This window comes from Gracilinanus agilis, chromosome 5 (genome assembly GCF_016433145.1).
Source record: "Gracilinanus agilis isolate LMUSP501 chromosome 5, AgileGrace, whole genome shotgun sequence".
Lineage (NCBI taxonomy): Eukaryota > Metazoa > Chordata > Mammalia > Didelphimorphia > Didelphidae > Gracilinanus > Gracilinanus agilis.
The window spans coordinates 147,681,852-147,753,940 of NC_058134.1; positions in this window are offsets into that span (position 1 = coordinate 147,681,852).

A 72,089-nucleotide genomic window follows, 5' to 3' on the forward strand; every position below is an offset into this window, starting at 1 on the left:
AACCTCCCCAAAAAAATGAAAGCTGGTCACAAGGTATTGAAGAGTTCAAAAATGAAATGCTGAGGAAGATGGAAGAAATCTGGCAATAAAATAACAGTTTAAAAGGCAGAATTTCACAATTGGAAAGTGAGACAAGTCAACTGAAGACCAGAAATGACCAGATTGAAAAGGAAAACCAAAACATTAAAGCCGAAAACTAGTCCTTAAAGGCTAGAATCAAACATTTAGAAACCAATGATCTCTCAAGACAACAAGAACAAATAAAACAAAGTCAAAAGACTGATAAAATAGAAGGAAATATGAAATATCTCAATGAGAAAGTGACAGACCAAGAAAACCGGTCTAGAAGAGACAATTTGAGAATCATTGGTCTCCCAGAAAAGGCAGAAATTAATAGAAACTTGGACTCCATACTCAGAAATTATTCAACAAAATTGCCCTGAAGTTCTACAACCAGAGGGCAATATAGACATTGAAAGGATTCATAGATCACCCTCTACACTGGACCCAGAAAAGTCAACACCCAGGAATATAATAGCGAAATTGAAGAGCTTTCAAGTAAAAGAAAAAAAAATCTTACAAGAAGCCAGAAAGAGACAATTCAAATATCAAGGAGCACGAATAAGGATCACACAAGATCTGGCAGCCTCAAAGCTAAAAGACCACAAGGCTTGGAATACAATATTCAGAAAGGCAAGAGAGCTAGGCCTTCAGCCATGAATCAACTACCCATCGAAACTAACCATATACTTCCAGGGGGAAAGTATGGACATTCAACAAAATTGAAGAATTCCAAGTTTTTGCACAAAAGAGATAAGGACTAAATAGAAAGTTTGACACTCAACCACAAAAATCAAGAGAAAGATGAAAAGATAAATAAGAAACAGAGGGAAAAGAAAGAAATCTCATAAACTTTTAAGCTTGACTCTTTAAGGGTGTAAATAAGATCTAATTATCTGTATTACTAGGTGGAGAAATGCTATGTATAATTCTGTGTAGTGAACTCTATACACTATTAAAATATACACTATTATAGCAATCAGAAGAACAATTCGTAGGGAGAGGACAGGATATAAATGGTCTAAGATGACATGGGGGATGGGAAAAAGGGGGGGAATAGTAGGGGAAACCAAGAAAAATCTAAGTAACTAAGAAAAATAAGATATTCTATTACACACAAAGAGGGCATGGGAAGGGGAGGGGATAAATACTACCATAAGAAGGAGAGGAAGAGAGCATAATCAAACATTACTCTCAGTGTAATCAACCCAGAGAGGGAAGAGTAGCTTTATTATACATTCAGATAAAAAACTCTATCTAACCCTACTGAGAAAGTCAGAAGGGATAAACCAAAGGGAGCAGGGGAGTGGGGAGGCCAAAAAACGGAGGGGAGAAGAAGGGGGAGGGATTTCATTTGGTCTTTAAAAAAACAAAAAGAGGGGAACAACAAGGGAGGGGGCAGAAAGGGAAGTCAATCAAGGGAGGGGATAAGGGATACTGGCTCAAAGCAAACCACTGGTTTAAAAGAAAATAATGTAAGAAGAAGGGGTGGGTCTAGGGGAGAATACAAAAATGTCAGTGAATACACAACTAACAATTGTAACTCTGAATGTGAACAGGATGAACTCACTCATAAAATGGAAGCAAATAGCAGAGTGGATCAGAAACCAAAATCCTACCATAGGTTGTCTACAAGAAACACATATGAGGCGGGTAGACACACAAGTTCAAGGTTAAGGGTATGAGCAAAATCTTTTGGGGATCAAATGAGAAAAAGAAGGCAGGAGTGGCTATTATGATCTCTGACAAAGCCAAAGTAAAAATAGATATGATTAAAAAAGACAGGGAAGGTCATTACATCCTGATTAAGGGCAGTATAAACAAAGAGGAAATAACACTGCTCAATATATATGCACCAAGTGGTATGGCATCCAAATTCATAAAGGAGAAACTGGTAGAGCTCAAAAAGGAAATAGATAGTAAAACCGTAATAGTGGGAGATCTAAATATTCCTCTTTCAGATCTAGATAAATCAAACCGAAAAATAAAAAAGAAAGAGGTAAAAGAGGTGAATGAAGTCCTAGAAAAATTAGATTTAATGGATATGTGGAGAAAAATAAAAAGGGACAAAAAGGAATACACCTTCTTTTCAGCTGCACATGGTACATTTACAAAGATTGACCATGTAATAGAGCATAGAATCATCGCAAACAAATGCAAAAGAGCAGATATAATAAATACAACCTTCTCAGATCATAATGCAATAAAAATAATAATTAGTAAGGGCACCTGGACAGGCAAATCAAAAACCAATTGGAAATTAAACAATATGATTCTCCAAAACCAAATTGTCAAAGAAGAAATCATAAAAACAATCAACAATTTCATGGAAGAGAATGACAATGATGAGACATCCTACCAAACTCTGTGGGATGCAGCGAAGGCAGTACTCAGGGGGAAATTTATATCCTTGAGTGCATATATTAACAAATTAAGGAGGGCAGAGATTAATGACTTGGGTATGCAACTCAAAAAATTAGAAAGCGAGCAAATTAAAAACCCCCAGATGAAAACTAAATTAGGAATACTAAAAATTAAGGGAGAAATTAATAAAATCGAAAGTAAAAGATCTATTGAATTAATAAATAAGACTAGAAGCTGGTATTTTGAAAAAACAGATAAAATAGACAAAGTACTGGTCAATCCAATAAGAAAAAGGAAAGAAGAAAACCAAATTGACAGTATTAAAGATGAAAAGGGAGACCTCGCCTCTAACAAGGGGGAAATTAAGGCAATCATTAAGAACTATTTCGCCCAATTATATGGCAACAAATATAACAACTTAGGAGATATGGATGAATAATTACAAAACTATAAATTGCCTAGATTAACAGCAGAAGAAATAGAATACCTAAATAATCCCATATCAGAAATAGAAATTGAACAAGCTATTAAGAACTCCCTAAGAAAAAATCACCAGGACCTGACGGATTCACAAGTGAATTCTATCAGACATTCAAAGAGCAACTAATCAAAATACTAAACAAATTATTTGATATAATAAACAAAGAAGGAGTCCTACCAAGTTCCTTTCATGACACAAATATGGTACTGATCTCAAAGCCAGGTAGACCAAAAACAGAGAAAGAAAACTATAGACCAATCTCCCTAATGAACATAGATGCAAAAATCTTAAATAGAATATTAGCAAAGAGACTCCAGCAAATAATTAAGAAGATCATCTACCATGATCAGGTGGGATTTATACCAGGAATGCAAGGATAGTTCAACATTAGGAAAACCATCCACATAATTGACCATATCAATAGTCTAACAAACAAAAATCACATGATTATCTCATGACAAAATTCAGCACCCATTCCTATAGAAAACATTGAAAAGTATAGGAATAGAAGGACCCTTCCTAAAAATAATATGCAATATATACCTAAAACCATCCATAAGCATTATATGCAATGAGGATAAATTAGAAGCCTTCCCAATAAGATCAGAAACAAGGATGCCCATTATCACCTCTATTATTCAACATAGTCTAGAAACACTAGCAATAGCAATTAGAGAAGAAAAAGAAATTGAAGGTATCAAAATAGGCAATGAGGAGACTAAGCTATCACTCTTTGCAGATGGTATGATGGTATACTTAAAAAATCCTAGAGAATCAACTAAGAAGCTGTTAGAAATAATCAACAACTTTAGCAAAGTGGTAGGATACAAAATAAATGCACATAAATCATCAGCTTTTCTATATATTTCCAACACATAAGAGCAGCAAGAGGTAGAAAGAGAAACACCATGTAAAATCACCCTAGACAATATAAAATGCTTGGGAATCTACCTAACAAAACAAACATAGCAATTATACGAAAACAACTATAAAACACTTTCCAAACAAATAAAACTGGACCTCAACAATTGGAAAGCCATTAATTGTTCACATGTAGGATGAGCTAACATAATAAAAATGACCATTCTACCCAAATTAATTTACCTATTTAGCGCCATACCTATCAAATTACGAAAAAACTTCTTGACTGAATTAGGAAAAACTATAACAAATTTCATTTGGAATAACAAAACATCAAGAATATCAAGGGAAATAATGAAAAAAAATGTAAAGGAAGGGGCCTAGCATTACCAGATATTAAACTATACTATAAAGCAGCAGTCACCAAAACAATATGGTACTGGCTAAGAGATAGAAGGGAGGATTAGTGGAATAGACTTGGGTTTAATGATGTCAACAAGACAGTGTATGATAAACCCTAAGAGTCCAACTTTTGGGACATGAATCCACTATTTGACAAAACCTGCTGGGAAATTTGGAAAACAATATGGGAGAGATTAGGTTTAGATCAACATCTCACACCCTACACCAAGATAAATTCAGAATGGATGAATGACCTGAACATAAAGAGGGAAACTATAAATAAGCTAAGTGAACACAAAATAGTATACCTGTCAGATCTCTGGGAAAGGAAAGATTTTAAAACCAAGCAAGAATTAGAGATAATTACAAAATGTAAATTAAATGGTTTTGATTATATCAAGCTAAAAACTTTTGTACAAACACAAACAATGTAGTCAAAATCAGAAGGGAAACAACAAATTGGGAAGAAATCTTCATAACAAAAAACTCTGATAGGGGTCTAATTACTCAAATACACAAAGAGTTAAAACAATTGTATAAAAAATCAAGCCATTCCCCAATTGAAAATTGGGCAAGAGATATGAATAGGCAATTCTCAGGTAAAGAAATCAAAAGTATCAATAAGCACATGAGAAAGTGTTCTAAATCTCTAATAATTAGAGAAATGCAAATCAAAACAACTCTGTGGTATCACCTCACACCTAGCAGATTGGCTAAAATAAAAGAAGGGGAGAGTAATGAATGCTGGAGGGGATGTGGCAAAATTGGGACATTAATGCATTGCTGGTGGAGTTGTGAACTGATTCAACCATTCTGGCTGACAATTTGGAACTATGCTCAAAGGGCTATAAAAGAATGCCTGCCCTTTGATCCAGCCATATCATTGCTGGGTTTGTACCCCAAAGAGATAATATATAAACAGACTTGTATGAAAAAATTTATAGCTGTGCTTTTTGTAGTGGCAAAAAACTGGAAAATGAGGGTATGTCCTTCAATTGGGGAATGGCTGAAAAAACTGTGATATATGAGGGTGATGGAATACTACTGTGCTAAAAGGAATAATAAATTGGAGGAGTTCCAGGCGAACTGGAGAGACCTCCAGGAACAGATGCAGAGTGAAAGGAGCAGAGCCAGAAGAACATTGTACACAGAGGCTGATGTACTGTGGTAAAATCGAATGCAATGGACTTCTGTACCAGCAGCAATGCAATGACACAAGACAGCTATGAGGGATTTATGGTAAAGAACGCTGCCCACATTCAGAGGAAGAACTGCAGGAGAGGAAACATAGAAGATAATCAATTGCTTGAATGCATGAGTTGAGGTGGACATGATTGGGGATGTAGACTCGAAATGACCACACAAATGCAAATAACAACAATGTGGAAATAGGCCCTGAACAAGGACACAAGTTACAACCAGTGGAAATGTGCGTTGGCCATGGGTGGGGGGAATGCAGGGTGTGAAGGGGAAAGTAGGGGTATGAAGCATGTAAACAGGTTAAAAATGAATATTAATAAATGTTAAAAATGGGAAAAAATGATCTACTTATCTTTCACCAGGTAAGTCAGCAAATCTACATTTTTTTCTACACTGTACCTGTCTAGATAGACAAATTTAGCAACTTAGAAACAAAAACCCATTTGAGGTTTATATTTCTGCCTCCTCAAATGAAACAAATAAACTCATGACTTCTAAATATACCAATATTTGGGATCTTTATATAAAGTACAAAAAATATAGAGGAAGTGATGAAGGAAGCACAATGTACATATAGTCAAAATGTGAATTTTCATGCATAATCTAAGAAAAAAAATCTAGACCACAATTATGGTTCCTTGTATATAGGACTGCTTGTATGGCTATTCTTTGATTCATTGAGATCATTGCTTGAAATTGGTAGATATAAGACTGGATTAATTATTTTGAAATAGAGGCTTTCTTCAATACGTTTTTAGCAATTTTTCTCAGTTACTAGGTTTACCAAAGCAGTGTATTATGTCTAGTTTCAAAGGAAATATTTTAATGTTATTTTTATGTAGTGTGTGTATTCTTAGTGTCTGTGTCTTTTATATGTATCTAATTTAAGTTCTTTCTAGATGTAGCTCATAGAGAAGTGTAAATAGGTATTTTGAGTGTTTCTTACAACCACCCTTTTCCAAAGACACTAATCCCTACAAGGAGGGGAACCAGAAAATTGATCCTAAAGGCTAAAAATCTATTCTTCTTAGTTCTCTATAATAATATTCATTCAGGAGAAATAATCTCCTTCCAATTTACGCTCCTGATTGTTATAATTTAGCAGGTAAATTCTCCAAGCTCTTCACCCAAATATTAATTCTTTTTTTCCACAAAATGCCAGTTACAAAAAGACCATGTATTGCAAATAGCAAAACAAAAACAAGAACATAACAAAAAACAGAGATAAGTAGATTAGAATAAATCAATGTGCAGAAGGAATCCATTTACACCAATAGGAAAGAGGTATCTCAGATGAACCAAGAGAGAAAACTGTATTCTCACCCAATGGTGTGTCTATGGTGTACTAAACTGGAGAGACATACATACCCAAGATGATGACCTCTATACATGTTAGCTATTTCCTACAATATTCCTCTTACGTCAGAGATTTCTTCTTGAAAATAGACAGATACCATGTTTCTCTCCCTTGGAGAAGGAATCCAGAATTCTGGGATTTCTCCTCTCTAAAAAACTTGCCAAATCTTTATTTCATAAAGGTGAATTATTTTTCAAAGGACATATATGCAGCTTTTGCAAATGGTTGTATGTTTTTAATAGTAATGTCTATTTGCTTATTCTGTTCTTATATAACTATAACACAGAAAGTATTTCACCAAGAATTTGGAATTTGTAGCATCCAAAGATAAATGGAAAATCAAATGATTGATTTAAGTAGGTTGCAAAGTATCACAGTGAATTTCAAAGGAGAGGAGTACTATCACATTTTTTAATGTTATCCAAATTTACTATGTAAAATATGTAAACATAGGAAAAATCATAGATTTAGAGTTTGAAGTGAACTCCTTATTTAAACCTAAGAGGAATTGAAGCTCAGAGACTTTAAATGATTTGTGATAGGTCACACAGATAATCAGTGATAGAATCTGCATCTTAACTCTATGCTCCTGATTTCAAAGCTCTCTTTTTCTTATACCATGTTGAAAAGTATGATGGGCTTTTCAAGAAACAAGGATAAAGGATGACAAATTGACAGCTCATAAGCTCCATTGATATTCTTAGGATGTCAAGAAAAAAATGAGGAAGTCTTTAGCATATTGTTGGAGAGAGGTGAAGACAAAAGTTAAAGAAAATAAGTTCAAATGTGGACAAAATTAGCACATGATACGAAAACTTGAATGGATTGTTATTGGAATCACAGAAGGTTGTGCTGAGGGAGATTAATTAAATGGATGAAATAGTAGAACCATTTGGATATTGAATATTTTTACTCACCAGACTATCAGAATGTAGTAAATGGGATTTGATAATAAAATTTTTAAAGGGTTCCAAACCTGGATTTTTACTTCAACTGCCTATCATCAAGTGTGTGAGGGAGAAACAATGGCCTAGGTGAAGGGCCTTGAGGTAGCAGCTTCCCATCCTGAGTGGGTGTAAAAATGGGTCCAATTAGTAACGATGTCACAGCAGGAATCAACCTGCAAGCACTAGCGGGGGAGGGGAGTGAGTGGATGGAATTTTTTCTCCTCCTCCTCCTTGGCAGTTGCTACCTGTGATAACTCTTATAACAGAATCCCTTTCTAACCAACAATGGTGGCTATTTTGACTTAGCAACCACAGGGCTAAATTGACTGGCAGAAAGGGAATAATCCCACAAAAATTTGTAACTTTCACTGTTGGAAGTTTATTCCTTAAGCCCAAGATAGATCAAGTGCTCAGGATGACTTCAAGTAACTTTCTTTAACTCTGGGTTACAGCTATATTCAGAGTCTGTCTGGATGGAGATTTGGTTTAGGTAATGTTTGAATTGGGTTTGTAAAGCTTGAAAATACAACACCTAACACATCACAATCTTAACAAAGGAAGGGATTTATTAATTCTAGGAAACAGAGAAGTAGGGATAAATTTTAGGATTGAGGGTGAAGTAAAACTATCTAATATCTTCAGGATACTGTCAGATGTAGCAATTCCCCCTAAGAAGGTAATGCCTCTGAATAAAACTATTCTCCTAATTACCTCACAATCTAAACTTTCTCTTAAATTTAATATTAACAAGTTCAAGATGGTCAAGTTAGTCTTGATTGTAAATCTGTATTATTTAGAGATTGGCTGGGATACTGCATATAAGGTATTTTCACAGTACTCACAGCCTGGTTATAGTCAGTATGAAATATTCAGCAAAGAAACACCCTGCTCACTGAGGTTAGAGATGAGCTAGCTGAGAAGAAGTAATTCCTACCCCTTTCAAGTCACCCGGCTCCCCCAAAGAGTAAGTTTGCCAAGCTGGGTGTCCTGCTTTTTATACCCACATTCTTAATTGCTCCAAGTGCCCCCTCTCCTGGAATTCTAGAGGGTACTGTGGAATTCTGTGAGGCAGTTCACCCCACTTAAGATTATGCATGTTACAGTGGGGCTTCCTAGTCTTTGGCCCCTACCATTATTGGTCCCTCCCCAGGGACATGATTGTCCCAAAGCACACGCCTGAAGGCCAGTCAGTCACCTTCCTGCTCTCAGGTGGAGTGATGTCCTGGTGGCCTGGAGGCAGAGGAACATGATGGAAGCCAATGCCTTTAGCCCCATGTAAATGGAGTAAGGGAGAGTATGTCTATGAGAAATAGAGACAGAGACAGAGAAAGACACGAGCACGTGCACGCGCGCACACACACACACACACACACACACACACACACAGAGAAAGAGTTAGTAAAAGTTGGATAACTTATTAGAATACAGAACTTTTTAAAATTTCCATTAAAATTGGACTAATACCTTGATAAAGTGAATATTCAGAATCATTAAAACTTTATATAAGAGAAATTATTGACTGTAAAACTAAAAGCAAAATAACTTTGTAGCTGCTTCAAAATATTTGAAAAAAGTCATCATTTCAGTCCCCTTTATATACTTAACAATACCTGAAATGTCCAGGATAAAAAAACATTTTGGTTTACTTCCTAGTAATTTATAATTTGATGGAAGTTACTGGTGCAGTCACATTTGAAGCAGAATTTTCTAAAGTGTGTGGGGTGGGAGTAGAGAGGAGGGAGTCCTTTGTGTTTCTTGCCAATAAAGACTTCATATAATAACTGAACATTGCATTTTCTCCTTTGTAACAGCTGTGCCTTTTGCCTCACAATACCCCAGAGGAACGATTAGAGCATGATAACAACCAACTTCCTGCTGTGCTGTATTGCTTTCATACACTAATTACAAGAGAAGCGGCAAGATCTGTTTTTCCTCAAACTTTGCACATCAAGAAAAAAATTAGATTCACCATTTTATAGTCTTTGCTATAGGAAGGAGGAATGAAGGAGAAGCTTAGAAAGAGAATTAAAGGAAATGCTAAAAGAAGAAAGACTTTTCAAGAGTCGTTTGCCATCTCTTATTTTGTAAAGAAGTTGGGTTCAGAATAGGGTAGGGTATTGAATGTTGTAATTTTATGGGGTAAAGATAAACAATTTAAAAATTCACAAGCAAAGATAAGAGAGCATTCTCATGCCTGTAATATATCAGAAATGATGAATATACTTTACTTCCTAAAGAATGTATTATTCAATCAATAAGCACTTGGGAATATTTTCATTTAATACAGAAAGAATTATGAAGCAGCTAGGTGGTGCAATCTATAGGGTATCAGGCCTGGAGTCAATAAAAGTGCATCTTCCTGAATTTAAACCTATCCTTAGACACCCTGGTCAAGTCACTTAACCCAATTTTCCATAGTTTCTTTATGTGTAAAATGAGCTAGAGAAGGAAAGAGCAAGTCTCCCCAGTATCTTTTCCAAGAAAATCCAAAATAGAGTCATGAAAAGTTGAACATGAATGAAAACAGTTGACCAACAGAAACAGCAATGATTATGAAATAAAAATTGTATTTTCATTTTAAAAATCCCTCTCTGTCTCCTTGGAAAAGTATTAAAGACATTGTTCAAAAACAGTTTTTCAAAACCATGTGATGTGATAAAGAAGAGCACAATATATATGTGTATATATGTACACACACATATATATTCAAATATACACTTGTGATACATATTTTAGATGTATGTATGTGTGCATGTGCACATACTTTATGGAACCATTCCTGAAAGTAGAATGACATATTTCTCTTTAATGAAAAATGTTTATTGTTTCTCATTTGTCTTATTAATATATCTTTACTGGGGTTATTAATTGTATATTTTCAATTCATATTCATAACCTGAGGAAATTTTAAACCTGGCTAGAGAAGATTCATTTTTCATTTAAATGAGACAGATTCTTCATATTATTAAGACATATATAAATCAAACTAAAATCAAGACATTACTTCCCATCAATAAAAAGAAATTGTTGGGGAAAAAGAAACATATTACCAGTATGAAAAAAATTCAGTGTAAATCATGTATTATTTTTTATTAAGCCCCAGTTGTATAATAATGTTTTTTTTTAAAAATTTGAACAGAAATGGAACAGAATGGTGAGTGTGAAGAATACAGGGTAATAAAGTACTATAAAAATAAATTCAGATAGCAAAATATTCCCATAAAAAGCTAACTACTTACATTTTTACATTTACCTTTAATAAAAAAATCAGATTACCAATTGAAAGACAGAAAAAAAACAATAAATATTTTCTCACCCAAACCTCATTTCATAATGATTATCTGTTAAACTAAACTATTTTAATTGAATAAAAATTTAATTCACTCCCCTATGAAATAGAATAAATCAGGAAAAACTCTCTCCTTTTCCTCTCCACCTCACCCCCAATTAAAAAGAAAGTGACCTGAATAAGTTAAATTCATAGGTATTGAGCCATGAATCCACCAATTAATCAATTAACTTGAGTAAATCTTGTAGTTGTCATGTGGTATTAGTGGAACCTTCTTACATTATTCCTTGATTCTCGCTCAGTCTTGATCAACCACCAAGCATTCATTTAGTACCTACTATGTGCCAGACTGTAGGCATACAAATAGAATAGTACTTCATTTTATGTCAATTCAATACACACAAATTCAGGTATATATGATTGGCAAGAGAAAAAATGTGCTAAATCCTTGCTATTTTCCAAAGAGGCATAAAGTCTTTCAGCAGTTCATTCTACCACTCTCATTCTTATTTTTAGAAGCTTAGAGTGAGTCAGTACATTGCTTTGCACCAAAATAGCTCCTTCATCAGTCTTTGTCTGGAATTCTCACTTGTAAAAAATACTTTTCACAGTGGATCAGTGCTTCTCTTTGCTTCATTAATGCTATTTAGTTATTAATAATGACCTCAAAGTACAAGAGTAGTGATCCTTTGATAAGCCTAAGAAAAGGTATAAAGTTTGATGTTTCTATAAAAAATATTCAATAAATAATGGGATTCACTATTTTTCAAAAATTTCCACTTATGTGAAGGGTCTTAGAACATATTTGTCATATAAAATGAGTTCCTACTCTACAGTAAATGAAACAACCACTCTTTCTAAGGAACTTACAGAGGATAAAGAATGGATATAAAGTTGGAAGTAACTGACATTTCAAGACACTATGTTGGGAGTTCGTAACTCCTCCTGAATGGCTGTGATGATAGAGGTTTTAGTTTCATTTCCTTGGTCTTCAATTAAGAAAATTAACCCTTGCTAAGTTTCTTGGGGCTCCACATTTTAAATAGCACTGATATATGCAGGACTATTAAGGGAGAGAGGAGGAAATAGGAAACTCATAGATAAGAGAAAAATTAGGAAAGCAGTTTACAAGAAACCAAGTATGGAAGACAGCGTTATTAACTTTGTTCAATTCAGCTAAATATCCCAGAAGGGAAGATGGTGAAACCCCATTATGTTTGTGCCTACTGATTTACAATTAGATGGTATTGAGACAAAGGCTATAAAATAACAACAGAGTTTACTGAACAGAATAAACAAGATTAGGAGGGAAATGTCTAAATGATTAGGGAATCATCTTTATTCTTCAAGCACTCCCAACTATTTTAGGATCATCTCCTTAAAATCCTTAAACTGGTAGACTAAGAATAATTTTTATTAAAGTAAGTCCCTTCAGGATATCTTTCAGGCAACGTTTTAATGCCAGTTACTACCTATACTCAAAATTAGAGTTCTTTCTGAATAGTCTACCATTCAGATATTCCATTAACTAAGATTTATTTTCTCCTCAGTTAGTGTAGATACAGAAATTATTGTGTTTTATAAGATGCCTAGATGTAAAAATGTGTATATTTCCTCAGTAGAAACTCTGCATAGAACATTCTAAACGATAACTAAAACTTAAGAAAAGCAGTTTCAAATTATTTTATAATAAATATTCTCATAACTTGAGCTAATGGAAAATCACATATATTTTCCTTAGATGTTACCCTTTTGGTAATTCTATAGCTTCCTTCCTCTGAAAGACCTTTGTTACTGGATGTTTCTTCTTTTACCTTCCTGTCAGAAATCCCAAAGGTTCACTTTTTCAGATAGTGACATATCTGCTGTTAAAAAAGGCAGACTTTCTCAGAACTGCCAAAAGAACAATTTTGAGACCTAGCTACAAAGACATCAGTTTTACAAAAGTTAAAAGTTTACCTTTTATCACTGAAGTATAACTTGTTCAGAGTATTAAATATAATATATTATTAGAGGCAGATATATCATTAAATGTAAGCAAGAATATCCTGCAGCCTGAATGGTATGATTCAAAAAAGAATACAGTGGAAAGAGTTCTAGCTTTGCAGTCAGAGAACCTGTATTCAAGTCCCATTTCTGAGGATCATAGCCTCTGTGCTCTCAGACTTCCATGTCCATCAGATTCTTCATCTGCAAAATAACAAATTTAAATAGGATCTGACTGGTTGTTTTCTATGCTACTATGATTCTAATCCATTTCACTTCATACTTTGCTCTACTTTTAAGAAAAGGAATGAAAAACTGAATGGGTCCTAAAATCACCACATTCATCTAAAAGGTAATATGATCACATTATATAGGAATTTATAGGATTCAGAGATGAAAGAGATCCTCAGTATCATTTAATACAACTGGCTTATTTTGCAGAGGAAGGAAATGAGACACCCAATGGCTAAGGCTCCACAGAATAGTAAGTTACAGAGCCAGAAAACAATCACAAGTCCTTTGATTTAACCTCTTTTTTTATGTCCTACTGTATTGACTCTGCTGCACCGTCACCATAGACTTCCAAATTGTTTCTGCATAATCCCACACAAGTGTACCTTTTGTCCTGTGCAACTTTAAATAATCTAATTATTGATATTTTTGAAGTTAATCAGTCTACTTGTCATCATCATCAACAATGACAACTACTTCATCTGGAAATTTCCTATTAAAAAAATTCCTGGAGTTGAATTTTGGAGATTTGGTGATTCATAGGTGAATTATCATCACAAAAATATTCATTGTAGTAACCAAAGTGGTAACTCAAAATAGATAAAGGGAATAAAGGATTCCCTTTCACAAATGTAAACTCAGAGTAGGCAAAGAGAACAAAAATTTTCCTTTACACAGGTATTATAGCCTTAAAGACATGTATACACCTTTACTTGTTAAAATTTAGTAGACTCAGCAATACAATTACTACATATGTATCACAAAGAAATAAAAGAAAGTGGAACATCTGTCAAAATATTTACAATAATGCTTTTCATGTTGGCAAAGCATTAGAAATTGATGGGATTTCCATTTATAAATGACCGAACAAGTGGCATATGATTGATTCGGAAATTAAATAATGAGGAGTAGAATGGTTTCAGAAAAACATGGGAAGATATATATGAATGGATACAAAGTGAAGTGAACAGAAACAAAGTAATGTTTTACATAGGAAAAGGAATAATTTAGGGATGATCATATGTGAAATGCTTAGCTACTCTGATCTAGATAATGATTAAAGACAATTTAAAAGATCTCAATAAAAATGTTACGCACCTCCAGACAGAGAACTAATGAACTCTGAGTGCAAATTAAAATGAATGTTCTCACTTCTTATTACTAATATAGAAATATGTTTGGTATGAGTTTACATGTATAATTGATTTCATGTTGTTTGTATTCTCAGTGAGTGGGTGAGGGTGTGGGAGGGAGGGAAACAATTTGGAGTTCAAAATTTAAACAGAAAAAATGTTAAACTTAAGTAATAAATTCAAAAGAAAGTGCTTTAAAATAAAGTAAAAAATAATTTAAATATTAAGTTTCAGTTAAATTTGATATATATGTATATATCTGTATGTCTACGTATCTATGTATCTATATCTTCCTTATCCAAATTCACAAGCACCCTGAAATCTCTCAATCTCTCCATGTATTCCTTGGGTATCTTTAGATCTCATATTAAGACCTCCTGACCTAAATATTCATAGAACCCTTGTATAAAATTATATAGATATAGATATAGATATAAATACACATGTATTTAAAATTTTAACATGAGATACTACTTGCAGTTGTTTTATATATGTAGTTATAGTTATATATAGTTTTACACATATCTCTACATTTATAGTATGTACATTATGTAATTATAGCTATCTCTGAATTTATGTATATCTATTTATATCTGTGAACACATATTTAGATAGAGTGTTTTCAATGATTTACTCAATTTCCAGCTTTAGTTACTTACTTGGAACACTATATTAGGGCTGAGCTCCAACCACTACTGGGATTTTGGTTGAGATAGTAAGGTCTGCTTGATCTCAAACTGGGTTCCCTGAACTATATTTTTAAGACCCTTGTAACAGTGTGGACTGAATTTTGCAAAGGAGAGCAGGATAGAATGCTAGGAACAGAATGTCTAAACTTAGGCTATCCTGGTTAAGTGCTCCATTCCAAAGATTTGGATTCTCAGCCTTATGAGATTCACAAGCTTGGGTTTCTTAAACACCCTGATGTCTCCTGATTCTTGGGGCCTTGCTCATGAAGCAATGTCTAAACCTTTGCTCTCTATAGCTACAAAGTACTATTAGTTATGAGTACCTCTGTTCTGTATAGAGTATTACTTGGAGAATAATCTTTGCTGCCCATCTCACTGCACTGATGCTAGTTTTCCTGATGTCCTGATTTTCTATTGTCCATCATTTTCAGCTTGTTGTGCTGTCTTAGGTAGCTGTTGTCACTATGGTGAGAATGCTGTGCCTAGAATCAGAAAGTCCTTAATTAAAATTCTGCTTCTGATACTTTCTGTATGACCCTGGACAAGTCACTTAACCTTAGTTTGTTTTGTCTACTCCACTATAAAGTGAGAATTTTTATAATATCTACTTCAGAGGGTTGTTGTGTGCAATAAATAAGATACTATTTGTTAAAAACAAATGGACAGGACATCTGGGTAGCTCAGTGGATTGAGTCATGCTCTCAGATGGGAGGTATTGGATTCAAATCTGGCTTCAGATACTTCCTAGCTATGTAACCCAGGGCAAGTCAATTAACCCCTATTACCTAGCCCTTACCACTCTTTTGCCTTAGAACCAATAACCAGTATTGATTCTAAGATGGAAGGTAAGGGTTTAAAAAATGGAAATAGCACAGTGTTTGTTCCATAGGAAACAATATTTAAGTCCTTCTTAATTCCTCTTTCCCTCTTTTCCATCTAGGGTAGAAAAATCATTTGCGGTAATTTCTCACTTGATTTCTTAATTCGGTCAGGTAGAAATATTAAACTGCTGTTGAAGTAGACATGTGGGAACTGAGTGGTTCAGGCATGCATCTTATCTGAGGCTACTATATTACATTTCTTTTGATATGTTACATATAATTATATTGAATTTTTATATTGATACTCAGTGAATATATTTATAGTCATATTATTTTTTCTATTCAGAGCTTACCACAGTGCCAGACACATAGTAAGAGATTAATAATTGCTTATTGTCTGAAAAAATGTATTTAGATGATAGTGACCAACTTAATGTCATAATGACAAATGTGAATCCTGTTAAGGCACAACTATGGAGCCTTGTTCTCAGCTCAATAGTATATGCGGAAATGATATAGTGATCGCAAGTTTGAAAACTAAATAAAGACAATTCTCATTATGCCTTATAACATTTTCATTTTGCCAAAAATGTTCCATGTAATTAGTGATTGATACTCGAATGTAGATTTCATTTAGTAACATTTTTTAAAATGAAAAAGAAGTACTATAATTATATTTTAATACTTAACTTTTATTAAATGATGACAGTTGCTCTTTCAAACTCCTTTCAAATTGACTAACCAGTTCTAATAGAACTAATTCACTCACTCATAATCTTGCTCTGATAAATTCAATTCATAACTGACTATTCCCTGATAATATTTTCAATCTCCTTATAATTCCTCTCCACACACTTTATGGTCCAGTCATATATTCCTCATATATGCCATTCCATCTTCACTTCATATGTATTTGTATTTCCTAGGGCTCATTCCTAGAATTGCTTCTCTATGGTTTTTTTTTAATTAAGAATCCCCTGACATTTTGATGAGTGTTAGTTGATTGGTTGATTGAAAGAGTTTTTTTTGTCAAATAAGGATAAAACTTTTATCTACATGATGAATTTGAGGACTCTGACCAAGAGAAGTCTAGTAATAGATTGATCTTGTGTATGTGAAGTATAGGAAAGTGGTTGGAAGTCTAGATCTAGTCTTGGAAGATATCTGCATAAAGCATAAAGTTGAACTCATAGGTTAGTGTAAGTTTGTAAACAGCAAGTTTATATTGAGAGAAGACAGAGAATAAGGGAAAAATTTTGTGGAATATCCAGTTTAAAGAATCAAAATGTAAACCAACAAGTTAAAAAAAGATCATTAGGGAAGGAGGAGAATGTGATGTTATAGGAAGTCAATAAGCATTTATTAATCAATCATTAATTTCAATGAATATAAATACAGGGAGAAAAAAATTAGACCCTTTCCATAAGGAGCTTATATTAGAATAGAAAAAGACAACATATAAAAGGATTAACAATTAATAAATGTTTACTGAATCAATGAAAAAAAAGTCTGGAATACAGTCCTGAAAGTAGTAACACATGGCTAGCTGGAGTACTTTCTGTTAATGGAGGTTCTGGAAGAACACATTCAATCAGAAGGAGGGGCTATGAGGCAGCATATCTTTGCAATGTATTATATAAAATAAACTCCAGAGCAGGAGTGAGGTTTGGTTTTTTTTTTGTTTTTTTTTGTTTTTTTTTTTATGTAGCATGGTAGAGAACTTCCAGCATACAGCCTGGAAGGAATGAAAGTTCATATTTGGTAGCCAGAGATGATCAATAGTATTAAATACTTCAGAAATCTGCAGGAGTATGGTACCTGAGAAAATATTATTATATTTGATAAGATGAAAAAAGCAAGGTTCCACTGAATATTTTATGGAAGTCGATCTGTAAGGGGTTGAGAAGTTATTTAGTTTTGTGGAAATGAAGTTACTGGATATTTTTCTCAATTTTTAACCTTCTCATACATCTTTAGCATCCTCCACTTCTGAAGACTTTCTTTCCCTTTAGTTGGAGCAAGTGTAGAGTGGACATTGGAAAGCTCTTTCCAGAACTTGGTGTTATATTATACTCCTCACTCCTCACATTAAATCTATTGCTAAATGATATTATTTCTAACTTCATGGTATCTCTAGAATACTTTTCCTTCTCTTTCTTATAATCTCTACATCTCCAGTTCAGGCCACCATGATCCTTCAATTAGATTTTTCAAAAGCTTTTTAAACAGGTTTTTTTTTTTTTTGCTTTTTTCATGTCTCTACCAACTCTTCCGTCTTCCATTTATCTGTTTAGTTGACTTTTCTAAAATGTAGATCTTATTTTCATCTTTCTGATAAGTAAGAAGTACAAATGACAACCTGTTTTCTCCAGAAATCAATATAAAATACTCTGACTCACATTGAAACTTCTCATACACTAGCTATATTCTACTTTCCAAACATCTAACACTTTATTCCATCTCCACATGTTTTATGTTGAACTAGAGTGAACCACTTGAAGGTTTTTTTTTTAAATTTACAGTTATATTTATTTTTATAATTATTTATTTATCCTATTAACCATATTTATTAAAAATAATTCATATACCTAGAGGCTAAGAATCATTCTTTTTATATTTTAATAAAATTCCTTTTGGTTAGCACAGTGCCTGACACATAGTAAGCACTTAATACATGATTTGTTCCCCAACTGTTTAAACAATGACAGCATTATTAGCACTATTAGTATTTATTAAGAAAATACAAATGAAATATAAATTATTGCATCATAGAGACAAAAATAGCCTAGAAACCATCTCAGATTACAATCATTGATCTCCTTGCCTTTATAAATAGGGTAGCTAAATGCAACAGAAGTGCAGAACATGAACTTTTTAGTAAACTCACCTTAAGGAAGATTACGGATCATTATAAACATCATAACCACATAAAGCAATAAAAGTTAAAAAAGTTTAAAAAACTTAATGAAATGAAATTAAGTTAGCATATAAGTATTAGAAGGAAAGCAAAATGATACTAAAATCTGCTAAAGTTATAAATCTTTCTTCAATAAAGCACAATGAAGCTATCAGAGTTGGAGTGTAACATCGGTGTGAAAAACAGAGTTGTATGAAAATATAAACATCCCTAAAGAAAACAGAAAAGAAATGCTTTGGGACTAGATTTGGAAAACACAAAGAAAGCTTATCTTAGAAAGAATATTGTTTTAAATAATGTTGTTTTGAACAGTCTGAGGGTTTAGCCTTAATGGTAACTAAACAAAGGTAGAAAACTTTCAAACACTTTGAATAAAATCACAGAAATTATTGTTTAAAATAATTGAAAAATATTAATGAACACCAACCCAAATGCTGATTTCCCAATATATAATGTTTTTCTTGATAGATACACACATATACATACCAAAGCTACTATGGTTTTCCTTAATTAAACAGGTAAACTTTCACAAGTTATCTTCTACAGAAGATATAATTAAAGTGAAAAAAATGATACATCTCTAAAGAACAGACCTAAAATTTATTGTTATACACACAGACATATTGCTCTCTACATAATAGATTTTATTGATATCACATGTTTGATATTGCCTTGATTGTGCCCTTGATAAATTCCATTGTTTCCAGTGTGCTAACTATAGAAAAGTGTCATATCTTCTTTTTAACAAAGAAAAACAGAAAAAAAAATTACAGGACTGATCAATATATTAAACAATTTGATGTTATATGCCTTAAAACACTCATGCTTATTTTTTAGTTTTTAATTTTTTCCAGATGACATGTTTATAACCTATTCTGACATTTTGCAATCCATATTTTCTTCTTCCTTTCTACCTGTCCTCCATCCCCAAGATAGCAGGTAATAACATGACTGTACATATGTTATTATACAATACCTGTTTCCATGTAACTTTTAGTTGTGTAAAACATTTACAATTTCGTGAAATAAAAATTGCTAATTTATCTTTGTAATTGTCTCTACTCTATTTTTGTTATGAATTTTCTCTCTGCCATAGCTATGAAAGACCTATTATATACTTCTTTTTATGATATGATTTTCAATATTCAGGACATGTATTTATTTAAAATTTATGTTGAGTAATATATATGATGTGACTCTAGTCCTAAATTCTGCCAGACAAATTTCCGGTTTTCTTGAAAGTCTTCATTTAACAGGAAGTTCTTTCATAGATAATATATGTTTTCAAGTTTATCTGAAAAATTAGCTTGTCGAGTTCTATGATGTCTTATTCTTCCTTGTCTTTTTATTTCATTGATCTATTTTTTTCTATTTTTAGCCAGTAAAAGTCATTTTGTAATTGCTACTTTATAATAGAATTTAAGTTCTGGAAATATTATTTCCCTTCATTTTTAAAATTTTAAATTATTTCTTGATATTCTAGAAATATTTATCTTCCAAATTAATTTTGCTATTTCATCTACCTTTATAAAATACCTTTGTGACAGTTTTATTGGTCTCATGTCTCTCCAGGCTGTACTATAGAGTTTCTCTAGGATGTTCTAGAAATGCTTCATTTTGAAAGTTCTTTCCAATCTTAGAAGTCAACATATTGGAACATATACAACTCTTTTCTTTTTTTTTTCTTTTTTTTATCAAATAACTCCTTTAGGCCTCAAAGTTGTATATGTTTCAATATATTGACTTCTAATCCTAGAGAAACTCTATAGTACAGCCTGGAGAGAAATGAGACCAATAAAACTGTCATTTAAAGTTGGGCAACCAGGTCAGATATATTTTCCTTCCTTTCTAGACTACTCTTCATTGAGTGGTGAAACTGAGGCAAAGAGGGTTAACTACCTTGCCCTGGGTAATAGAGTTCATAAATATCTGAAGTAGAAGTTATTACTCAAAATAAAGACTTAGTGTTGGATATTAGAACAGATGTAAGGTCTCAAAGACCTGATTTTAGCCCTTACATGCCATTTTATTACTTTAATAAATGTCTGGGGTTGGATTTGAACTCTGGTTTGATGCCTGTGGTATGACAGTTGAGCCCTTTTTAAGGCTGCTCATCTATCTTTCACTCAACTCAGTCCTTTGAATCCAGGAATACATAGTGTTCACAGCAGTCATACCCTGGTAATACTATTTCAGCAGATGAGCTAAACCAGATTGAAGGTAATTGACAAGCCTCAAACTTTACAGTGAATTACAGGGATTTCTATCCCAAGCATGTGAAGACTTTCCTGGTAGATGGGAATAATTTTTTCTCAAAAATAGAGACTGAGCAAATAGAGCTCACAAAAGTGACTGAAGAAAAGATACCAAGATTATTCACTATATTCTGGCATATCACCAGTTGTCCTGACTTTTGTCTTGCTACTGGACTTCAATGACTCTGGAAGAGAGAATGAAGCTGATTACTTCGTGCAACTCTCACTTAAATCTTTTGGGGGATAATGTAGATTTTCTTTTAAATATTTTCTCCAGATTATATGTAGATAATTTTTCTAATATCTTATGATCCATGTCCTTCCGCTCTTCTCAGACTTCCTGAGAAGGCCAGTAATATGATATAGGTTGCAAGTGTGTTATTATACAATACATATATCCCTGTTCATCATGTTGTTTATAAAGACATATTGCTTATATTAAAATCATGGGGGAAATAAAGTGAAGAATGGAATGCTTCAATCTACATTCACACTTCATCACTTCTTTCTATAGCAGTGGATAGCCTTTTTGCTCATGAATCCCTTGGAGGCGTCCAGGATCCTTGCATTGCTTCTAATAATTAAGTTATTCTCAGTTGATCATTATATATTATTGTTACATGAACAACATTCTGCTGGCTCTGCTCACTTCACTTCATATACATCTTTCCAAATTTTTGTGTGATCATCTCATTTGCTATTTCTTATGACACAATAGCATTTCATTATAGTCAAATACTACAACTTGTTTAGCCATTCCCCAATGGATGGACATCCCTTCAATTTTCAGTTCTTTGTCACCACAAATAGAGATCCTATGTTGTTTTTTTTTTTCTGCAAGTAGGTACTATCCCCTATCTTTGATTTCTTTGGGAAACAGTTCTAGTAGTGGTATTGCTGCCTAAGTCATTGGGCCTCGTTAAGGACTAATAGTAACGTTATTCCACATTTTGATAGAGTACTTTCATCCCTCTCACTCTTCCATATTTTTTAAGATTCATTCTATTTTTTTTGGTATTTTCCCTATAGTATGTAAACTCTCTTTTTTTTCTACTTATATTTTCAGTCAGAGTTCTTATTTCAGTGCCTGGTACATGATGCACGCTTAACAAATAGTGATTCGCTGAATGACTTTGACTTTAAAATGATCAATTCAATTTGGTTATGTTTTCATTTTTAATATAATGTTATGACCCAGCTATGAAGACTTAATTTTACTCCAGCTATTTAAATTGATTTTTTTTCTTTTCAGGAACACTTTTCAATTTATGCAAGTATTAAGTTTGCTTAGTGAAACGAGTCATATACTTAACATATTCTGTAGTCTTTATAGGTCAAATTAACTTTTATAATATCTGTTTTATTTTTTATATAAAATATTAATTTTATTCACTAATTTAAGGCATTAATAGTTTCGTATCTTCTTTTTAGATCCCTTTGAATTTTCAAAAGAAGTCATCTTATTGCAAATAGGAAAGGTTGTTTTTTTTCCCCTTGAGCCTATATTTGTACATTTAATTTAATTCTCCTAATTTATGGCATTTCCTAGATTTCCTAGAACCACATTTAACAATGTAGTGGATATCTTTGTTTTGTTCTTGTTTTCATTGTGTAAGGTTCTAGTGTGTCCGATTTACTTAAAATGTCTGGTTTTGTCATAGCTTTTATCATATTATAAAAAGATCTCACTGTGCCTATACTTTTTTAGGTTGTGTTTTTTTCCTAAAGCAATATTGTAGCTTATCAAAGGCTTTTTTCTATATCTCTTTAGATAACAATATGATTGTGAATTTTTTTTATTTTAATGTGATTAATTATGTTGTTTGTTTTCTTCATGTTTAACCATCCTTGGATCCTCAGTACAAATCCAAATTTTTTGATAGTGAATGTTTTTCCAGATTTAGATATTAGGAATTAAATTTAACATTTTATTAAGTAGAACAAATTGCTGCCTTAAAGTCTTTCCCAAAATATGTATACAAAAATATTTGTAGTCACACTCTTCGTGGTGGCAAAAAATTGGAAAATGAAGGGATGTCCATCGATCGGGGAATGGCTCAACAAATTATAGTATCTGATGGTGATGCTGCTGTTATGCTGAAAGGAATAATGAATTGGAGGAATTCCACATGAACTGGAATGACCTCCAAGAATTGATGCGGAGTGAAAAGAGCAGAACCCGTGAAAGGAGCAGAATGTTGTACACACAGACTGATACACTGTGGCACGATTGACTGTAATGGACGTCTCTACTAGCAGCAATGCAAGGATCCAGGACAGTTATGAGGGACTTATGAGAAAGAAAACTCTTCACATTCAGAGGAAGAACTATGGGAGTAGAGAAACAGAAGGAAGACATTTGCTTCATCACATGGTTTGATAGGGATAAGACTGGGGATGTTGACTTTAAATGATCACTCTGTTGTAAATATCAATAATATGGAAATAGATTTTGAACAATGATACTTATAAAACCCACTGGAATTGTTCATTGGTTGTGGGAGGGGGAAGGAGGAGGCTAGGGAAAGAACATCAATCATGCAGCCAAGGAAAAATATTCTAAATGAAATCATCAATTTAAAAAAAAAGTCTTTCCCAAGGAGATATTTTATTTGTATATGCTAAAATCATTCACATAAAAGATTTCAAAATAATTTTAAAATGAACAAATTATGCATTAAGTGTCTTGTAGCTCTTCATCTATGTATTCAAGGTCCTCTGCAATCTACCTCCATGCAATAATTTCAACTTTGCTATACATTAATCTTCTACTCATACCCTATAATAAATTAATTCAGTCAAATCTCATATATATACACACATATACACACACATACAGACACACAGATGTATATATACATATATATACATCTGTGTGTATATGTATATATATATATATTCTAACTAATATATGTATTCTAACTGTTATGAGTAAGAACTCACTAAACAATGGATAGCTACCAACCCATACACTCTCCTTCAATCAGATTCTACAGCAGCTAACTGTCACAGCAATGGTGAGCATCACTCTGCCCTCAGGAAACCTTAGAGAGAAAGGCCCCTTCTCACACTTCCTGTTTGCCTTTATCTCTCACTGTCCAGCTCTCTTACATCACTTCCTCTCTGAGAGCAGTTTCTATTTCCTTTTACTGTGGGCTGGTCTTCATGGTAACAGAACCTCTTTTCCTTGGGCCTGGCTCTCTGTACATTGAGCCAGCCAGCTCTTTTCCCAGTTAAGTTAGAGTAAGGGATTAAGAATTCCCTTTTACATGTGATAAATGTGATAATTTATTTTTTTATATTTGGGGATCTTCTTCCATATTTGACAATGGATCACTTCATGGAATAAACCACATTAAATTAAAAGATAATTTGTGACTGTTTATAAATATGAGAGGGAGAATGTAATGGAAAAAAGAAGAGTTCATTTTAATTTTTAATTTTTAATTTTAATATGCCTACTATAATACATATATACACACATACATAAATATCTCCATATATATCTCCATATGTGTATTTATGTACATATACATATACACTATTCCCATTTGCACTTTAATTGTTGCACTAATGCAAATCAGTGCATACTCATAATCTTAGTTACCTAGAGCATTTCAAAATTAAATGGTTAAGTCACATTGCCAATCTGCATGAGAAATTTAAATTGCTTAGTGGATGTGTATATGTTTATTTATGTATGTGTTGCATTGGTACTAATTAAAAGAGATCTCTGCCCGTTGGCCCTCAGAAACTATCTAATCCTGCAAAAGTGACTTGAATTCTCTTTGACTTCATTTCTTCATCTGTACAATGAGGATAATAATAGCACTACCTCTCAGGGTGGTTGTGAGGATTAAATGAGACAAAATATATAAAGTGAATGTAAACTTTAAAATTCTACATAAATATTAGATATTTCAAATATGGCTAGAAGTGAGACTAGTTTTAGATTTTGCTCTTAAGCCCACAAAGTTGTTTCCATTGTTCTATGATTTAAGTAAGTTGTTTTTTTCTTTTTTAATTAATATTTTTATTTTTAGAAAAATTTTCCACAATTATGATTCATGTTTTACTTTCCCCTTCACCCCCTCAAAATCCCCCTCATAGCTATCTTGTATTCCACTGGTTTTTAACATGTGTCATCAATCAAGACATGTTTACATATTATTGATAGTTACATTGGTGTGGTCCTTTTGGGTCTACATCCGTAATCATGACCTCATCAACCCAAGTGTTCAAGCAGTTGTATTTCTTCTGTGTTTCCTCTCCTGTAGTTCTTCCTCTGAATGTGTGTATTGTTCTTTTCCATAAATCCCTCAGAATTGTCCTGGGTTATTGTAATGCTGCTAGTACAAACGTCCATTACATTCAATTTTACCACAGTGTATCAATCTCTGTGTACAAAGTTCTTCTGGCTCTGCTCCTTTCACTCTGCATCAATTTCTAGAGGTGTTTCCAATTCACATGGAATCCCTCCAGTTTGTTATTCCTTTGAGCACAATAGTATTCCGTTACCAACATATACCACAATTTGTTCAGCCATTCCCCAATTGAAGGGCATACCATTGTTTTCCAGGTTCTTGCCACCACAAAGAGTGCAGTTATAAATATTTTTCTACAAGTCCATTTATCTATGATCTCTTTGGGGTACAAACCCAACAATGGTATGGCTGGATCAAAGGGCAGGCATTCTTTTATCACTCTTTGGGCATAATTCCAAATTGCCATCCAAAATGGTTGGATCAGTTCACAAATCCACCAGCAGTGAATTAAAGTCCTAATTTTGCCACATCCCCTCCAACATTCATTACTCTCCCCTGCTATCATTCATTTTAGCCATTTTGCTAGGTGTGAGGTGAATCTGAGTTGTTTTCATTTCCATTTATCTTATTATTAGAGATTTAGAACACTTTCTCATGTGCTTATTGATAGTTTTGATTTCTTTATCTGAAAATTGCCTATTCATGTCTCTTGCCCATTTATCAATTGGGGAATGGCTGATTTTTTATACAATTGATTTATTTCCTTGTATATTTGAGTAATTAGACATCTGTCAGAATTTTTTTGCTATAAAGATTTTTCCCAGTGTGTTTCCCTTCTGATTTTGGTTGCATTGTTTTTGTTTGTACAAAAACTTTTAAATTTAATATAATCAAAATTATTTATTTTAAATTTTGTAATTTTTTCTAACTCTTGCTTTGTTTTAAAATCTTTCCTTTCCCAGAGGTTTCACAACTATACTATTCTTTGTTCACTTAATTTACTTACAGTTTCCCTCTTTATATTCAAATCTTTCACCCATTCTGAATTTATCTTGATGTAGGATGTGAGATGTTTATCTAAACTTAATCTCTCCAAGTTTTTGTCAAATAGTGGATATTTATCCCCAAAGTTGGGCTCTTTGGGTTTATCAAATACTGTTTTGATGATGCCACTTACCCCAAGTCTATTCCACTGATCCCCCCTTCTATCTCTTAGCCAGTACCATATTGTTTTGATGACTGCTACTTCATAGTATAGCTTAATATCTGGTTCTGCTAGGCCACCTTCCTTCACATTTTTTCCATTATTTCCCTTGATATTCTTGATCTTTTGTTCTTCCAAATAAATTTCTGATTGAATAAAACAGATTTTTGGTAGTTTGCTAGGTGTGGCACTAAATAAGTAAATTAATTTGGGTAAAATGTTCATTTTTATTATGTTATCTCGTCCTACCCATGTGCAGTCTGTGTTTTTCCAATTGTTTAGATCTAGTCTTAATTGTTTGGAAAGTGTTTTGTAGTTGTGTTGGTATAATTCCTGTGTTTATTTTGGTACATAGATTCCTAAGTATTTTATATTGTCTAGGGTGATTTTAAATGGTGTTTCTCTTTCTATCTCTTGCTGCTCTAATGTATTGGAAATGTATAGAAATGCTGATGATTTATGTGCATTTATTTTGTATCCTGCAACTTTGTAAAGTTGTTGATTATTTCTAGAAGCTTTTATTTGATTCTCTAGGATTTTTTTTAAATAGACCATCATATCATCTGCAAAGAGTGATAGCTTAATCTCCTCATTGCTTATTTTGATAAATTCAATTTCTTTTTCTTCTCTAATTGCTACTGCGAGTGTTTCTAATACAATGTTAAATAATAGAGGTGATAATGCACATCCTTGTTTCATACCTGATTTTATTGGAAAGGCTTCTAATGTATCCCCATTGCATATGATGCTTGTTGATGATTTAAGATATATACTGTTTATTATTTTGGGGAAGGGTCCTTCTATTCCTATACTTTCTTGTGTTTTCAGTAGGAATGGGTGCTGTATTTTGTCAAAGGCTTTTTCAGCATCTATTGAGAAAATCATGTGGTTTTGTTGGTTTGCTTGTTGATATAGTAAATTATGCGGATGGTTTTCTTAATGTTGAACCATCCTTGCATTCCTGGTATAAATCCCACCTGATCATGATGGATAACCCTCTTGATCACTTGCTGGAGTCTTTTTGCTAATATTCTATTGAAGATTTTTGCATCTATGTTCTTTAAGGAGATTGGTCTGTAATTTTCTTTCTCTGTTTTTGATCCATATATTACCATATTTGCGTCATAAAAGGAATTTGGTAGGACTCCTTCTTTGTAAGTAAGTTGATACTTCTGTGATTAGTAGTCAATTTCCAAATTGAAATTATATTGAAGCATATTTCTTCTTCTTTTTCTCTTTCCTTTTCTCTTTCCTTTTTTCTTTCTTTCTCTCCTTTTTCTCTTTCTTTCTTTCTTTCTTTTTCTTCCTTCTTCCTTCCTTCTTTGGACATGACTAATGCAGGGACATATGTTGCATGACTCTACATATCTATAATGGGATTTGTTTTTCTTGCTTTCCCATTAGGTGGAATGGGGAAGCATGAGGGAGGAAATTAATAACATGAAAATTAAATAAATATAAAAAGTAAACCTAAAAACAACAGTGGAGATGACCATAATACTATCAGTTAAATTAGAAGACACACAAGATTTTTTTGGAGAGTGGGATAGAAATTAATTAGCAATATGCCTTAATCTAAGCCTCATGGGATTCTCAGAAAGCAAAAACTAGGAAGGGAAGTGTCAAAGAGTGTTCCTTCATCCCCTAGAAGAAAAGAGAAGTGTCAAGGATAAGAAAAAAGAAAGTCCTCCTTCCTTTAAATTATAAAGTCCATGAGAACCAAAACTGTCTTACTTTTTCATGCTTTTTCATATTTGTAGCACAGCACATAGCATAATTCCTGGCATATGATAAATGTGTATTGTCTATTTTGTGGATGGGACAGAAACTTATAGAAGTGTGTTGAATTGAATTGAACTAAATTGAGGTAAGACCCTTCCTTGTCAGCCAAAGATGAAAAGTTATTTGTTTTCAGATATGTGAGGTTTCAAGTAAAATGTTGTTTTATGTTATGAAATCTAGAGAAAGTATAAGAATCTCACAGACTTTGAAATCCAAATGTTTCCACTCAGGACTAAACCTCTTAAACACTGATGTACACCAGATGTTTGACTGTCCTTGTAAGGAAGGCAAAGTACAACTTAAGAGAATTATGCCTTCTCCCTTTTGAATAATTTTAGATTAGCTCTAGGAAACATTTACATCCATGACAAAGACTTTATAGTTATAAATAGTTTCCCTTTCCCCATTGCAAATATATTTCTAAAGAATATAATTTTTATACCATGATTTATAGTAGTTCTCCTTCTGACCATGTGATTCCAGAAAAAATCAAGAAAATAGATATTTCTCATATGATCATTCTTATGAGCAGATACAAGGTGAGTCATTCCACCACATTTACAGTATGCTTGTTCTTTTCCAAGTGTCCTTGTTCTAATGTAATATCACATTATATTTCAAGAGAAAAGGGAGGAAGAAAAGGAGCTCCTTAGAGGATACTATTTCCTGAAACACCTAAACATAAAGGTTGCTGGAAAAGATGTGTATTCCATTATAAAGAAAAAGAACTACAGATTCACTCAAATACTTAAAACTCTCTGTCGAAAGCTTCCCACACAAACCTCCCTGATTGTCCAGCCAGGACTCATATATTTCTGAAAGGATAGAAACCCCATTTACACAGCATCAGCAGGAAATACATTCTCATTTCAAAACCCTGGAAAAAGAAGGCAAATAAAAATGCTACCTTTTCCCTGAGGGCAAGGGTCCTGCTGCTCCCGGAAATGAATCTCTCCCCTAAGCTTGATCTGAAAAACTTTAAAAATGTATTTGCAGTGGTAGTCCAAGGGCCCCAAGTGAAGCAGCTACTGATGGTTATGTTATTTGTTGTTGGATTATTTTTAGTTCTGCTGGCTGAAATCAAGCACTTTTCCCATATTTACATAGGGGGTCCTAAGCTTTAGAAATAATTAGCAATTCAGTTTCACAGTCAGTACAATATCCCACCAATAATCACTGCAATTATTAAAGAGTCAAATAGTACTATAACTTCTACTTAGAGGGATTTTTTATAGTTTTTTAAGTCATTTATAAGCAAAACAAATGAAATAAATAACATTTTAAATAAGTCCCACATTTTTTAAAGGTAAGTATTCTAAATTTGGCTAAACCTTTGAAGTCCCTTATCCACTTAGACTCAAGAGTTTTGCTTCTCTAGCACAAAGTCATTTCATACAAATTTTAATTTTTTATAGCTTTATCTGATGAAGATTAACTAAACCCTAGGCCTGGAGTTTCAGGAGGAATAGATTAAATATAAGAAGCCCCAAAATATACATTTTGTGTAAAGATTAGTAAAGGTTTTTCTAAGCTAGACTGAATGAACAAAGGTGATAGGCAGAGTTAAGTCACAGTCAGGGAGCTCTGTATCCTGGGACATCCAACTATTATAGTACAAAATATATGAGAGGAATTGATAAGGCTTCCCTTAATAAGCATTTAGCCTGGGCCACTCAAATTTAAAAATAAATGATACTAAAAAATAAATAGATTTATTGAAGATGATTGAGGATATCAATGGTGATTCATTTTGTTTTATAGTCTTTTTGCTTACCAGAGTAATGTCACAATGCAGTTATTTAACAAATGCATGTTAGATTGTATTTAGACTATATGTCTACCTTTTGGATATTGAATAAAATTGTACATACAATAGAAATTGCATGTTTATGGAAATAATTAATGAGTGGTCACTTAGCAAGTTAATCTGATCCACTGATCCAAACATGAAAAACAATGAAAATATTACTGGGGACTTATTGAAAAATTGAATTGAATTAGCATCCACTGATGATACTTTTTGCTTCTTAATGGCAATTTATCAATGAATGTTATATAATGTGGGAAGATATGTATGAAATTTGGGATGCCATCTATAGGTCATCTTAATCTACATTTATTGATTCTAAAAGCCAATTGTTAATTCAATTTATTCTACATTATCTGTCCATATCTATTCATCTCCTTCACAATGATATTGAAAGAGATTATTACAGTATTTACTCAGAAAATTGAATGTATCATGGTGTTTAGTGAATTGGCTGACAAGAAAAGCTTTCTGGAACAGTAAGCTAAAGTTAAGGGTTTATGTATTGGATCTTACTACTTCCTAATTTGCCACCAATCTCTAACCTACAACTTTTGTTGCACCATAAATACTCACACTGGGGCATCTTTACTTATCTCTTTTATCTAAAATACATTTGTAAAATGTCTTTTACAAATTCCAGTGATTCATCAAGGACCAGATGAAATTCTTCCTTCTCCATGAATTATACTTTACATTTTCTTCAGATTTCTTTGGCCTTTTCTAAATACTTTGAGAGAATAATCTACATTATATGCATAATACAATTTAATAAGTACATATATGCTTTTGTTATGTAGCCACAAATATTTCGTGTATATTATTTTTATTCTGAACAACACAGTTCATTGATGTCTGAGATTATGTTATAGTTCTAAGGCCTCAAAAAGTTTTGCATAGTGTTAAGTGTTATGGTTCTTCAATAGGCATTCAATGTACATTTTTGACTGATTAAATGATACAAATGATTCCACTTTTAAATGTTTCCTTATTTTTAATTTTCCATAGTCACTAGTGATAGCTCTAAAAAGACAGTGAAAAGTGTACATCAATACAAGATTTGCATTAGATTGAACTCTAAAAATCAATTAGAAATAGTTCACTGAAAATTTAGTGAACTCTTTATACAGTTTGTTAAAACAATATTGCTAATAGACATATATCATGAAGTGATAAGGAAACCAAAGAAAGAAGAAAAACCTAGGGTCATACAAAATTACTTACAATTGTTGTTTTTGTTATACCAAAGTACACGAATCCAACAGAAATTTCAATTGGGAAATAACTGAAAAAAGTGTGTGCACACTCAGTGTGTGAGTGTTTGTGTGTGCGTGTGTGTGTGTGTGTGTGTGTACATATGTATGTGTGTGAAATAATATTGTGCCATAAAAATGAAGATGATAGTTTCATGGTAAACTGGAAAGACTTGTCTTAAGTGGTGTCTAGTGAAGATAGAAATACAGAAAAATTCAGAAAATTAGTTAATAAAATTTATAATGTTAATACAAACAAAAAAAGCCTTGAAAAATATGAGAACTCCTACCAATGCAGTGATCAAGCAATACTCCAAAGAAATAATGGCTTAAAATGTTGCCCTCTTTCTTAAAGAATAGTTTTGGAATAGATATGCAGAATAAGCCATGCATTTTTCAGCATGGCAAATGTGGAATTTGTTTTGCTCCACTACCTAGATATGCTAAAGGTGAATAGTTTTGTTTAATTTCCATTGGAAGAGAGGTGAAAAAGAAATAAGGCTGATATTTACTAATATTTCACATGACTTAATTTTATAAAGGTAGACTAAACAAGTTCATATGTTCAGACAGATCCATTATCTATCCATTATCCATTGTGAAATTTCCATATCCCCTTCAAGGATGAAGATTATAATCTATTATTATTTGCTTATCCCTTGGAATTTTAATAAACCCTTCCTTGATTCCTACTGATATTTCAGGATCCTAGAAGTGCTTAGAAGGGAAGGGAAAATGTAAAGGCAACAAATATGGGAAATGTAAACAGATACAATGGAGTATCTATAGAGGACGATGCAAGAGGGGACAAAGTGAAAGTATAGAAAAAAATCTTAATACTGATCAATCATGGAAACTATGACTGAGAATATATCTACAATTACTAACGTATCTGGCAGTTTATTGCCTACAAAATCCTCCTGACACATTTAATTTCCTATCTACACTAAATCTTTATAAAAGTCATCTACACAAGGCAGCTGAGTAGCTCAGTGGATTGAGATCCAGGCCTAGAGACAGGAGGTCCTAGGTTGAAATCTGGCCTCAAATACTTCCTAGCTGTGTGACCCTGGGCAAGTCAGTTGACCCTCATTGCCTAGCTCTTACCACTTTTCTGCCTTGGAACCAATACCTAGTATTGACTCCAAGATGAAAGTTAAGGGTTTAAAAAAATAAAAAAATAAGTCATCTATAAACTATTGAAGGAAGACAATAGAGTCTCCTAAATTATGCAGAAGCTGTGAGGAAATGTCTTTAGCTTTCAGAAAAGTTATTACTATTTACCGATTACTAACTTTATCAGTAAATGAAAGCCACATTCTAATATTAGCATACGAGGCATTTTCATGTATGTTTATAAAGAACTAGAAAATTTCTAATTAAGTTTCATATGCTTCCTTATCCTGTAAAAGTGAAATTTGGAAGATGCCATCTAAAAGAATATATATTTTCTATGGACACATGAGAACTATCAAACTATATTTCCCGTGGTCCAACGGGTTTCCTTTTCCTGTTCTTTGGGCGTGGGGACGCCTTAAAAATAATAAAGGTTGATATAATAATATAAATTAGTATTTTAATTAAAGCCATGCTGATAGATAGTCATTAGACCACATGCTTGTAAGAATTCAAAACTATTGCCTAGCCATAATTGTTACCTCCATGCACTCAGTAGCTAAAGAGTGTAGCTAAAGAGCTAAAAAGCTAAAGGGACTTTACTTTCAGATTCGCTCTCATTTTAAACTGTTCTCTGTGTGGTGATGCAGACGTCCCCATGCCCAAAGAACTGGAACCAGAAACCCGTTGGACCACGGGAAATGTAGTTTGATAGTTCCCACGTGTCCATAGAAATTATACATATACTTTTAAATGGCGTTTCCCAAATTTCACTTTTACAATTCCCCCTGAGGTCTGACAAAAAAAGGTTAGCCTTTTTTCTTTGCTGGACCTGTAAAAATAGACAACTCCTAAAAATTTAGGAATTTGGGGGATAAAAGAAATAGATGAACGAATGGATAAAATTAGCCGCATTGACAAAAAACCAATTTGGGGGCAGTCCCCTACTGGTATAACAGTGTACAATTAGAACAATATATACAACTCAATTTCAACTCCCCATAAATTCAATTAACTGCACCCCAAAGTTCAAATTTGGTCTTCATGGTACAGTGAAGGCTTTTCAGACATCTTCATGGTATCTTCAGCAAACAGGTTCGTCGTCTGGATTCTGGGGAGATGGCAAGATCCTTATCCTGAAATTATTCTCTAAAGAATTTAAACTTTACATTATAGATTACAAAACATACATTTTTTAAAAGATTTATACAATTCCCCCTGAAATTACTCCTAAAAGAGTTAAATATACATATATTTTGACATTATTGAATTTAAAAAAAAAAACTTAACACACATCCCATCCCCCTGAGGAAAATTCTAAACACACCTTTTTTTTTTCTTGAAAGGGGTACCTCAGGTCAGCTAAGGATGAGTGGCTGAGTCCCGGGGGTTATATGAAATCAATTGGCAAAATACAAAGAGTAAAATTCAAGAAAAAAGAAGAAAAAATTAACTTGTGAATGAAATGTAAAATGTGCAAAAAATGTAGGGAAAATAAATTTAGACCTTTGAATGAAGGTCTAATTAAAGCGAATTCAGCAGTGTGCAATTACCCATTCAGGGCCAGGACTAAAGGAAATGTCTCTCTCTGATCTGATTTACCATCAGCTTTTCAGGGAAGTGAGCCAAATAAGTAACCAATCTTAGCTGCTTTCTAGGAATCTAAGTCGAGGGGACCCATGTCCTCTAAAGTTTTAGAAAAGACTGGGACTCCAGGACTCAAATCCCAATTTCCAAGCCCTAAAGTATTGGCATAGGACTCTGCAATCCATGCAGATCTTTTAGTCAAGTCTCTGACCATGTGCTTTGATAGCACTGATTAACGGCTTTCATATTCCCTTCTGGAATCAGAGAGGCATTTAAATCACAGTCCTATAGGCTCAGGTATTTGCATTAAGCTTATAAAAAAAGATAAATGATGATTATATATGTACTTCCAGTACAAGATGAGAAAAAGGAAAAATCAATTGCTCTCATTAGAAAAATGTTTTAAAAATCAAAAGAATATATATAGCTTAGAACTAGAAGGGTTATGGTACCCAAAAATGAGGTTTTCATTCTGTGAGTGTAAATGGATCTTACAAATAGCAGATTCACAATGCACATTCAAATAGAGTACCATTATTTCCAATAGCACATTTTAAAACAATAAACAATGAAGTTTAAAATTATATACTTGTTACAACTTTTAAATCTTGGCTAAGAGTTTCTCAACAAACTCTGTTATTGCTTCCAGAGCAAAATCTGATATTTTATAAAAGAAACCTTCTGGTATAATCATCCTCAGATAAGAATATATAGGAGCTCCTTGGCTTCTTGTTTTAAAAAATCCTGGGTAGGAAATGCTTCTACCCATTTAAGGCAATAATTTCTCTTATAATAAAATATATAAAAGCTTTATCCTTTAAGACAACAATTCTTAAGGATTTAAAGTAAGACCTCTTGTAAAATTACAAGGTAATTCTCAAAGCATGGAAACTTTCAAGGTTCTTTACCAAGACAGAATAAATTTTTTAAAAAAACATGTGCTCTATAAATCCAGTATACATAAGGCAATTTACAACTTTAAAAATGTGTAGGAAATATAATATGAGTATCAGAGTAACAAGCTGGTCAAAACCTCTTACCAGTTCTAATAGATTTTTCTCATTATTTGGGAGTTACAATGAAATCATAACAGAATTAATCTAGCAGTCACAAACTACATTAACTTAAAATGATTCAGTGCAACAGGAAAATCAACGAAATAAGCAAGATTAATTTACAAAACTAATTAGCAAAATACAGTAAGATATAGTCTTTTTAAAACAGCAAGACAGGATTACGGATTCACAGAAATGGAATCAGGAAAAGCAGTGGAGATCGCTCTTTCCCTCCCTTTCTGTTGCTCATACACAAGGAGCCAAGATGGCAGCTTAGGAGCACCAAAAACTCAAACTCTATCTGACAATCCTTCCATACCAATATTTATAACTCACTTCAAAGAAAACAGAAGCCCACACCTAACGAGAAGAAATCACTCTCCTACTGAAAACAACTTGAAAGGTACACAGAGAGAGTCTATTTTCATAAGATAATGGAGAGACCAGCTGGCTGAATATCCTTCTCCACCCACCACACTGAGATCTGCAATAAGACTGGGCTGACTCTGTGAACCCTAGGCAGAGGATGCAGCCACAAGGGATTGTCTCTGACCTACCACACAAGGTCCAGGGGCTCTGACAGTGGCTGGCAAGGAGAAATGTGGGAGGGGTCACCTGGCTGGATACCCTCCCTCAGCTAAATACAATGAAGAATTTGCCCAAGGGCAGGCTAGGTCAGTAGGTTATCTCATCTAGTTGAATCTGGTATACCAGCACAAGAATGAGAAAAGAGATTTGGCCTCATGGCATAGCAGCATAAACACTCTGTTTCAGTAAATCAGCAGAGAAGCAAATTTACAGTCCATAAGGTGGGAAAAAAAATAAAAAATAAGTAAAATGAAGGGAAAAGAGGAAAAAAAGAAAACTACAAGTAAAAGCTTCTATGGGGATAAAGTCCAAATATCAGAACTAATGGAGGAGGATGAGACCCAGGGAACATCAAGTAAAGCCTGAAAAAAAAAAACAGGCAACTGAATGTAGGCTCTGGAGGAACTCAAAAAGGAATTTAAAAATCAAATAACACAAGTTGAAGAAAATTAGCAAAAGGAAAATAATAGCCTAAAAAGCAAAATAGGGCATCTGGAGATACAGACACAGGCAATGAAAGCCAGAAATAATCTGTTGGAAAATCACACACACACACACACACACACACACACACACACACACACACACACACACACATTCAAAAGAAAAGAAAAAATGACTTCAAAGGAAAAATGGTCCAAAAGGAAAAGGAGAATCAAAAGGCTGTGGGAGAAATTCAGTCTTTAAAAATTAGAATTGGGCAGTTAGAAGCTAAAGACATCACAAGATGATAAAAAAAATAAAAAAAAATAGTGAAGAAATTGAAGATAATATGAAATACTTCATTGAGAAAACAACTGACTTGGAAAATAGATCGAGGAGAAGCAATTTAGGAATTATTAGACTACACAAAAGTCATGACCAAAAAAAAAAGCCTAGACTCCCTACTACAGGAAATTATCCAAGAAAATTGCCCTGATATTCCAGAGCAATCAGGTAAAATAGAGATTAAGGAATCCAGAGATCCCCAAATGACAACTCTCAGTAATGTCATATCCAAGCTCAAAAACTAGGCCAAGGGAAGATACTACAAGCTGCTAGAAAGAAACAATTTAGATATAATGGAGCCCCAGTCAGGATTACACAGAATCTGGCAGCATTTGCAGTGAAAGACCCAAAAGCATGGGAACTTGGTCTACAACCAAGAATCAACTACGCAGCAAAATATGTTGCTCAAACACAGTCAAAAATCCTGATTTATTATGCATTGCCCTTTGTAAAATATGTCTAAATTACAAATGAGAACTATATATTTTATCCTTTTCACTAATCTATATTTCCTCATTTTGAAATGTTCCTTCTTCACCTTTCGAAAAGAACTAAAAAATCTAGTTGTTAGGGGTAGCTGGGTTGCTCAGTGGATTGAAAGCCAGGCCTAGAAATGGGAGGTCATAGGTTCAAATCAAATCATCAAAGGTTTGATGAACTGAAGAAACCCCATGGATAACATGACTCTTGCTACAATTGCTTAAGATTTGAATAGTCTCTATCAGACTTTAGCAAAAGTATAGAATGAAGCTTTATTTTTCCATGATATGTTTCAAGGGTATCCTTGATATAGGACTAATGGAGATACTACTTCTGAGACAACCCAATCTAATTTTAGACAGTAATAATTATTTTATTTTTGTTTAATTCTGTCTTTATATCAAACTGTAATCTGTCTTTCTAAAACTTTCACTTCTTTTTAGTTCTGACGTCTGGGGACAAGTAAAGAAGTCAAATCCTTGTTTCAAATGACAAGAAGAATTTAGATTTAGTCTTGACTCATACATTTAGTAACTGTGTGACTAGGCAAGTCACTTATCCTCCCTTATTCTCTGTTTCCTTATCTGTAATATGGAAGTAATAATCACATTTATTTCTCATGATTTTTCTGAGAATCAAATGAGCAATACATGTAAAAGATTTTATAAACCTTCAAACAACTATAAATGCTATTTATTATTATTGTCTAGCCATCATATTGCTAAATATGTGTTCTTTCCTTACTGTCCCACTGTACCATGAAATCTCTACTCCATTGTTGGCTTATTCTTTGCATGTTTCATATGCTAATCATCCAAAGTTGTGGTTCCTACTGCTTGCTGGTAGGTTATCAAAATTACCTTTATTCATAGCTCTTAGCTTCAACTAGAGTCCTTAGCTCAGGTTTTCCATGAGCGAAACAAGAAAAGATCTAGTATTATTCTTTTAGCTTGCTTTATAAGCTTCATTTCTTGTAGAGTATCTGAGCACTCACAAATCCAATATTAGATGAGAGAGGGAAAAATATCTCATTTATATTAAAGATACTGTCATTACGTTGTCTTAGCTATGATTTTTCATTGTCCAAAAAAAAAAGCCTTGATTTTTGTACCAAATTCAATACTCTAGCAAGTTTATGGCTCCAATGTCTACATTAAGTTTAAAAGTTCTGATTGTCAAAAATAACAATAAAAAGATACAGTGGAACTTACTTTTCAAATAAAATATCCAAATTTTTATTTTAATTTCTATTTCTTCTGTTATTGTTTTGTATCATTTTTCCTGACTTTGTTCACTTTGCTTTGTATCATTTTGCGTCTTCTCAGACTTTTCTAAATGCATCAAATTTATTATTCCTTATGAAACAATATATTCCCTTACATACACAGGGTACAATTTGTTAACCACATTGTGGTCAATGTACATCTACTTTGTTTCTAATTCTTTGGTACCACAAAAATGGTGCTTTAAATATTAAAGTTTTCATGGTACTTTAAATTTTATATCTCTGGCATCCTTGATTTGAATGTAATGGGGATAATTTGAGGAAAGGTGTGTGGTAAAAGGGGATTTTGAAAGGAGGTTGTCAGGGACTTGCTAAGTAGGAAATCTAGGTTACAGGTAGGCTGGAATAAGGAGATTCAGGATATAATATGGCTGAAGTCAGGAGTATAACATTGAAAGGAAACAAAGATCTTCAGGGAGAGGAGGAATTAATCTAAACAGGCAAAGACAGCAGGCTTTACAGACTGGGACTTAGACTTAGAGACAAACTGAGAGAAATAGACTGAACTGAAATTAACAACAGGCTTTAGTTAATTTCACAGGAAGGGACTTGTTTTGAAGTTACACCTTCCTTCAAGATGGATACCCCGGCTTCCCTTCAAGCCCAGAGTATGTTAGTTCTTTCCCTCTTCTTCCCTCTCTTAATAACTAACTGACAAATTATACTAATAGGTCTGTTGAAACACAAAAGGGTTTATTATCTTTAAAGGATGATTTGTTAGGTAGGAAAGTGGATTGAGGAAGCCCTAACAGTTGTCTCAGGAACCTCAGGCGGGGGAAGGGAGGCAGAGATGTAGTCTGAGCAAGGTCCTGCCTTAACTCAGCTTACAAAGTGCTCTTAATATCTAAAGGGAATAAATGATGACTAATTTCTTTATATATAATACTGTCAAATTTTAGTTAAACCCTTAACAGATTTGAAGTCAGCTCTATTTTACTCTCCTTATTAACTCCACAGACATATAAGGTAAGGGAAGGAAGGTAGGAAATAATAAAGGAAATGGAAATATAAAGGGTTTCTCTAAACTAACAATTCTTAAATAAATATTTCAAAGCCAGGCTAAATTTCAATTCTACAGATAGGTAAGGAAGCAGGTCATTTGGTCTGAACCCTCTCTCCACGAGATTCTCAAACCAACTGACTCTTTCCCTCAAGATTCCAAACCCCTAACTGATTACAGAACTTAGTCAAAGCTTGAAAAAACTATCATGACCCCCTCTCTCTGTACTACACAACCTTGATTTGTATGTCAAGTAATGGAGCCTCTAGGTAAAAATATATAGATACCATCTGGCTTAAACCAAAGTGCTTTCCCACTTGGCAATACCAGTCCCCCAAAGGTGTTTCAGTATGGCTCTTTCCACAACTGTTCCAGTAATATCCTAAATTTTCTCACCTTTGTTAGTTTAATAAACATGAAATAATTTACTCTATTATTTTTAACAGTGAGTTGGAAGCAAGAGTTTATTGGAGCTTACTTCTGAGACTTGGTCTTTAAATTTTGAAAAGCAATAATACAGATTAAATATAAATGTAAGCATATCTTTTTTGGAGAAGGGAAAGTCCAGTTACTAAATATTTACCAATAGACCCCTACATCAGTGATGGGCAAACTTTTGAGTTGGTGTGTCAAAATTTGCCAAAAAACCAAGCATAACTAGGGTCATGTGTAACTTCAAGGAAAAAACCATAATTTTGCAATAGTTATAGTTTTAAATAACAATAATGTAAAATTATAATACATAACCATATTTAATAAACAAAAGGAGGTAAATTAACATAGGTAGAATTGTCATCTATAGTGCACAGAGTGTCTACATTACACTACAGCAAATGTTTCATCCTCGGCATGTGGCCCTATACTTCTCAGTATGAGACCTCATGTCATCAAATATGGCTACGCTTGGTGCATATCATAGGTTTGCCATCACCACCCTACATTATTTTATAAATGTTGCTTAAGTTCAGCAGGAACTTTGTAGAAGACTTGGGGAATTAAATTGTCATGAGAGTAGAGGCTTATTGACTTTAGGCTAATGATATTTCTGCTAATAATAAACACATTTTATTTTTTAAGATTTTTTATTTTTAGAAAAATTTTCCATGGTGACATAATTCATGTTTTTACTTTACCCTTCTCCTCCTTGATCCCACCACCCCATAGCTAACTCACATTTCCACTGGTTTTAACATGTGTGATCAGTCAAGACTTATTTACATATTATTGATAGTTACATTGGTGTGGTCTTTTTCAGGTCTATATCCCAAATCATGTCCTCATCAACCCAGGTGTCCAAGCAGTTCTTTTCTTCTGTGTTTCCACTCCTGTAGTTCTTCCTCTGAATGTGGTTAGCGTTCTTTTCCATAAATCCCTCAGAATTGTCTTGGGTCATTGCATTGCTGCTAGTACAGAAGTCCATTACATTCAATTTTACCACAGTGTATCAGTCTCTTTGTATAATGTTTTCCTGGTTCTGCTCCTTTTACTCTGCATCAATTCCTGAAGGTCTTTCCAATTCACATGGAATCCCTCCAGTTTATTATTCCTTTGAGCACAATAGTATTCCGTTACCAACATATACCACAATTTGTTCAGCCATTCCCCAATTGAAGGGCATACCCTCGCTTTCCAGTTTTTTGCCACCACAAAGAGAGCAGTTAAAATATTTTTGTACAAGTCTGTTTATCTATGATCTCTTTGGGTTACAAACCCAGCAATGGTATGGCTGGATCAAAGGGCAGGCATTCTTTTATCTCTCTTTGGGCATAATTCCAAATTGCCATCCAAAATGGTTGGATCAGTTCACAAATCCACCAGCAGTGAATTAAAGTCCCAATTTTGCCACATCCCCTCCAACATTCATTACTCTCCCCTGCTATCATTTTAGCCAATCTGCTAGGTATGAGGTGATACCTCAGAGTTGTTTTGATTTGCATTTCTCTAATTATTAGAGATTTAGAACACTTTCTCCTGTGCTTATTGATACTTTTGATTTCTTTACCTGAAAATTGCCTATTCATGTCTCTTGCCCATTTATCAATTGGGAAATGGCTTGATTTTTTTATACAATTGATCTAGCTCCTTGTATATTTGAGTAATTAGACCTCTGTCGGAATTTTTTTATAAAGATTTTTCCCAGTTTGTTGTTTCCCTTCTGATTTTGGTTGCATTGTTTTTGTTTGTACAAAAACTTTTTAATTTAATATAATGAAAATTATTTATTTTACATTTTTTAATTTTCTCTAACTCTTGCTTGGTTTTAAAATCTTTCCTTTCCCAGAGATCTGACAAGTATAGTATTCTGTGTTCACCTAATTTACTTATAGTTTCCTTCTTTATATTTAAATCTTTCACCCATTCTGAATTTATCTTGATGTAGGATGTGAGATGATGATCTAAACCTAATCTCTCCCATATTGTTTTCCAATTTTCCCAGCAATTTTTATCAAATAGTGGATTTTTGTCCCAAAAGTTGTGCTCTTTGGGTTTATCATATACTGTTTTGCTGATGTCACTTACCCCAAGTCTATTCCACTGATCCTTCCTTCTATCTCTTAGCCAGTTCCATATAGTTTTGATGACTGCTGCTTTATAGTATAGTTTAATATCTGGTACTGCTAGGCCACCTTCCTTCACTTTTTTTTTCATTATTTCCCTAGATATTCTTGATCTTTTGTTCTTCCAAATGAACTTTGTTATAGGTTTATCTAATTCAGTAAAAAAGTTTTTTGGCAGTTTGATAGGTGTGGCACTAAATAAGTAAATTAATTTGGATAGAATGGTCATTTTTATTATATATCGTTTTAAGAGTTAAACTAGGCTTCATATTCATTATCTCATTTGTGCCTCATAACACCCTTGTTCAGAACACTCAGTATAGTTTGAAATAACTCACAATTCTTATTTCAAGAATTTTTTTGTTCATAAGCTTCAAGCACTTGTCCATTCAAAAATTACTTTTAGCCTCATGTATTTCTGTTAATTCATTATATATCTTAGGTGTCAGACTCTTAACATATATATTTCAAAAAGGGTTTTATTCCAAAATAAGTTTCTAATTGTATTTCTATTGTTCAAACAAAATAATTTTAATTTTATTCAGTTATCTGTTGTCTTTTTTTAATTGTTGGGTTAAGCATTCTTCAACTATCACAATGAAAGGCATTGAATGTGAATGTCTTTTATTTTATTTAATATTTTAACTTCATGACCCTCTAAAACTAATTTCTACAAACCTGTCTTCCAGTCTCTCAACATTTCTTGTCAAATAGAGAACTCTCTGTCCAGAAATTCTTATAAGTCCCAGTGCAGAACTACATCTGAATCCTTTGTACTAAATTTGCCTTTTATTATTGATGTGACCAACAAACAAATTCTCTTCAAATATTTTTAAATAATTAGCATTCTTTCCTCCCCATGATTCTCCTGTCTCCAACTCTTCTTTTCTAATCTTCAAGGTTTTTTTCAAATTATATTAAATTGACTATCTGAAGGTTAGCTAATATACTTATAAGAGTCAATATCATTTATTTTTCTCTGGAGTTTTGAACAAATGGATTAAACTAGCAAGATGAATAATGATTGTAAATAAATGTAAAGTCTTCCACTTGGGGTTTAAAATGTCAATTGCACATAAACTGGAAGGGAAGATATGGCTAGAAATTAATTCATGTGAAAAATACCTACAAGTCCTAAATGGACAGTATGTTCAATAATAAAAAAAAACTGCAGTGTGAGGTAGTAAACATAAACATCAATGTAATATTGAACTGAATAAGGGAACTTATATTCATACTTGTTCTCTGCATGGATCAGACTATATCTGAAGTAAATATATCACATTTTGGATAATAGATTTGAGAACTTCCACTAACAATTTGGAATATGAACAAAAAAGGGAATCCAGGGTGCTGAGATGTTTGAAATGATGCTTTATGAAGAGCATTTGAGAAAACTAGAGAATTATTTAGCCTGGAAAATGAGAAACTTTGAGAGACAATAATAAAATATTAAATATATCTGAAAGATTTTGTCATTCAAGAAGGGCAGGCCTGTTCTTTTTGGTTCTTAGAGGAAAAAACAAATCTACTAAGGGTGGGGTATAGGAAGGCAGATTTAAATTCATTACTTAAAAATGTTTAAATCTGGCCCTTTTTATAAAGGATAACCTTTCTGTGATACTCAGGTAGATGGGGTGCTTGTGTCACTTTTCAAAGTCCTTCAATGATTGTAAGCTGCTTATTTGGAATTTTTAAATGAAATTATTTCTTTAAATGGAGATTAGAATAGATGGTCTCTGAGTTACCTTTAATTTTGAAATTCTGAAGTTAAATTAAATATATCCATTTTCTTCAAGTGATAACAAGATTGTCATGTTCCTGTGGACATGTTTTAATTGGTCAATATTGTTCACAAAATATAAATTCTAGAACTAAATATTATACTCTGTCATAGGACATGTGCAGAGTACCATTAGGTCACTGCTCCCCTTATTTTATGTGTTTATTAATGCAGGATAAAATCAACAAGCATTTTTGGCTGACATTACTCTGTGAGCTTGTTTAAAGATTGCTCTCCATTAAACACTTCAAATCTTTCTCATATGACCAGTGGCCAAAGAATGTTTCCACATTTCTGCAGCAGGTTTTAAAACCACCCTGCTTACATATGTCTTAATATCTTTTCCATTTCCAAATTCCTGAATGTATTTAGTAGCTTTATGGTAATCACTTATAATTTCTAAAAACATAGGAGTTTTTGGTCATCTTATTGCTCCAGTTTTTCAATAGTTTCACAATTTAAAGAGGCAATCCATTTGTTATAGCCCTTTGTTTTTCACTTCTTTATTGTATAACTATTCTACATTCACTTCTAATATTCTATATTTCACTTTTATGTTCTTCCATCATAAATCTATGCTTTACTCTCCTGAAAGATAATGTAAATTTTGGTAGTATATGAAGTTAGGCTTTAAAAATGAAATAGGGCTTTAAATTGTCTATGGACAGCAAATAGTTTGGGCTCTAATGTTTTTCTCATGTTTTTAACTTTAAGTAAAGGCAGTAGAGTTGAGTTTCCTACATAAAGGATTCCATTCCAAACAGATCTAGAAGAGTAAATCAGTCCTCACAAAATCAAAATAAAAACCATGTATCTGATGTTTGCAGTTCAACTTTTATATTTCTATACCTGTCCTATTCAATTCCAATTCAATTTAACATTAAAGAGTTTCACAAAATTTCTACTCAAATTCCTTATTATTAAGGTGTAAATGTGATTTACTGTGTATTCTTAAATTCTATACAAATCAATTCAAATTTGTCACATTCTAGCAATCTGTAATACTCTGATTACCAACTTCATAATGCACTTGAAGACCATCTTAGCCTAATTCAGATAGATCATGATCATCATCTTGATTACTTTGTGAATGGTGACGTGACCTATAAGGGGGTTATGTGAGTGTGTGTGTGTGTGTGTGTGTGTGTGTGTAATAGTTTTCATGTCTGTGGAGCCCAATTCTCTTCCCTCTGACAGTAGGAGAGTGTAGAAAAGAAAGGGAAAGTTTCCATCAATTTCAGAGAGTACTAAATTTGGAGTAATGATTCATTTTGGTTGATATCACTAGAAGTATATCATTCACTATTTATACATTTTTCATTTTAAAGTTTTTGAAATATCACTTTTTCATAACTCAATGGAAGGTTATCTTGCTAGATAATAATTAGAATTATGAGTATAGGGTACCTAAAAGTATTCAATCCTATTCATCCTTTAGTAAACACACTAGTAAAATGTAAATGAACATCCTGATTTATTGATAAAAATTCATTCTTCTATTCAAATAGCTTGTTTTAACAGTATTTTCTGAAATTAAAAGAGAATTTATTTTTCAAAAAATTTTTCTTGTTTTTTATTGTTCCTTATATCACCATTGTATGCCATGTATTCCTTCCTTTCCCCTTGTCCAAGAGTCATCCTTTATGACCATTACACTCTTCTTTATCATACAGAGAAAACAGACCTTAAATGAGCAATCATTTTATTTCTTTTATTATCTCTCAATATCATCAAGTAGAGTAATGAGGGTGGGTAGAGGAAGAGACAAATACAAGACATATGAGTTGTTTAAATTCACAATTAAAAGAAAATTCTTCATGTCAATCTTCAGACATAACCTAAGTGCTTGGTTAGGGTATCTGGACAGCAAGAATAGGTGCTTCAGCTTCCCAGTCACACAAGACTAGGTTCAAAGAATGTACAATTTTCACACTGTCTTTCTTGCAGTTTGGGCAGAAAAGAGCAAAGTAGTCCAATGTATTTAACATATCATTAGCAACCATTAACATCATAGTTTGCTGCCCCAGAAAGGACAAACAAAATGAACCATGGATAAAGCTACTCAGACCAAAGTGGATCATGGCCTAAGTGACATTAGCTCCTTGGAGACATGAGGGAAAAAGTGCCCAAACAAATGGCCCCTTCCTTAGTAACTAAGCAAAATGAAAAGTATTCCTGAGAACCATGACACACACTCTTTTTACCTTTTACGTTAAACATACTTTTTACTCTCTTCTTAGCTTTACTTAACACATTTCCTTATGTACTTACCTTATCTTAATTACTTGTTTACTACATTCTCTACTCTTTTATTATATATTCTTATAATTAAGCTTATTTTCTTGGGATCAGTTGAGAACTCAAATCAATTCTTTGGTCAAGACCCTGTAAGAATTTACCCCATCAATGCCATAAAATATTTACTGATATCCACCATCCAAACTAGAATCTACTGACCTCCAGAGCATGGTGTTCCATCTTAACTGCCCTTTTCTCTGATAACTGAAGTACTTATGAGAAGTGCTACATTGAATGCTTTGACCTAAATTTACTAGCGGGGGACTATTTCTAAGCATGGAAATTTATGCTGCATGTGCTTGCATGAAGTTAAGGAACTTCCATCAAAACAATCTGATACTGACTAAGAATTAAAGCAGTAGGTCAATGCAATAGACATTTAAACAGTATCTTAATAATAGGCAAGACTCTCTTTTTGAAATTGCATATTAATATGAAAATCCTGTTTATTCTATAAAGCCATATCTTCTGTACAAAAATATAATTTTGATGACATTGTATATATGCCAGTCATTGAGTATTAAAGTTTCTAAAGAATGAAAGTTAGGAGGTTGATCCAAAGGAAAGTGGAGGTGTATTTGGTCAACATGAACAAATTATTATGTAGTCTACCTATATGATCTAAAACAATTCTGACTGGAAAAGTCTTTAATTCAATATTTTTATCCACCTTAAGGGCAAGATCATACTAACTTTAGAGTACTCAATTTGATTACATAAAAACCAATCTTCAGTAAGACAAAATGAAAAAAACAAACAAGGGTGAAATGGAATAAATACATCAAAAAAATCTATTTTTTCTAATGTTTTTGGCTCATAGGAATGTCAGAAATCATCATCACAAAGAGTACTATCTTTTCATTGCACACTTGACATGACAACAAGTGAATGTCTATATTCATGAAGAGGGAAAACATATATATGCATATATGTATATGCATATATATATATAATAATGATAGCATTGCTAGAAACTAAAAATTGCAATTTCAATCAAAAGGCTAAACTAAATCAAAATATAATACTAGAAAACAATACAATGATTATATGTTAATCTGTAATAATATCGACACTTATAACACTCAACTTAGTATCAGAAATCTGCACACAATTTAAAAAAAGACACTGGTTTTCCAACCATGGTGTTCAATAAGTTTAAAAGTTGACCTTTTTTAAAAAAAAGATATTGGTATGGTCAATATAAGACTACCTGCAAATGATTGCATATCTTTCAATTTTGACTTTTCAACTCATATGGGATTTGTGATTTCTCAGAAGTGCTGACAAGTCATCGCTGTGGAAAATATCAAGAGAAAAAGAAAGCCTCTTGATATATACTCAGCCAGACATTGATGAAAGTTGTTTTATAAATCAGTAAAGCAAAAATATCAGACCAATGCCAACATTATTAAAGCAGGCTCTACAACAGTAAGGAGTTTAAATATTCTGCTTTCTCTCTTTTTTTCCTTTTTTTCTGCTTATCTTTTTTTTTTTGCTAAGCATGAATCTCCATATTTAATATTATTATGGAGATTCATACTTAGCAAAAAAGAATTTAAAGAACTATTTAATCAAATAAATATATATTGGAGGGTAAACACATAATTCATGGAGGAAAGTTCTTCAAAGAGAATTGAGAAAAGAAGCTGTATCATTTCTTTTTCTATTATTAATAGAGTAATAACTCTCTGTATTAACTGTAAGATGCATAGGTGTTCTGCACTATGAGAGAGGAGAACTTTGCCCCATTGTGAGAAATTTAGAGGTCACTGACAATATGTGTCATCCTCTGTTTTGCAAGGATGAGAACCTCTTCTTTCTAGCTTGTTCTCTTCCTGAATTATTACATGAACATATATATGTATGATATGTTCCTACACTTTATAAGGCACTATGCTAAGCCCAAAGAAATTATGAGGATTAATTAAAATGTGATTCCAAATTTCCTGAAATGTGAATACTATAAAAAGGTAAAATTCTAGAGCAATATCAGAAAAAAAAAACAGTAGAGAATGATTCTACCAAAATAAATGGGAGGGCAAAAAGCAAGGCCAACTTGGATTTAATTTGATTTTTTTTACATCTTTGCATAATTTTTCTGGAAAGAAATAGTTCATGCACTAATACTTTCATCAAAATTGGGAAACGTGTAAATCTATGAGTAAAATTCTTTTCTGGATTCAAGCTACACTATCCAAGACTTACCAAACATGAACATTTCCTTGGCATTTTATTGCTGATTATGTTACCAAGTGTACATATAAAGAACTGCTTTGAAATCTCAACCAATGATCATTTGAAAAAGGGAAAATCTTTCACTTTCTTTAATTGGGATTATGACAGAGACCAAGAGGATTATACATACTGAACCAGTGAATAAATCATGATTATTTTTGTTGTTTTTGTGAACACGCGAGATAAAGTTTATGAGATTCAAAAAATAATTCTTAATTTTTAAACATATGTTAGTATGTCTGACCCTATTCTGAATTATATTTTTAAAACTAAAAAAAATATGTCTCCCTTAAATAAACCACATGAAGAATAGAGGATCATGCTTAAAATACCCAGGAAAAAAGTCTTTCAAGTTTGGTTATTTGCATGCCACATGCCTTCCTGATATATGTGCCCTACACATGTATATATATTGGACATATGGGTTCTTGTCATTTATCACTTCACAGTACATTCCTTGGCTATACTTATTCCCCAATCTGTGCTCTTCATATTTCTTCTCTGATCACTTATGTACTCTTCTTAACTAGTAGCTTGGGAAGCACTGATGGAGTGTATATTTTACATATTAATTGTGAGATTATTTCTTTGCAATTCATTTGTTGCATTTTATTATTATATGTCTGGTAAAAATTAAACATATCAGTGAGGGCTCAAACTAGTTGTTTTTTTTTTTAAATGAGTGCTAAGCCATGATACATTTAACTTCAAACTAGTTATTTTATGGGAGCATATATATGAGGGGGAACTTTAATAGCAGACTATTCCCCCAGTAAATATCAGAGCTATAATAATTCACCAGAAACAATTAAGCATTTAACTTAAGTCCCAGAAATATTCTTCCTGAATGTAGAATGTCATATATTGTGTTGTATGTTGTTACTAGTATGAGCCCAGAAAAATAAATATAAATATACAAAGCATAAACTATGTAAAATAATGACTCACAAGTCCCAGTTCAGTTTCAACATTAATTGAATGTAATTCTATAAATGTATTATTCAATTACTATTGGACTAAAGTGAATGACAAAGTCCTTGAATTTATGTAACTTTCAATAAAAAAGGATGAATATATATATATATATATATATATATATATATATATATATATATATATATAGGCAGTGACAGTGATGAGCCATTATTCATTTGAGTTAACAAAGTAGCTACTATTAAAAGGCAAATATCTAAGGGAGAATTAAGATGATCAGCCAGTCACAACTAAGTATTAATTAGATTGAGAAGACTATTTTCCTTCTCAAACTTATGAATTATACTTTTGTTAAGATACCTGGGAGAACAACTTTGTAGAAGCCTATCCTCAGATATAACATTCCTCAGTGCCTTTTTGGTTTTGATACCAGAAGCCTAATTCCCTTAATCAAAGAGAAAAGGACTCCAAAGGAAGCAATTTGCGGGGCAGGCCAGTTATCAAATCAGAATGAGAATCAGAATCAGAGAGATAATGTTCTAATTTCTATTTGTAGCTCTGATTATAATTAATTAAGGCCACATTCCCAAAATATTTTCCTAATCTACTATCTTCTTCTAGTGACTTTCCAACCAGGTAGTGACCACCTACATGCTCAGAGAACCCCTGGTCTAATTTTAATCAACCCTTCAGCTATTGTATCCCAGTTTAATTCAGGTTGTCCATATATTTTTATTTCATGGGGCATCCTAAAACCCACTCTTTTTTCTCAACAAAATATCACAACAGGATATTTGTCTATAAAAGAATTGATCAAACTAGATGGTATCTAAGGTCTGTTACAGCTCTAAAACTATTAGTCATTAAAACTGCGATCTTTGCAACTGGTTTTGACTGATTTTCCTCCTCACTTGAACTGAAATCCAACTCTCACATAATGATACTACATTGCTTTGCAATGCCAGTTTTTGAAGCCTACCAATCTACCTGCCTTTTTCTTAGCATAAGATAGGAAGAGGAATGAATTTACAGACATAGAATTTAAAACTCAATTGCAATACTTCATTATCAGACTTTGGCTAAGTATTTTAATCTCTCTAGAATGTCTTTCTCATTTTCAAAATAAGATTTTGTACTCAGGTATTTTCAAAGTGCAATGCTAACTAAATCTAATATATATATTTGATTTGTAAAATACATATACATATATTACATGTATTAAGACAAATTGTTCATAGTAGCACTTTTCATAATAATAAACAACTGAAAAATAATGCAATTCCTACTTATTGAGGAGTAAAATAATTTATATCATACAACTTTGGTTGAATATTATTCCATAGAAATAATAAAATGAATGGTTTCATAATTGTATGGGTTGACACAGTAGAAAGGAGATGAATGATAATTATGAAGAAAGACAATTTTGAAGGACTTTAGAACTTTGACAAACGAAATGAAAAATCATAATTCCAGAGAACTATTTATTGAAAAGTAATGAACTTAAAATGAAGAATGATATATAATTGTTTGGAGGTGTAAAAAGGAATTCTTTATTTATTTTCTCTAATTTAATAGGGTACCTGGAGGTCCTCTTGCCATAGAGATATCTAGGGATTAACCAGCCGACAGTGACAGGAAGGAGAAACCATAGAGACAGGAAATAGGGTAGGAGAAGGTTATAAAAGGGGCCAAGAATCAGTTGATCAGTCTGTAAGTTGCAGACAGTTAGGGGAGTCAGTTGCTGGCAGTTGCATTCTGTCAGTTGATGCCAGTTAGGGCTGGCACTTGCAGGAATTTGGCAGTTGGGAGTGAGTTGGTCATTGGGAGTTTGTTACTGGTAGTTGGTGATTAGTTGGTGGTTGGCATTTAGTTGCTGGAATAGAAAGGTGGGCCTGAGGTTACCGAGAGAGCATTTGACTTTAACCTTTAGAGGTGTTTTTGCCTTTTGAGGTTTGGCTTTTGGTTTGGCCTGTTGGAGTTTTTCCCCTTCCTTGAATTTTTTGGAAGGTGGTTGGTCTTCATTGATACATCTAATTGAGGTTGTATTAAACACTAATCACATTGGTTTTGATTGGGTGGATTGGGTTGGAACTTTGTGGGTACCTATTATTAGCAGTCGTTATAGGCAATTTTCGATAGTAATTATAGGAAGTTGTAAATAGTTATGGGATAACTAGTATAGGCATTAGGAAATTTATTTCTCTACCTCTTTCCTATAATTCCCTCCTTTACTATATAAATTTAACTGTATTATTTTACTATCTCTATTTTAATAAAATTAAATTGTTAATTGTTAAAAGCTGCTAGAAGTTTTTCCCCCTCTGACTTAAAGGGATAATATTAATTTAAATATTTACTATATTCTCAGGAAAACTTGAGTTATTAAAAGCTGGTCTCTTATTTTGTCAAATCCCCTATTTTAACCCTTACAGGGGGAAATGCTGGGAAAGCTTGACTGAGTACTTTCCTAGAATGAATTCTTAAAATTCCAAATGCTTGTATATTGATTGAATGATTATATTTATGGTACACTGCATAAGTCAAATTTGTGTGTTAATTCTTATTGTGTTGGTTGTGGTTCTGTTTATGGTTGTCATATTTATTTTTATTATTTCTTATAAGATATAGCTCTCTGTGCAGGAAGGACTAAGTATACTGGGAAATTGAGCTGGTTTTTAAAAAGGCTTTTAAAATTTAATAATTGGAGAAATAAAATAATATTTTACTTGATTACCACATTTGGAAATTAAGACCTCAGTTTCACATGTTCTATAAGAGGAAGTCAAATAGTGCTCTAAGAAAGTAAGTTTAGTAAAAGTGACTAGACCTATCCAAATATAAAATAAATCTATTCTGGGGGTGGGGGATAATTTGAATGGTGCCATAGAATTAATTTTGAAATTGTCAAGAAGAGTAATATAAAAAATGATGTCATATAAAATTAAAGGTGTCAAGGACAATGAACAAGAAAATAACTTTAATTACTATTCCATATAACCATTTTTCCATCATTATTAATTTTATGAAAATGACCAAAGCATATATCAATCATATCTTTAAAGAGTGAAATATCACAAACAACAAATTCATTACCACAAAAGTGACTGAATTATATAGGGAAAATAAGATATCAGTGTTTACTTGTTCATCATGTACCAAAAAAAAGAAAGAAATATTTAAGTTAATGAAATATAATTCAATATTAAGGGTCCTTTAAGATAAAGTATTTCTATGTATTTGTTAAGATGATACATAATAAGGTACCAACAGAAAATACAACATAAATCTTTTCAATGATTTTATAAAAAATTTATGGTGGTATAAAAGAGAAAAGTACATTTTCAACAAATATTTCCACCATTGTTTTTCTGAATTTCCTGATAAATATTCCATGTAAAAAAGTCTCCTTTGAAAGATGAGATTCTCCTGATATCTCTATCATTACTGACTTCATTACAAATGCACCAAACATTGGAACACTTCAAGAAAAATTCAGGGATTGAGTATATAACATTGAATATATAACACAATAAATAACACTCAAAATAAATCACACTCAAATTCAGCAAAAGTAAAGTCAAGAGTTTGAAAACTTCCATATCATACAGACAAATGTTAGATGATTAATCCATTAATTTCTTTAACGAATGCATAAATATATATATATTTTTTTTTTTCAAATTCTTACCTTCCACCTTAGAATCAATACTTTGTATTGGTTCCAAGGTAGAAGAGTGGAAAGGGCTAGGAAATGGGGGTTAAATGACTTGCTGAGGGTCACACAGCTAAGAAGTGTCTGAGACTGACCTCAGACTATTGAAACTAGGACCTCTTGTCTCTAGGCCTGGCTCTCAATCCACTGAGCTACCCAAATGCCCCCTGAATGCATATATTTTCTTTTTTTTTTCCCTTGTACTTCGGTGTATTGTCTCATAGGTGGAAGATTGGTAAGGGTGGGCAATGGGGGTCAAGTGACTTGCCCAGGGTCACACAGCTGGGAAGTGGCTGAGCCGGGTTTGAACCTAGGACCTCCCGTCTCTAGGCCTGACTCTCACTCCACTGAGCTACCCAGCTGCCCCAATGCATATATTTTCAAAGAGCTTCACAGATGGACTCTAAACCGTACCCAAATTTACATGGGTACACTTCCAGTTAGCACTTTTCCAACTGCTTTCCTTCATAAGCTTATCTTTTCTCTATTATTATTCAACAAGTGACATTAGATAGTTATTAATAAAGGAATAATCTGCCATTAGACGCATTAAAATTGTACATTATATAAATGGGAACCCAGATGTGAATGGTGGATTCATATACTCTACTGTAAATATCTTATCACAGTAGAATATGATAACAATTATTTTTAAATCATAAACAGACATGACTAGAAAATCTGGACTAGATATATATAAAGAGAAACTTGTTGGTAGTCAAAGTGTTCCATAGATATCCACAAAGTATTATAAAATTTAGAGGCATATTTCCAAGATATTCCAAAGAACTTCCACTAGCCATCTTTGGAATAACATAGATCAAATGGGATGATTATATACAAAAGTTTGCAAATCTAAAAATGTTACATACTTACTAACCATTGTAAGAATCATAGTGAAAGAGAAAATAAAACTGGTCTATAATTTGCACTAGCAAATGTAGTGTCCTCATTGATATGATAATTTTATGAAATCAAAGGCCTTCCTTATTCTCTGAATATATAAATGAGTTCTTTCTTTTACTTAGTTTCTTTGTTCAACTCCAAGGCACCCTACTTCTTAGCTACTCTCCATCCGAATGGGTTCAAGATTCCCAGTTATGTGCCATTGTTAGATTAGAATCATTAAGCAAAAGGTTATGTTAGAGTTCTCATAGGAGTCAGTTCAACTCTGATATACAGTATATGGGAGTATGTGTGGGTGTGTGCCTGTTAAAATACTAGCTGTCAGGCCAAAAAAGAAAAGAAAAATATTCATTAAAAGATTACCACGTATAGTAATGCTAGCAAAGAGATTCAAAGCAAATACTGGTAGCCTTCCTCTTTCTTTAGTCTCTCTCATGTAATGTACCATAGTTTAGTAGATAATATATAGGACCTAGACACATAAAGCAACTAGTTCAAATCTTGTCTCAGGAATTAGTTCTGTCTTGCTTTCTTCATCAGTAACGCAATAAAGTTACAATCAGTGAACTCTAATATTTAATAATATTTATTTTTTAGAAAAGTTAACATGGTTACATGATTCATGCTCTTACTTTACACTTCACCCCTCGACATCCCACCTCCCAAAGCCGATGCACATTTCCACTAGTTTTAACATGTGTCATTGATCAAGACCTATTTCCAAATTGTTGATAGTTACATTGGTGTGGTTGTTTCGAGTCTACATCCCCATTCATGTCCTCATCAACCCATGTGTTCAAGCAATTGCTTTTCTTCTGTGTTTCCTCTCTTGCAGTTCTTCCTCTGAATGTGGGTAGCGTTCTTTTCCATAAATCCCTCAGAATTGTCCTGGGTCATTGCATTGCTGCTAGTTCAGAAGTCCATAACATTCTATTTTACCACAGTGTATTAGTCTCTGTACACAATGTTCTTCTGTCTCTGCTCCTTTTGCTTGGCATCAATTCCTGGAGGTTTTTCCAGTTCACATGGAATTCCTCCAGTTTATTATTCCTTTGAGCACAATAGAATTCCATCTCCAGTATATAACACAATTTGTTCAGCCATTCACCAATTGAAGGGCATACCCTCATTTTCCAGTTTTTTGCCACCACAAAAAGCACAGCTATATTTTCATGCACGTCTGTTTAGCTATGATCTCTTTGGGGTACAAACACAACAATGGTATGGCTAGATCAAAGACCAGGCATTCTTTTATAGCCCTTTTAGCATAGTTCCAAATTGCCAGCCAGAATGGAGTTCACAACTCCACCAGCAATGCATTAATGTCCCAATTTTGCCACATCCCTTCCAACATTCATTACTCTCCTTTGTTGTTATTTTAGCCAATCTGCTAGGTGTGAGGTGATACCTCAGAGTTGTTTTGATTTGTATTTCTCTAATCATTAGAGATTTAGAAGACTTTCTCATGTGCTTATTGATACTTTTGATTTCTTTATCTGAAAATTGCCAATTGATGTCCCTTGCCCATTTATCAATTAGACAATGGCTTGATTTTTTTATATTCCTTGTATATTTGAGTAATTAGACCCCTGTCAAGAGCTTTTTATTATAAAGATTTTTTCCCAATTTGTTGTTTCTCTTCTGATTTTGGCTGCATTGCTTTTGTTTGTACAAAAGCTTTTTAGTTTGATATAATCAAAATAATTTATTTTACATTTTGTAATTTTCTCTAACTCTTGCTTAGTTTTAAAATCTTTTCTTTCCCAGAGATCTGAGAAGTGTACTATTCTGTGTTCACTTAAATTATGTATAGTTTCCTTCTTTATAGTCAACTCATTCACCCATTCTGAATTTATCTTGGTGTAGGGTATGAGATGTTGATCGAAACCTAATCTCTCCCATATTGTTTCCAAATTCCCCAGCAGTTTTTGTCAAATAGTGGATTTTTGTCCCAAATCTGGGCTCTTTGGGTTTATCATACACTGTCTTGCTGACTTCACTTACCCCAAGCCTATTCCACTAACCCTCCCTTCTGTCTCTTAGCCAGTCCCATATTGTTTTGATGACTGCTGCTTTATAATACAGTTTAATATCTGGTACTGCTAGGCCCCCTTCCTTCACATTTTTTTTCATTATTTCCCTAGATATTCTTGATCTTTTATTCTTACAAATGAACTTTGTTATAGTTTTTCCTAATTCAGTAAAGAAGTTGTTTGGTAGTTTGATAGGTATGGCACTAAATAGGTAAATTAATTTGGGTAAATGGCCATTTTTATTATGTTAGCTTGTCCTACCCATGAGCAATCAATGTTTTTCCAATTGTGTCGATCTAGTCTTAATTGTTTAGAAAGTGTTTTGTAGTTGTTTTCATATAATTCCTGTGTTTGTTTTGGTAAATAGATTCCTATGTATTTTATATTGTCTAGGTGATTTTAAATGGTGTTTCTCTTTCTACCTCTTGCTGCTGTGATGTGTTGGAAATATATAAAAATGCTGATGATTTATGTGCATTTATTTTGTATCCTGCAACTTTGTTAAAGTTGTTGATTATTTCTACATGTTTCTTAGTTGATTCTCTAGGATTTTTTAAGTAGACCATCATATCATCTGCAAAGAGTAATAACTTAGTCTCTCCTCTTTGCCTATTTTGATACCTTCAATTTCTTTTCCTTCTCTAATTGCTACTGCTAGTGTTTCTAGTACAATGTTAAATAATAGAGGAGATAATGGGCATCCTTCTTTCACTCCTGATCTTATTGGGAAGGCTTCTAATTTATCCCCATTGCATATGATGCTTATTGATGGTTTTAGGTATATTCTGTTTATTACTTTCCAGCTGTGAATTGAAAATTTTATTATCCATGTTCACTATATGTTATTATAAGATCACCAATTTCCAGCTTAAATGGAGCTCAACTATCATCTAACCAAACTACTTCATTTTGAAAATATGATTGAAAGGAATTATGCATGTATCACCATTTTTAACCTTGTTCTAAGAGAAATACAAGATGAAAACACAAATTCTCTTTGACCACATCAAAGGATTTTAATCTTTTTGTAACATTGCTTTACTCTACTATATGCCAGGCATAGTGCAAGGTTCTTGGGATACAAAGGGGGGAAAAGAGTACTTGTTTTCAAAAGTTTACAGTCTAAGGGGAGATCTGCATGCAGATTACTATATTTTAACAAAATTTATATAGAATAAATTTTTGGTAGGCTCAAAGGAAAAGAACAAAGATTATGCAATCTGAGATAAGCTTTTTTCAGAAGGCAAAATGTTAATTGAGATTTGAAGGAAGCCAGAGAAACTAGGATGTACAAATAAAGTGAGAGAGTGTTCTTAGCATGGGGGATAAGAGATTAGTCTGTCAATTTACTAATAGTATAAATTGCAGTATAAATTGTTGCTATTCTACATTTAGAATTTCCTACCCATATACCAGGACACGATAGTTCCGACCAGACCTTTTCACTTAAAAAAAATGAGATCAGAGGACTACTTATCATTCTTTAGCAAGAAAAAGTAGATTTTTTTTAAAATCAGAGTCTCCAGCAGTCAAGTGCACTTGGATACAGTAAAAGAATTTCCCTCAAACAGTAAAAAATCAAGTAAAAGATCAAGAATATCAAGACAAATAATGGAAAAAAATCATGAAGTAGAATGGCCTAGAAGTACAAGATCTTAAACTCTACTATAAAGCAGTGGTCATCAAAACAATATGATACTGGCTAAGAGATAGAAGGGAGGGTCAGTGGAATAGACTTGGGGTAAGTGATGTCAGCACATACTGTACAATAAACCCGAAGATCCCAGCTTTTGGGACAAAAACCTACTAATTGACAAAAATTGCTGGGAAAATTGGAAAACAGTATGTGAAAAATCAAGGCTAGATCAACATCTCCCACCCTACACCAAGATAAATTCAAAATGGGTAAATGACTTAAATATAAAGGGTGAAATCATGAATAAATTAGGTGAAGAGAGAATAGTATACCTGTCAGATTTATGGGAAAGGAAATAATTTAAGACCAACCAAGAGATAGAGAACATTACAAAATGTGAAATGAATGATTTTTATTATATCAAATTAAAAAGAGTTCATACAAACAAAACCAATGCAAACAAAATTAGAAGAAAAGCAACAAACTGCAAGAATATTTTTATAACAGAACTCTGAAAAAAATTTTATTTCCCAAATATATAAGTAACTAAATCCAATTTACAGAAAATCCAGCCATTCCCCAATCAACAAATGGTTAAGGGATATGGATAGGCAGTTTTCACATTAAGAAATCAAACCTATCAATAGGCTCATGAAAAAATGTTCTAAATCCCTCTTGATTAGAGAAATACAAATGAAAACAACTCTGAGGTACCAGCTCACATATAGCACCCGGCCAATATGGCAACAAAGGAAAGAGAAAGATGTTGGAGGGGATGTGGCAATATTCAGACACTAATATAGTACTGGTGGAGTTGTGAATTAAGACAACCATTCTGGAGGGCAATTTGGAATTATGCCCCAAGGTTTTAAAAGATTGCCTGCCTTTTAATGAAGCCATATCACTTCTGGATTTGTATCCCAATGGAAAAATATTTGCACAAAATATTAATAGCTTTGCTCTTTTGGGAGGTAAAAAATTGGAAAATGAGGGGGTGTCCCTCAATTGTGGAATAACTGAATCATTTTTGTAATCTGATGGTGATGGAATACTATTATGCTGAAAGGAATGATGAGCCGCAGGATTTCTATATGAACTGGAACAACCTCCAAGAATTGATGCAGAGTGAAAGAAGCAAAACCAGGAGAACATTGTACATAGAGACTGACACATTATGGCACAATCGATTGTAGCATACTTTTCCACTAATAGCCATAAAATGATCCAGGACAATACAAAGGAATTTATAAGAAAGAATGTTATCCACATCCAAAGAAAGAACCGTGGGAACAGAAATGTAGAAGAAAAACATAGGATCAATCATGTGGTTTCATGGGGATATGACTGGAGTTTCGATGTTAAAAGATCACTCTATTGCAAATATGAATAATATGGAGATAGATTTTGAACAATGATACATGTATAATCCAAGGAATTGCTTGACACCTCTGGTAGGGGGAGTGAGAAAGGGAGAGAAAGAACAGGAATCATGGAATCATGGAAAAATATTCTAAATAAATAAAACAAATTTTTAAAAATTGCTTTTCATGTAGTTGAAGAAAAATATTTTTAAAAGAGATCTTGATAGATTGGAATTTGGAAGTAATTTACTAAAATTAAATGGGGGAGATAAATATAATGTTTATACCTGAATAAAAATCAGTTCCAAAAGGACAAGAAGAAGAAAATATAGGTAAAAAGCAATTCATACAGAAAATAAATGGTGATTTTAGTGATTTGAAAGCCCAATTTGATTGAACAGTATAACACTAATGAAGGTCAAGAATGTTCATATAATTTTAAGACACAGTGTGCAATAATAATGAGACAGTAATTAATGTTATGATAGAGGGAGGAGAGAGAGAGTCTATGAGTTGAGACTCTCTTCTAGCTCTCCCCTCCTGCCAAATATGCACTAGGAGACTTCAAGGGGGTGTCACCCTGAAACAGGGTAACCTGAATGGTTGTGCCAAGCCACAGAAGTTGGGAGCAAGGCTTCCCTATAAGATGAGGTATGGGGGATCCCAATCCAATTCTGAACGAGGGCAGGGTTCATGCAAGCCTCCCCCAAGGTAAGTCAACTTCACAGCCACAGCAGGTGGTCTGGCTCCAAGATGGAGGCAGTCAAATCAAGCTGTGATTACCCTCCCCCCATCTCTCAGGCACTCTGGAACACTATCTGACTAATGAATGGCTTTTATTAATATCAATATAGGGATTGGAGAAAGGAGTGAAGGGCAGAGGGATTTTGGGGTGCCCTCTTCTCTATTTCTATGGAGTCCATCACTTAGGTGGGAACCTTTGGCATTCCCACTCCTAAAAGTCTCCCCTTGCCTCTTCTCCTTCTATTTCTATTTCTATTTCTATCCTTTTCTGTAATTGCAAGTTAGCCTGAAAAGGGTCTCTCAACAAGGTTGGATAATAGGAGGAGACTGAGAGATCGCTCCCAAAATGGAGTCCCAAAACTTAGCTGACTTGTTGGTTGAAGTCTTGATGGGTGAGAAGCAACAGAATGGTTTTGACCAGGGAATCTGGGTATCAATGTCCAAAGAAAGATCCTCAGGAAGCCCTTAGGACAGGATTCAAGCTGAGATGTTCTCCTCCTACCTTTCTCAGTCCTCCACCAGAAGTCCTCCTCCTCTCCTCCTTTGGAGAATTACCCAGAATTCCCCCTGGTCCCAACTGCCAGTAACTGTCACCAACGGCCTTCTTCTGACTCTTTTTGTCCCATTCCCCATCCTTACAAGTGAAAGGTATAATGTAAAGATGAAAGCCTTACTCTACTCTATCTTGGTTAAAGCATATCTGAAGTGTTTTTTTTAGTTCAAAATAATGAATTTTTAAAAGCATTTTATTGACCAGAAGAGTGACTAGAAGAAAACAATTAAGATGGTGAGGAGCCCTCATGAGAATTAGGTAGAAGAACTGTGAATACTTAACTTGAAGAAAGTAAGACTTGAGTGGGGCCTGATAGCTATCTTGAAATGTATATTAGGGCTGTAATGTTGAGGAAGGATTTTTTTTGCTTGTGTCTTCTGTACAGAGAATTACTAGGAGCAATGATCAGGAGTTGCAGAGAGCTTGGTTTGCATTCAGTATAAAAGGAGAAAAGTTTCCTAGTGATTAAATGCTATTTGAAAATATGAGATATGTACAAGACACTATTAGATAGTATAAGTAGTGAATTTTGAAAGTGGTTTTCAAGCAAGGGGTGAATGAACATTTATGGCAGATATTTTAGATTAGATTCTTATTCAGGTATGAGTTCTGGTTACCTTGAATAAAGGTAAAGAAAAATCATGAAATTGTGCTGACTGCATTAAAATTTATATTACTTAACCTAAACTGAGCCCTGGATCCTGTGAGGCAATTTTTTCTATCTCCTTAATTAACCTTCTATCCTATTTAACATAGCAGCTCTTTAAACCCTTTCTTTCCTCATCAAACTTCTCCTGCCACTCTCCCACTCTATTTGTTCTGAATGTTTTGCTGAAAAAAATGAGGCCATTTTAAAAAAGCCCCCATCTTCCACCTTCCTCCTTTTGATATAATTCTCTGATGATTTCTACAACAATCTTCTCCATCACTTCTCTCTCACATAAAGAGATGACTCTTTTCTTTGTCAAAGCTAACCTATCCATGTCCACAATTTATCTCAATCCATTTTATTTTTAAGAGATTATTTCTTCTACCATTTGCATTCTCTTACTTATTTTCAATTTGCCCTTTTCTTGACTGCTTTCGTATTGCTTATAAAGATTCTCATGTTTACCACATCCTCAATAAACTCTCACTTGATCCACCCATCCAACCTAAGCATGATCCTATATTCCATATAATTTGGCTTTTGTGACTAAATCACTTGAGAATGTCAGGTAATGCAGAAGCCGTCATTTCCTGTCTTCTTAAGTCTCTACAGTCTGGCTTCTGGCCTCAATATTCAACCCAAGCAATTATGTCACAAGTTAGTACTAATTTCTTATTTGCCAAAGCAAATGAATTCTTTCTCAAACTTCTTGATATCTATGCTACCTTTGACACTATGAATTATCTTCAGCTCCATGTTATTTTCTTCTCTATAAGTTTTCAGGAAACTACTCTCTATTAGTTCACCTGCCAATTTGTTTCCTCCCATCTAATTCTTCTTTAGTCAATATGCCAATTAATCCAGGGTGTTCCATTTGTTCCTGTCCTGGGAAATCTCTGCATATACACCCATTTGTTTGATAATCTCACCAGAACATATGGATTTAATTATCATTTTGATGATAGTGATTTTAAAGTCTTCCCCTATCAGATTGACAAGTATACTATTCTGTGTTCACTTAACTGATTTAAAGTTTCTCTCTTTATATTCAAGGCATTCACGCATTCTGAAATTAACTTGGTGTAGGGTGTGAGATGTTGATCTAAACCTAATCTCTCCCATATTGTTTTCCAAATTTCCCAGCAGTTTTTGTCAAATAGTGGATTCATGTCCCAGAAGATGGGCTCTTTGGGTTTATCATACACTGTCTTGCTAATGTCATTTACCCCAAGTCTACTTCACTGATCCTCCTTTCTGTCTCTTAGCCAGTACCATATTGTTTTGATGACTGCTGCTTTATAGTACAGTTTAATATCTGGTACTGCTAGGCCCCCTTCCTTCACACTTTTTTTTCATTATTTCCCTTGATATTCTTGATCTTTTGTTATTCCAAATGAAATTTGTTATAGTTTTTCCTAATTCAGTAAAAATGTTTTTGGTAGTTTGAAAGGTATGGCACGGCACTAAATAGGTAAATTAATTTGGGTAGAATGGTCATTTTTATTATGTTAGCTCATCCTACCCATGAGCAATCAATGTTTTTCTAATTGTATAGATCTAGTTTTATTTGTTTGGAAAGTGTTTTGTAGTTGTTTTCATATACTTGCTGTGTTTGTTTTGGTAGATAGATTCCTAAGTATTTTATATTGTCTATGGTGATTTTAAATGGTGTTTCTCTTTCTACTTCTTGCTGCTCTAATATGTTGGAAATATATAGAAATGCAGATGATGTATGTGCATTTATTTTGTATCCTGCAACTTTGCTAAAGTTGTTGATTATTTCTACAAGAGTCTTAGTTGATTCTCTAGGATTTTTTAAGTGGACCATCATATCATCTGCAAAGAGTGATAGCTTAGTCTCCTTCTTGCCTATTTTGATACCGTCAATTTCTTTTTCTTCTCTAATAGTTACTGCCAGTGTTTCTAGTACTATGTTGAATAATAGAGATGATAATGGGCATCCTTGTTTTACTCCTGATCTTGTTAGGAAGGCTTCTAATTTATCTCCATTGCATATGATGCTTGTTGATGGTTTTAGGTATATACTGTTTATTATTTTTAGGAAAGGTCCTTCTATTCCTATACTTTTCAGTGTTTTCAATACGAATGGATGCTGTATTTTGTCAAAGGCTTTTTCAGCATCTATTGAGATAATCATGTGATTTTTGGTTGTTAGATTGTTGATATGGTCAATTATGTGGATGGTTTTCCTAATGTTGAACCATCCTTGCATTCCTGGTATAAATCCCACCTGATCATACTGGATGATCCTCTTGATTACTTGCTGGAGTCTCATTGCTAATATTCTACTTAAAATTTCTGCATCTATGTTCATTAGGGAGATTGGTCTGTAGTTTCCTTTCTCTGTTTTTTATTTACCTGACTTTGGAATCAGTACCATATTTGTGTCATAAAAGGAGTTAGGTAGGACTCCTTCTTTGCTTATCATATCAAATAATTTGTATATTATTGGGATTAGTTGCTCTTTGAATGTCTGATAGAATTCACTTGTGAATCCATCAGGCCCTGGCGATTTTTTCTTAGGGATTTCTTTGATGGCTTGTTCGATTTCTTTTTATGATATGGGATTATTTACCTATTCTATTTCTTCTGCTGTTAATCTAGGCAATTTATATTTTTGTAAATATCCATGCATATTTCTTAGATTGTTATATTTATTGCCATATAATTGGGAAAAATGGTTTTTAATGATTGCCTTAATTTCTCCTTCATTAGTGGTGAGGTCTCCCTTTTCATCTTTGATACTGTCAATTTGGTTTTCTTCTTTCCTTTTTTTAAATTAGATTGACCAGTACTTTGTCTATTTTATCTGTTTTTTAAAAATATCAGCTTCTAGTCTTATTTATTAATTCAATAGTTCTTTTTCTTTCAATTTTATTAATGTCTCCCTTAATTTTTAGTATTTCTAATTTAGTTTTCATCTGGGGATTTTTAATTTGCTGACTTTCTAGTTTTTTAAGTTTCACGCCCAATTCATTAATCTCTGCCCTCCTTAATTTGTTAATATATGCACTCAAGGATATAAATTTCCCCCTGAGTCCTACCTTGGCTGCATCACACAGAGTTTGGAAGGATGTCTCATCATTGTCATTCTTTTCAATGAAATTGTTGATTGTTTCTATGATTTCTTCTTTGACTAGCTGGTTTTGGAGAATTATATTATTTAATTTCCAATTAGTTTTTGATTTACCTGTCCAGGTGCCCTTACTAATTATTATTTTATTGCATTATGATCTGAGAAGGTTACATTCATTATTTCTCCTCTTTTGCATTTGTTTGCAATGTTTCTATGCCCTATTACATGGTCAATCTTTGTGAATGTACCATGTGCAGCTGAAAAGAAGGTGTATTCCTTTTTGTCCCTATTTATTTTTCTCCCCATTTCAATTGAATCTAATTTTTCTAGGACTTCATTCACCTCTCTTACCTCTTTCTTATTTGATTTTTGGTTTGATTTATCTAGATCTGAAAGAGGAATATTTAGATCTACCACTATTATGGTTTTACTATCTATTTCCTTCCTGAGCTCTGCCAGTTTCTCCTTTATGAATTTGGATGATATGCCACTTGGTGCATACATACTGAGCAGTGTTATTTCCTCATTGTCTATACTGCCTTTAATCAGGATGTAATGACCTTTCTTGTCTTTTTTAATCACATCTATTTTTATTTTGGTTTTGTCAGAAATCATAATCACCAATCCTGCCTTCTTTTTCTCATTTGACACCCAAAAGATTTTGCTCAAGCCCTTCAACTTAAACTTGTGTATGTCTACCCACCTCATATGTGTTTCTTGTACACAACATATGGTAAGATTTTGGTTTCTAATCCACTCTGCTATTTGCTTCCATTTTATGAGAAAGTTCATCCCATTTACATTCAGAGTTATAATTATCAGTTGTGCATTTGCTGACATTTTGGCATCCTCTCCTAATTCTACTCCTTCTTCTTACACTCTTTCCTTTTAAACCAGTGGTTTGCTTTAAGCTGATAACCCTTATCCCCTCCCTTGATTAACTTCCCTTTCTACCCCCTCCCTTATTATTCCCTTTTTTTATTTTTAAAGGCCTAATGAATTCCCTCCCCCTTCTTCTCCTCTCCCTTTTTTGACCTCCCCACTCCTCTCCTCCCCTTGATTTATCTCTTCTGGCTTTCTCAGTAGAGTTGGATCCCAATAGATATAGCTACTCTTCCCTCTCAGGGTTAATTACCCTGAGAGTAAGGTTTAAATATTACCTCTTAATGCTCTCTTCCTCTCCTTCTTATAATAGTATTCATCCCGTGCCCTTCCCATGTCCTCTTTATGTATAATAGACTATCCTATTTTTCTTATCAATTCAAGTTTCTCTTGGTGTCCCCCACTATTCACCCCCCTCTTTCCCACACCCCATATCATCTTAGACCATTTAGTATTCCAACCTGTCCCTTTGAATTATTCTTCTGATTACTATAATAGTGAATAGAGTTCATTACAGAGAATTATACATAGCATTTCTCCACATAGGAATACAAATAATTAGATCTTATTGGAGTCCTTAAAGAGGCAAATTTTAAAAAAAAATATTAGTTTTCTTTCTTTCCCCTCTGTTTCTTATTTACCTTTTCATGTTTCTCTTGATTTTGTGGTTGGATATGGAACTTTCCATTTAGTCCTGGTCTTTTCTGTGCAAATACTTGGAAATCTTCTATCTTATTGAATGCCCAAACTTTCCCCTGGAAGTATATAGTTAGTTTGGATGGGTAGGTGATCTGTGCTTGAAGACCCAGTTCTCTTGCCTTTCTGAATATCATATTCCATGCCTTGAGGTATTTTAGTGTGGAGGCTGCCAGATCCTGTGTGATCCTGATTGGTTCTCCTTGATATTTGAATTGTCTCTTTCTGGCTTCTTGTAAGATTTTTTCTTTTACTTGGAAACTCTTGAATTTGGCTATTATATTCCTGGGCATTGTCTTTTCAGGGTCTAGTATAGAGGGTGATCTATGGATCCTTTCAATGTCTATATTGCCCTCTTGTTGTAGAACTTCAGGGCAATTTTGCTGAATAATTTCTTTTAGTATGGAGTCCAAATTTCTATTAATTTCTGCTTTTTCAGGAAGACCAATGATTCTCAGATTATCTCTTCTAGACCTGTTTTCTTGGTCTGCCACTTTCTCATTGAGATATTTCATGTTTCCTTTTATTTTATCAGTCTTTTGACTTTGTTTTATTTGTTCTTGCTGTCTTTAGAGATCACTAGCTTCTAATTGCTCAGTTCTAGCCTTTAGGGTCTGGTTTAGGCTATAATCTTTTGGTTTTCCTTTTTAATCTCGTCTGTTTGGTTCTTCAAAGCTTCCAGCTCGTCATTTCTGGTGTTCAATTTGCTTATCAGTTCATTTGATTTCTGAGCCTCACCTTCCAATTGCAAAATTCTGCCTTTTAAACTGTTATTTTCTTGCCAGATCTCTTCCATCTTTCTCATCATCTCAGATTTGAACTCTTCAATTGCTTGTGACCAGTTTTCATTATTTTGGGAAGGTTTGGATATGATTACTTGTTTGTTCTCCTCTGCTGTTTGTTATGTTGCCTTGATTTTCTCTGTGTAAAAGTTGTCGAGTATAACAGATTTCTTTTTAATGATCTTTCTTTTCTGGGGTTTCTTATTTTGGCTTGCCATTATTGTTAGCCCTGCGCCTTCTCCACTTTATCCTCACGCCCAGGGTCTGTCTGCTCTCTCTAGGCTCCTGAGGTCTCAGGTCTCGTTGTTCTCAGGGTCAAGCCTCCTGGTGGTCCCCCCATCTGCCCCTCTGCCTAAGGCTTCTTCAACAGTCTCAGGGTTCTGCTTCCACAGCTGTGCTTCCATCTGCACAGGGTCCCCACTAGAGGTCCAAGACTGCACTCAATATCCTTGTCTGCACCTACGGCAATGCCTTTACCAGAGCCTTGGCTCAAGGTCTGTGTTCAAAGTCCATGAGCTTTCTTTAGCCTCTTGGGGTCCTAAGTCTTGCTGCTCTTCGGAACAGGCCCTGGAGCTGCCAATAACTTAATGGGTGCCCCAAACCTGCTTTAACTCTTGTGCACTGGCCTTGGCACTGTAGGTGGTGTGGGGGTGGGGGAGGGGCTTCCTCAGCTCATGCTCTAGTGATAGATGTTTCACCTCTTTATAGAGTGGAAATGCCCCGATTCCACGTACCTTCAATGCTGGGCCCTGTTGTGGGGTCCCTTTCTTCATCTGGATTTGTTTTTATGTCCCCTTGAGGAGTCCTTTATGCTTCGGTTAGGAGAGGTTGAGCAGCTGCATTTTACTCTGCCGCCATCTTAACCAGGAACTCTTAAAATGCACTTTCTTTAGGAATCTTTTCCATCTCTTAATTCTAATGCTTTTCCTCTGTTGTTTATTTACTATATATCTTGTAATAGAAAGAGAAATTCCATTTAAAATATCTAGGCTCTGGGAATCGACTTGCCAATATATACAGAGGAATTATATGAACAGAATCCTAGAACAGTTTTTCCACAAATGAGTTTCATTTAAATAATTGTAAAAATATGAATTGCTCATAGGAAGGCTGAGCTAATAAAATAAAAAATGTCAATTCTAATTGTGTGAATTTAATATAAATTATATGTCCTCATTCTCTCTGAAAAACAATTTATTTTCAGTATCATCCAACCCTTTTACTACATGGTATTTTTGATATATGGAATGGGTTAGAAGGAGTTCCCCTCCATCAGGTGGTGTGTTCAGAAATCAGGTTGCTGAGGTGAAATCTGTCCAAGCAAAGAGTTCCAAGAGGAGTGGCAAAAACTGGCTCTTTAAGAAAGGAAACACAGGGAGTGGGTTGTCTCTAGGCACTCATCATTTCTCTCCCTTCTCTGGAGCATTTAATGCTCAGAACACACTGGCTTATCTTTTCAATCTCTTGTGGACTGAAGGAGCCAGTTCAATGTTTAAAGTAGCTAGGAATTAGGGTGCCCAGGTGATCATGTGATGTCTCTCTCTCTCTCTGTCTGTCTTTCTCTTGGTATGTCTCTCTCTCTCTCCCTTTCCCTATCTCTGTCTGTCTGTCTGTCTCTCATTTACTAATAATTATAATTTAATATGCAATTTCCAGAGAATTTTAATAACACACCTAAGTAAAGTCACTTATTCAGTGCCATAACAAACTACCAAAATATTATTTTATAGAACTAGAACAAATAGTAAATTTATCTGGAAGAACAAAAGGACAAGAATATCAATAGAATTCAGGGTGGGGGGAATGTGAAGGAAGGTGGGCTCAAAGTACCAGTTATCAAACTGTATCATCAAGCAGGAATAATCAGAACAGTCTGATACTGGCTAAGAAATAGGATGTTAGAACAAAAGAATAGATTAGATAACCACTAATCAGGAATATATGATCTAAGCAAACTAATGTTTGATAAATTCAAAGTTGCCAACTTTGGGGATAAAAAGTCTCTATTTGACAAAAACTTATGGGAGGTTCGAAAACAGTATGGCAGAAACTATGGTAGAAACAATATCTCACACCCTATACCAAGATAAGGTCAAAATGGGCATATGATTCAGACTGAAAGAGTGACATTATAAGTAAATTAGGGGAACATATAATAGTTTATATGTAAGATCTATGGAGAAAGGAAGAATTTATGACCAAACAAGATGTAGAGACCGTTACAAGATGTAAAGTCAATAATTTCAATTATATTAAATTACAAAGGTTTTGTACAAACAAAACCAATGCAACCAAGATTAGAAGGGAAACAACAAACTGGAAAAAAATCATAGTAAATTTCTCTGATAAAGTTCTCATTTCTGAAATATGTATAGAGGTAGATCAAATTTATAAGAATACAAGTCGCTCCTCAACTGACAAGTAGCTAAAGAATATGAATAGAGAGTTTTCAAATGAAAAAAATCACAGTCAACAATAATCATATGAAAAATGTTCTGAACCTCTCTTGATTAACAAAATGCAAATTAAAACAACTCTGAGGTACCAGCTCATACCTATCAGATTGACCAATATGATAGTAAAGGAAAATGATTGAAGAGAAATTAGCAAAATTGGGATAGTAATGCATTTCTGGTAGAGTTGTTATCTGATCTAACCATTCTGGAGGACAACTTGGATTTATCCCAAATAGGCTAAAAAATAATCCATGTCCATCCATCTAGTAATAACACTAATAGGTCAGTATCCCAAAGAGATTTTAAAAATGGGAAAGTATCTACTTGTACAAAAGTATTTATAACTGTGATTTTTGTTGTGGCAAAGATTTGGGAACTAAAGGCATTTCCCTCAATTGTGGAATGGCTGGACAAAATGTGGAAAATGGTTAAGGAATACTATTGTGCTATAAGGAATGATGAATGGTATGATTTTGGAAAGAGCTGGAAAGACCTATACGAACTGATGCAGAGTAAAATAAGCAGAACCAGAAAAAACTTTGTACAGAATAACAGCCATATTGTGGAATGATCAAATGAGATACTTAGCTAATACCAGCAATACAGAGATTCAGAAAAATTCTGAGGGACTCATGAAAAGAATGTTATCCACCTCCAGAGAAAGAACTGTTAGAGTTAGAATGCACATGAAAGAATATGATTTTTCACTTGTTCATTTCGGTAAATGTTTTGAGGTTTTAATTTCATAAGATTATTCACTTACAAAAATGAATAATTTGGAAATGTATTTTGCATGGTAATACATGTATAACCCAGATTGAATTGTTTATCAGTTTGGGGGGAGGGAAGAAGAGAGGGAGAAATTTGGATCATACAACTTCAGAAAAAATAAAGGGAAATTAGTTATTACACGTAATTCCTAAACAATATTTTTAAAAGGAAGGGAAACAACAAACTGGGAAAATATTTACAACACATTTCTCTGATAAAGTTCCCATTTTTCAAATCTAAAGTGACTGAGTCAAATGTATAAGAATGCAATCTATTCCCTAATTGGAAAATGCTGACAGGATTTGAGCAAACAATTTTTGATGAAAACATAAGTTATCAGAAATCATATGAAAAAATGTCTAAATCATTCTTGATTAAAAAAATGCAATTTAAAACAAAACTAAGGTACCACTTCACATCTGTGAGATTGAGCAATATTACAGTGAAGGAAAATATTAAATATTGGAAGGGATATATCAAAATTGGGTCACTAATACATTGTTGGAGGAGTTATAAACTGAGCCAATCACTCTGGAAACAATTTGGAACTATGACCAAAAGGCTATAAAAAATGTATAACCTTTGATCCTGTAATACCCCACTGAGTGTCTATCCCACAGAAATAATAATTTAAAAAAAGGAAAAGTACTCATTATTCTATCTGCCTTCAGAGAAAAGAACTGTCAAGAGTCTGATAAGGTCCAAAGCATACTATCTTTCACATCAGTTTATTTACAGTTTTATTTGGATGTTTGGGTTTGTATAAGTGTTTTCTTACAACAATGACCAATATAGAAATGTGTGTTGCATTATAATATATGAATGGCCTGGATCAAATTGAATAGGGGGAGGGAAATGAGGAAGAGAAATGGTTTGGATCTTCTTTTGTTGGAAAATACATGTTAAAACTCTTATTACTATAATTGGGAAAATAAAATATCTTTAATTAAAAGTAATATTTCTTGCTTATGATTTGTACATGCCTATTTGCATGAGAATATGAGCACCTTACAGACAGGAACCATATTTTATTTCTTTATTTTCTCAGCCCATATCACAGTGCACATAGCACATAGTATATGTCTAATAAACATTTATTAGCTAACTGGCTGAGTTGAAATGAGCAACCTCTGATTTAACTTCTAATTCTTCTAACATTCTGGAATTTTGTGAACTATTAAAATAGGGCTTTTCATACTTCCACTGAAGTGAGTCAGGACTTGTCCCAAAGTATGAGTTAGGCAGAGAATTACATACTTATTTTGGCAATTCAGGATATATATATATATATATATAGATTGGATTGTTATTTTATAGTTCAGTATGTGTGTAAATGAAATGAAATACTGAGTTTCTTGAGGATAAGAAGTTAACAGTATATTTCTTTTATGCTTCCAATAGCACCTGTGGACATCTCCTGCAGTAAGTCAGTTATATGTTTGTATGTAAAGAGAAGAGCTATGAAGAAGACAGATATGCCAAATTCTTAGATCTCTGATCTTAGGAAAATATGCCAAACACATATATCCTAAATTGAAATAAATAACTGATTATCAGTGAGTTAGAAACCCAGACCATTAGTTATAAGTTGAAGTAGGCAAATTGACAAAATAAAATGCCTCTCTTCTATGAAACCACGGTAGAATGAATTATATATGCCCATATTATTCTCTTATTTCTCCTCTTTTCATCTGTATATTGCCTCCTGGGATAGTGGTGATGAGCAGGATCAGTGAACAGTCATTGATATTTATTCCATTTATAATATTTTATGTATTTTTAATCTCCCCAACTAGAATGTAAACTTCATGTGAGCAGAAGTTGTTTCATTCTTTTTATTTATATGCCCAGAGTGTAGAACATCAATTGCAGCATACTAAGGGCTTTATTAAGGTATCATTGAAGGGAAGGGAAAGGTAAAAGGATTTATATGATGTCTACCACACACTAGGCATTGGGATAATTGCTTTATAAATATCTCATTTAACCCTCACAAGAACTCTGTGAGATAGGTACTATTATTATCACCATTTAACAATTAAGGCAAACTGAGGTAAATAGAAGTTAAATGACTTGAGCAGAGTATACTCCTAGCAAGAATTTGAGTCTGGATTTGAACTTATGTCTTCTTGATATCAAGATCAAGTACTTTATATACCTCATCATGAATGAGCAACATAGGCTGGACATAATGAAAACCATTCTGATTATATGTTTTTAATGAGCACAACATAATACGTGATGATAGTTCTTGTTCTGATGCCACAAGAAGGTAAGGTATATTGAAATAAATCAGAAATAGCAGTAACCTTCATATTGGCTCTGCAACTGCCACCATCCCATTACCTACACCACCACCACCACTACCATTACTCTCGCTTTTGCCACTACTACTGCCACCACCACCACCACTACTATTACTACTATTAAGGTAATGATGATGATAATGATAATGATAATGATGGTGATGGCAATGGAAATACAGAAAGAAGCAATCAATATCAACTAGATGAGGAAGAGAAGATTTCATGGAGGAGGTGTGAATTAAAGGCAAAATAGTCATCTTATTAGCAGAGAGGAAGAGGTGGAGATATGGATAATTTAACTGAACCTTGGATTTTTTTAAAGTGCAACTAAGTATATAGTTCTACAATTATTCCTTTGTGGCCACTACAAAATAATTATAATTGTTTTATTTGCTTTTTGTTTTTCTTCTCTCTGTAATGTACATCTCTTTATATTTTGTGTGTTTATTACACTGAAACTTTTCTCTATTATACAAGTAAAAATAATAAGTAGGGTAGAGATGCATGGAATG